Source organism: Labrus bergylta, chromosome 12 (assembly GCF_963930695.1).
Source record: "Labrus bergylta chromosome 12, fLabBer1.1, whole genome shotgun sequence".
In the NCBI taxonomy this organism is placed as follows: domain Eukaryota; kingdom Metazoa; phylum Chordata; class Actinopteri; order Labriformes; family Labridae; genus Labrus; species Labrus bergylta.
Window position 1 is genome coordinate 22038613 of NC_089206.1, and position 71706 is coordinate 22110318.

The 71706-nt window shown below is 42.3% G+C and overlaps 3 protein-coding genes across 3 annotated transcripts in view; 1 reads left to right on the forward strand and 2 right to left on the reverse strand.

The window, feature by feature from the left end:
- Positions 1-13867: 13867 nt before the first annotated feature.
- LOC109981565 (keratin, type I cytoskeletal 18) lies at positions 13868-16826 on the reverse strand. The gene is made up of 7 exons (XM_020630406.3): positions 16351-16826; positions 15648-15730; positions 15410-15566; positions 15103-15267; positions 14887-15012; positions 14362-14585; positions 13868-14049 (listed from the first exon to the last, which is right to left on the reverse strand). Exons 1-7 carry the CDS (start codon positions 16738-16740, stop codon positions 13923-13925), a joined length of 1272 nt encoding a protein of 423 aa, XP_020486062.1. The 5' UTR covers positions 16741-16826; the 3' UTR covers positions 13868-13922.
- A 2896-nt stretch (positions 16827-19722) lies between these two features.
- On the reverse strand, positions 19723-25945 carry krt18a.1 (keratin 18a, tandem duplicate 1). The gene is made up of 7 exons (XM_020630339.3): positions 25409-25945; positions 22991-23073; positions 22469-22625; positions 21359-21523; positions 21137-21262; positions 20723-20943; positions 19723-20318 (listed from the first exon to the last, which is right to left on the reverse strand). Exons 1-7 carry the CDS (start codon positions 25838-25840, stop codon positions 20207-20209), a joined length of 1296 nt encoding a protein of 431 aa, XP_020485995.1. The 5' UTR covers positions 25841-25945; the 3' UTR covers positions 19723-20206.
- A 40651-nt stretch (positions 25946-66596) lies between these two features.
- Positions 66597-71706, forward strand: part of krt8 (keratin 8) — a 6218-nt gene continuing 1108 nt past the window's right edge. Inside the window, exons 1-7 of the mRNA XM_020630333.3 lie at positions 66597-67142; positions 68882-69090; positions 69747-69807; positions 69917-70012; positions 70261-70425; positions 70678-70803; positions 70906-71170. Coding sequence (XP_020485989.1) covers positions 66717-67142; positions 68882-69090; positions 69747-69807; positions 69917-70012; positions 70261-70425; positions 70678-70803; positions 70906-71170 — 1348 coding nt within the window. The 5' untranslated portion in view covers positions 66597-66716. The remainder of the gene's footprint in view (positions 67143-68881; positions 69091-69746; positions 69808-69916; positions 70013-70260; positions 70426-70677; positions 70804-70905; positions 71171-71706) is intronic.

Consider the following 71706-nt stretch of genomic DNA (forward strand, 5'->3'; position numbering starts at 1 on the left):
TGCTAAGCTACACAACAACTTCCTCCAGCTGAGTGTAAAACTTGTCATCCTAAAATGATGAACTATCCCTTTAAAAAGTGTTTATCTGCATCAGTTTATGATCCTCCACGATGCTCCGACCACTATCCCCCGCTGCCGATTAGCTTTACAGTGATTCCCCGCTGAGAAACAACTTGTTTGTCTCTCATTACACTTCATCTGAAGCGTCTCCAGTGAAAGGCTTACGATGCCACTAATTCATTTTTAATTAACAGCTGCCATTATGAAATATTCCCTTATCTCAACACTTCCTTAAACTGTTTTCTCCTCCTCCTCCTCCTCGTTCCTATCATCTCTTCTGTCTTCCCCTCCCATCGTCTGTCTCTGCTTTTTTTCATCCACTTGGCAACAACACAGGTCTCATGAGGTTTCCCAGAAGTCCGGCCGCACGGAAATGTCAGTTTGGTTCACTTTCTGCTTGAGAGGAGGAATTACATTTCCCATTTATAGCCCAGCATTTATTCATCCTTTATTGAGTCTGCCATTCTTGACTTCCCTATGAAAAAAAAAGAAAAAAGAAAAAGCCTTGTCATAACAAACACACATTCCTACACCAGACACATTTTCTGTTCTCCACACTGAGAGTTCACGTTAAATTTGGTAAGTTGAGATATTTTTTCAGCTCATGAGACCGTCGCCATGCTTACTATGACATCACCATGTGCAAACAAACGCAGCGTCTGAGCCCCCTCAGGTCCAGAAAAAAGCCCTTCGGATTAGAGTATCATGAAGTGATGTCACTGGGAGGAGGGTGCAGGGTTAAACAAACTGACATCATCACTTTGGAAAGGTTGCTCAACTTCTCTTGTTATTGTTTCATTAAGTGATAAAATAACACACTTTGAGACAGGTGTAAGTCTGAAAAATCCACTTTTAATAACTGTGAGAGCAGATTATCAAACAGCTCGTTTAATTATAGACTTTTCTTCTGTTGTTGCCAGAAATGGTAGTGAGGGATCTTGTTCCATCCCTCTTGAATGTTGTTGTTGTCTGACATGCCCGGCTTTGCTCCTCAGCTGTTTAGTCTGGAGGCAGCAGACACGCAGGGATCACAGTTTAAGGTTGGGTCGACATAATCCTGCATGCAGTCCGTATAGATTAATCTGAGATTGGGTGAGGCCCCCTGTGTGTGTGTGTGTGTGTGTGTGTCTATAAGACAAATGTGTCTTTGTGTCTGGAGATGGGAAAGCCGAGAGTGCTCATTTAAGGATTTAAAGGGTTTCCATGTCGAGGTGACGGGTTTGAGAGTGTGTTTTCAGGAAGATTGTGGGGAAACACCTAGAGAGATAATAAACAACACATGATGAGGGCCCCCACCCTAAAGCTTGTACTTATGTTGATTTTACTCACACTTCAATCTACACATGTGAATACCACAGTTTATTTTACATCTGTGCGACCTCTGGGGTGAATATTACACTCTGCAGTGCCAGATGGCAGAGGGCACTAAAGGCCCCGACACACCAAGGAGGTCGTCGACCACCGGTCCTGGTTGGACCGTCGGTGAGCGACCGGCTCTGTTGCTACCCGTCAGCCTTTTTTTTTCAGCCGATTCGACATGTTGAATCAGCGTCGGTGGTCGGTGAGAGGAATCTCTCTGATTGGCTCTTCTGAGGTTTCATTTCTCTCCAGCTCTCGTCACAGGTTCAGGAAAGCCTCTTGAGCATGCCACTGTAGTATCCATGCTTTCACCCATTAGCGCGGTTTCTCCTTATCTGTCTCCTCCGCCTCTTCTTTTCTTTTTCCAAGGGCTGACAATGCCAGCGCCATTTTCAACTTTTCATTATTCTCCATTAGTAGACTACCTATAACACGAGTGGTGAGCAACAGCAGTGTGAAAATGGTCTTCTCGTATCATAAACAACGGACTACCGCCCCTGCTGGCATGGAGAGTTATTTCCTCTGAACCATGAGCAGAACTTACGTGGTGGTTGACTGTTGGCTGTAGTCTTTGCGATGTGTTCAAGTGTGTTGGCCAAGACGTGAGGCAACGCCACAGGCTAGTTCTTTACTGTCTGCTTTGTGTGTCAGGGCCTTTTGTTTTGCCGATTATGTTCAAGTTTATCACCAGTCTATCTATGTTCCAACCCTCACCTGTGGACGTGAGCTTTAGGGTAGTGACCAAAAGAAAGAGATTGTGGATACAAAAGGCTGAAATGAGTTTCCTCCGAAGGGTGGCTGGGCTCAGCCTCAAAGAGAGGGAGCTATGCTGCTTCCTCTCATCAAAAGAAGCTTGTTCAGGTGGTTCAGGGGTCTGATTATAGGATGCCTCCTACTTGCCTGCCTATGGAGGTCAACTGGGGTTGTCCAACTGAGACGAGACCCCGGGTAGACCCAGAGCATGCTGAAGAAATGAGATCCTTTCTGGCATGGGAGTTGGGATCCCCTCGGAGGAGTTAGAAAACGTTGCTATGGAGATGGAAGTCTGGGGCATCTTGCTTAGCCTATTGCCACCACGACCCGGCCCCCTGGGTAAGCAGAAGAAAATGGATGCTTGGATAAAATTGGGGAAATGTCAGATTAGCAGAGGTTACTTTTAATGACACACATCATATTGTATTTATATTACAAAACATCTTCAGCATAAATGTGTGTGTCTTGAAATGGGTCACATTTTTGTTTCACTAAACCCCCTCAGTTTAAAATGTCACAATGTCATATCTGTTCCACAGTCAGAGTCCAACGCTGTGTCAGTAGCGAACTAAATACCTCGTTATTCCTTTCACACTCTCCCATTTGGAAGCATCCCTGAGCTGTACTCTCCCTCTCTCTGCTCTTATAAGGGAAGCCTTGTCATTAGCTTAGCCTTCATCCTAAATTGAACACGTCTATTTGATGGTCCGCGGGTCGAGGCTACACGGAGGTGAGCCAACTCCCTGGAGGCGCTCCACATTAGGTGATGTTAGGACAAACACAAGAGGGTCAAATAGTGAGCTCATGAGGGGAATAACAAGGTGCCATTTACAGGGGATCACTGCAGGAGTCTCCCTCGGACCGCCTTAGTTTGTGACTAAGGACGACCACAGCGCTCTTTAGCCCGCTTACATAAGGACACAACTTGGCAGGAGTGAAAGTTCGATGCTCTCCAAGAGGCTGTGATCGAGCTGTCTTCTGTAATCTGAACCAGTTTCCTCTCGCTTTCTGTAAATCTCTCACACTCGTTTGAAGTCATTTCCTAATTATTATGAGGACTTGTTTGCTCGGTGTGATTACAAGGTGCACTGGTTTTGGTGGGATAAGCCCATGAGTCTTCACTTATTACTGCTGTTTGTACCCTCATGTCGAGGTAATCTCCAGGGCTGTAAATGTTTTCCAGGGCTGATAAAAAAAAAAAACATTTTACTGTTTTTCTTCCCACATTCCTGCGCAGTATCAGGTGGATTCGTTAATTATTCTTTCACCGGTCTTATCGCTCTCCTAACATACCTGCATTCAAAGGTCACATTCTCTCATGTACGTGTACTTCAATGTAGCCCGTTACCTTCTCCTCCACCCGTCACATATCCCTCATTTGACACACTTTTTTATTTTTTTCTCCTGCGCTGACCTTCAGCAGCATTTTGCACCAATCCAGCTCCAGCATGTGGGGTGAGAGATAAAGACCGGATCCACAGTAGCAGCCGACGTTGAAAGGCCCTTTTTTGGTCATATCGCAGCAATCGAGGCCAAATAAGCCAGCTGCTGGGAAGAACCCTGTAGACTCAGCACTAAGCTGCATTATTACTGCTTGACCTACCGCTGGCAAAACTCTTCGGCATGCGCTGGCTCTTTTGGAGATCTGGATCAAGGGGAATAATTGAGATTCTGATGATTACATTCTAAAACAGTGGATGCCTGCCCCCGGGGTGGATGACGTCTGAATAATTTTATTTGCTTTTTTTATTAAGTGTGTCTTGTATAACGTCTTTGATAAATCATGTTTAGTACGTGCAGACTTTTGTTGAACTACGCAGACACAAGGGGGAGTGAAGTGCAGATGATACTCGCTGCTACAGAGTCCTGTTAATGTGTCAGACGAGAGCATGCCCCCGTGTAGCACTTGTTGAAATCCTGCAGCACTTCCTGTAAAGGCCTTGCAGAAGAAAGGAACAGACTGGGCACGTCCTGTCTGTAATTCTTTGCTAAAAATGGCTCCCTCGAGGACACACTTCCACTGGAGAGGATGTGTTTAAGAATTGGGGAAAGGGTGGCGTTTAACACAAGACGTTGATTAAATTTGACCCAAGGCGACACTCTCCCACGTGAACCAAACAAATCTAGAGAACAATCCCACACTAAGCTTTTGGGTCCAGTGTTTTGGAGAAAGTTATAAAGGGAGCTGATTGCAGGGCAGAACCTTGGTGTGTGTGTGTGTGTGTGTGTGTGTTTTTCTACTTCAAGAGTTAAGAAGCTCTCCTGCATGACTGGTTAGTAGACGACTGTGACCGGTTTTGACTCGCCCCCCACAACACTCTGTGAGGTTATGGGAAGGTGTCGTTGTGATGACAGACTCTGGCTGGCCTCTGTTAACACTGTAGACGGACCGTCATGCACAATTTAATGCAAATGCGGACTTAAAGAGACATGATAGGACGCATACCTGCACCTCAATGGTTTCAATAACATAAACACATGTGGAGGATGCAACTGGAAGAAACATGTGACTTCTTTGCACAAAAAGAACCCAAGTGGCTTTTTAAAATTGGTATCAGCATCATAGGTCAACGTGATAGAAGTTATAGAAATTGAATTTATCTTTATAATGCCCTAAAATGCGTTATTAGCTCCCAGTGAGAATGCCGGATGAGCCCCAATCAAATATCAACAAGTTAATTAGCCTTTAAAAGTGAACTGGTGGGTTGCCAGTATGTGCGCCCCATGTACTGAGGCTGTGGTCCTCCAGGCGGGTTCAGGTCCGATCTGTGGCCCCTTTCCCCCTTGTCATTCCCTGCTCACTCTCTTCCCAATTTCTGACTCTATCTACTGTCCTATAAATATATTTACTAAAGGCATGAAAAACCCCAAAATAAACCTTAAAAATAAAAAAAGCCAACTGTATGCGGTTTCTTTCCTGAAGTGTGTTGCAATAACAAGCAACAACAGAGGAGAGTGTTATATTAATCAAAGCTATAGCTTCTGTGTTCAGCAATTTTTTTCACTAAATAAATACATATTTTCCACAAGTATTAGAAAGGTACTGGTGGTAATAACCAGTTAGAGTATTCAGGGAGCAAAACCATAACATAAAAAATCACCAAAGTTGGCAGGTGGTTTGGAAATGACACCCCCTATTCTGGTAAATAAAATAGGTTTCCCGATTTAAAAAAAGGAAGATTCCAGAACCCGTTGATCAAATGTGTGTAGTTTCATAATTCCAAATGCATCACTGCCATCTGTTAACTTCTCCATCTGCTGTCCAGCTGTTTGACACATGATTTCTCTTTCATGGAAAACCAAACAACCCCCCCTGTAAGTCATTATCTGCTGTTGTGTTAAGCATACAATCTGACTGATCTGTTTTCATCTGGGCACTGTGTCACCATGGCAACAGCGTCAACACAGTGTAACGGGATCCTTGGATGAACCCAACCTTTGACCCGTCATACTGTAGGGTACAAGCAGCGGCAGAGTAAGATTAATTATTGCTCATTTCCTCCGTCTTTGAGCGTGTTCCCACTCAGTCGACACCCGAAACCCCCTCCGAAAACATCCTGAGTAAACTATGACGTCGGGTTAGTGTCTACACTCCCTTCTCTTTTCGGAGAATACTTCATCAAGTAAAAGTTTTAAAGAGGAGACTTCTTAATGAAAGGAATGCCGAGGGGGTTTTTAAGAGCAGACTTTCACAAAGGACAACAATTACCGATCTGTTCTCTGAGTTTTAATGGTGCGGAAAGAGAGGCCAAAGCTTCTCACTAATCTCCCTCCACATCCAACAACAACAGGAAAGCCTCATAATATTGTTCTGTGTGTTTCGTCACAAACTGACACTGGAAACCACTCATTTTTATTTTTAGGATGGTCTATCCCAGGCCGAGGGGAGGTTTTCAGCTTTATCTGAATACTACAGAACAACACTTTTAACCTTACATCTCCATTCATGTACCTGTAACTACAGCATGTGCTTTATTTTCATTCAGCTTGTAATATCTCTGAAGCGGTTTAAATAATTGGCGTGGCACCAAAGTTGGTCTTTTGGATGGTTGCTTAGTTGGTCAGCAAAGTGAAAACAGAAAAATCTTCAAAAGTGAATTGCCACATGGTGAATATATTTATGTTTCCCTCCAGATTTCAGACAAAGGGGAAAAATAAAGCCAGTGCAAAAGTGCACAAAAAAATGTCATTCCTCACACACCCCATGTGTGGAGGCTATGTGGTCCTCCAAGCGGGCGGCCCTGGGTTCAAATCTGACCTGTGGCTCCTGTCCTGCCAGTCGCTCCCCACTTTCTGTCTCCCTGACTTCTGATTCTGTCCATTGTCCTTTCTCTCCAATGAAGGCACATAAGCCCAAAAAGACATCATGAAAAAATTATTTTACAATTCACTTAGCAGACGCTTTCATTCAAAGCGACGTACATCAGAGAGTAAGTACAACACAAGCAAGGATTTAGAATAAAGGGAACAATGTCAGTAAGAGCAAACGATCAGCTTTGAGTCCGATTGGACACACAGGTGATGACAGGAAGTGACCAGAGACAAAGCACAACATCGAGGGCAGTTCTTGAGAGCTCTAATCAGTATAGAAACCATCTTATAAGTCATCTTTATCAAACAAAAACCATCGTCATTACCATCATCATCATCATCAATAATATGGAGACCATCATCATTAAGTTAGTAGGTATTCATGAAAGAGCTGGGTCTTTAGCTTTTTCTTAAAGGTGCAGAGGGACTCTGCAGATCCAATGGAGTTTGGAAGTTCAAAAAAACATATAAAATAAATAAATGTAGCTCCTCAAGGGTCCCCTTTGACCACAAATCCTATTTGTTCCCTTTTTCACAGCAGAGATAAAAATGTTTACAGCCTGGTAAAAATGGTTCTGAAGCTGTCTCACTAGCTATTTTTTATTGGTTAAAACTGAACAGGTGTAAACTGTATTTGCTTATGCATTGTATATAAGATTTGTTGGAGTGTATGCTCTGAACTTGTTTGAGAACTCCTGCAGACAGAATTGGTCTAAAACACAAATATATTCCCATCCCGCCTGTTTAAGGATGAACAGAAACCAACAAAAACAAAAGTACTCTTCTGTGATTACATGGGAACCCACAAGAAATAAACGGATGACTCACTCTGGGTCTTCTTCCCTTCTTAAATCTCAGAGGTTTAACCACTGAATTACACATTAGATAAAAAAGCTCAGTTAGTTCCCACAGTCACACCCCTTGAGCTCCTGTCGTCTTTCTGTTTCATTTACTCAGATTTAGATTCCAGGACGTGGAGACACAAGCCAAGCTTTGACCAGATTGTGTTACACGGCCTTTTGTATGCTGGCAGAGTGCGAGGAAATCATGCAGAAAAACTACGCAGGTGTGTCTTTTTCGTGTGTGTTTGTGGCCCCCTTCCTGGATGTGATGTTTTGACAGAGGGTCATTACAACCTCCGCAGCTCTTTAAAAAGCCGCCTCTCCCTTCCTGTGATGGAATTCCTGCACTGAAAAAAAAATTTAATCTCCCAAACAACATCTATAATCAGAGCTCCCTGTGGAACATCACAGAGCACTAAGTGGATTATCTGAGGTTAGATAAAGAGCATTAATGAGGTAACAAAAAGGTCTTTGTGCAAAGTGTCATGGCCGTCATTTAAAACTCATCAAAATGGGATTCAAGTTTTAATTATTGCTTCCAACCAAACTATTTTTATTGGCAATTTTTAATGGACTTGTTTGCATACCGAAGTTATTCAATCCCACAATTGATCTTGCAACAACATATAAAACTTTTTTTTTGTTTTATTAGATAACTTTTAGAATACTAATCCCAACTGATCCACATTTTAATTGCAATGCTAATAAAAGGAAACAGCTCAACATAACAAACGTAACAAACATACTCTGTTTGTGATAATAATTAAGTTTAAAGGAGCAGTATGTAACTCTGACACCTAGTGTTTAAAATGGGTACTGCGGTCTTAATTCTAAACATTGTAGAGAGCTGTCTCCCCCCCGCCCCCTCCTCTCTACAGTCGATGCTCACACAGGTCACCATGTGATGGACACTGAAGCTTCAGTGTTTATCCAGCTCTGCATGGGTCTGTAAACCTTTCTGCTAACCTCTCTCCATTTTTCAAAAGCATCTCCAATATTGATCCTAGTTTGAGCACGTTTCTGCTCGTGGAGCTTATTAGAAACATGCAGAGGCTTTTTAGGTCGGGTACAATAACTTCTATCTGAACCACTTCTCTTGCCCGCTTCCATCGCTGCAACACCTGTTGGTTTGACCTGATAACTGCTCTCATATCTGGCAAACTGAGGGGCGTCCAAAACGGCCGTGTGGGGGGGGTCGCCTTAAAAGCGCCTACCTTCTCTGGTCCAAACAAATCCAGAGCATTCAGGACCAGAATCTAAAGTTAGAAGGAGGACATACTGGCTGCTGCATTGTTGTCAGAGAAGCCAGCACTTCAACATAGCATTTTTCCTTAATGTCTGATCATACAGTAAGTTTACTTTATTATTTCATTATTTCAATTGATGAGACAATAGGACCTGGCTTCACTAATTAGTATTGGATTTGTCGAAAAATAAAGTTAATGTTTAAGTTCTAAAATCTGTAGTTCCTGGATGGAAACAAACAAGTTTACAGCTTGGGATGAAGTACAGTTTTTGGCTGGACAGATCATTTCTTAGTTTATTATAAACTGTTCCGGGCGGGGGTGGAGTTAGGGGGTGAACAGTTGCAGAATCCAACTTTCGGTTTCAAAGTTACTCCTTGGATGAGGAGTTAGTTAATCATTAAAAAAATGTCAAGGTTAATCCTGCTTCAAGTTTCAACAGAAAAAAAGAATGAAGTCAGCTATTTTCATGAAGGTTAAACATTTGCTTCATCATGGACAAAGCTTTTTTCTTCTAACTCGTTGAATTCAGCAGGTCCTGTTCCAGCAGAAGCTGCTGTGCTGTATTTTTAGCAGAGAAAAGGCGGTAATCATCTTTCTCCTCTGGGTTTTCAAGCTCTGCGACTTTCTGGTCACCAGGTTCTTTTGGTTAAGTTTCCACAGAAACCAGACGCATGAGTCACTCAAACAGTCAGCCAATTCAGCTCTTCAGTTTTGGGGGGGAAAAAAAAAGGGGAAAAAACCCCACACATGCACGGGGCCTGGAAAATGAAAATGTGGAGAAAAAACTGTGGCTGGATGTCGGCGCTCTGCCCGGTTCTGTTCTTACTTAATCTGCCCTCTGCACCTCCTTCCTCTCCGCCTCCTCCATGTCTCCCACACTCCTTCTTCTCCTCTTTTCATCCAAAACTCTCTTTCAATTTCATTACTGTATGTGTCCCTCACATTTTTCTCACAAGCCCCCCCCCCCCTTTGCACCTTTTCCTCCGACACCCCCTCCACTGCCCTCGACCTCCATAACTCTATGAGCACTGGCAGCTGGAACCAGTGCAGTGACTTACAGTAAAATGGACTTTTTGTTCCCCGGAGAAGTCGTTTAAGGACACATGAGCCTGTTCAGTCGTCCGACATCTCTCTGAGGTTATGAGAGGCCGAACATTTTGCTTAAGTTAGTCATTCAGTGCAGAGCTCGCCACTGTTTGGATTCTGATGGCTGGTTTTGATTACCAACTCTTCCTGTGTGCAGTCTGTGATTTGTTTGTAGAAGAAAATAGTTGTTCCACCAATTAGTCAGAATCTACTGCATCTGCTTAAATACCTCCTTTAATTAGCATGACTAAGCAGTGTGACCCTCCAGTTGGAACAAATAAACAATTGATAAGGAATTGTTTTGTCTTGTGGCATTAAGGGACTTTAAAGTGCTCCAAAATTAACAAACTTTAACGCACATCAGAACTGTTGAAAACGTTATATTTCACAGGTTTTGCAAATGCTCAATTGCGCCCCCTAGAAATGTCAGGTGCCCCCACAGTTGCTTTACCTTTACATACTTGACATGTGCTCCAAGAGGATACCTGTAGGGGGCACATCTGAGGGCTTGGGCTGTAACTACAGGGTGTGGGGACACGGGGACACGGGGACGCTGGACGAGGTCACTCATGTTGATTCTAAGATCAAGGCACAACAAGCGACAGCGGCATTATGTAAGGTAGACACACAGTCAGTACTGTCCCTGGTCTGTTTCTCCAACATTTTCCTCTGTGAACAGACTTTGTTTTGCAGGTTTCTACATTGGCTCCGCCCCCTACTTTTCATTTGCATACTGCATCTAACAGAGAATTGATGGCTGGACCCAAACATGTCAGACGGTATACAGTCACTGAATGAATACCGCCTGTTGGCAAGAGGGAGTAATACTTGTTATGTGTTCTGTCCTGTGTGGCCTTCTCTTGATTTACAGCGTCATGATTTGTGGTTTCTGAGTCTTTGGAGCCGTTCTCTATCGCCACACTGAAGCCCTTTATGCTGTACCCAAAAACACATTTCAATATGAAGTCGCAGCACGTTCTGCTGTTGCAACTCACTCGATGTGCGGAAAAATGTGAGGGGCCTTTTGTGCAGCTTTAATGGTTGTTCTCTTTTTACTGCACCTCTCTGTGGTAACTTTGTCTTCACTTTACTTTCTCCGCCCCTGCTGTCCTCATATATTCTCAACATACACACACAACACACACACACAGACACACACCACACCCTTTAACCCTCCACCACTGGTCCCTCATTCTGCTCCCACAGAGGGAGGAGGCCCAGTGAGCGAGGAACCCTGGATGACTGACTGACACACCCAGCAGATGTGTGGGACAAAGGGAAACATCATAAATGTGTGTTTGTGTGTGTGTGTGTGTGTGTGTGTGTGTGTGTGTGTGTGAAAGTGAAGGACAGATGATTCATGGTGTATCTATGTGGAGCCTGTTCACCGCTTTTACTAGGAAAAAGGGGAGAAAGAGATGAAACAGTGGCCGTTTACTCTGCAGGCCTCTGACCTGCCGTGTCTGACTCATGCACGGCTTGGACAAAGCTGAAAGTGTTTAGCTAAACATGTGATAGCTCCTGATAACTACCCTGTCAGTTTGTATCATTAATAAAAAGATCTGTGTAAGCGTCATATAAAAAAAATGGAGTTGATGAATCGTTGCTCTCTGGATGATGCAATGTCCCTGCAACCTCTGGTATGAGGAGATCATCTGTAACATGTACAGTATTAGTCTCATGTTTGGGTGGTTGCAACATTTATCTGAGACTTGGCTGCAGACTCTCGGGGAAAAAACCCATGGGAGGAAAATTAAAAATCACATTTCAACACCCTAACGGATTATAAGATTACTGTCGCTATTTATCGGATAATTGGGATAAGGTTGATTTATTTGCATTCAATTCTTGTTTTTTGTTGTGATTGTGTCATTGTCTGATCTTTTGACTGAATACACGGTGCAGGAATAGTCAAGTCAGCCATCTAATGGTATGATGCCATGCTCGAGGAGCTGTACCTTCGACAGTGGATTACTCTGAAGGCAAGAACAAAATCTAATTATTATTCATTAATTAACAAAAAGCACAGTTGCAGTGCAAAGGACAAACACAAACTCCAGACAGCATTTCTTTAGATTAAATGAGTACCCTGATCTCCCCCTGTATTGATTTTTGGGCGCCTCTGAGAGAAAGGTATTGTCCTGCCAGCTCTTCATGGGGTTCTGAGGAATTACAGGCATGCAGTAGAAACATGCACCACACTTCTTTTTCTCTCGTATCTGTTTCCCATCTATCTCCTGAGTCTATCAGTCCTGCCTCTTTGTTTTCTCCTCTTCCTCTGGAATTCCCTCTTTCTCTGCGCGGTCTGTCCAGCGTTTGTCAGCAGGGCCAGAAGTCAGAAAGTTGGTAAAGACCGATTTACAGTTTCACCATACACCAACAGACACACTGACACACAATAACAGCTGTAGGGTACACAGCAATGCATAAAAACTGGCACAAATAAGGAAACTATTGCCTGTTGTCAGATGCACTTAGGAAACCATTTATTGATTAGAGCTGACAGAATCATTTATGGGTTTGTCTGTGGTATGGAGCAATTACAGATCGCACAATAAAAAATCTAACAAATGAATGTGGACTGTTGCAAACAAAATGATTTCAAGCTGTACAATCACCTTTAAATGTCTAAATCTCTAGCTCCCCATGCCTCTATTAAACACAACAACATCTGAAAATGATTCAACGGAGGCCAAACGATTTCAGTCATTATCAAAGAATGTGGACGTGGATAAACAGAAAGCAGAGACTGCTCGGACATGGCATGGGAACAGGTCCCCTCTGCTTATTATGGGACAGGCTGAAGAACCAGAGGTCACAATGTGAACTTCTCAGAAGCTGAAAGAATTTCCCGCATTCGCAGCAGACTTGGGTGTGTGGGGGATTTATGGCAGGAGGCCAGACAGGCGTCCATGTCTATGTACAAAGCAGGGGAAATGACTTTCACATGTGTGCCTAACCCCGTTGTATAATGTATGATATATAAATCTTTAGCGTCATTTAAATCTTTGCACTTCTATGTTTTATTAGATTAAGATTCATAAAGTTTAGGCCTGATATCCCGCTTGGAAGAAAAAGTTGGATAATATTTTCCAAAATCTTCCAGAAACATTCTTATTATTTCTTACTGAGAGCCAGTTTGTAATATTGATTACAGTCCGCTGCAACAGAAGGTAAGTAAAACTGAAGGAGGGTGAATCCAGGATCATGAATATCTTTATGATCCCCAAAGGACAAGTTGTTGTAAGCCAGCAGTTACCACATAACCCATAAACAATGCACAATGTTAAATGAATAACCATCCCATTAGAATTTAATTCACTCAGTGAATTGAATTTAACTGTGTGACTGTGAGTTATACTTACTGAGATTATTATTATTTTATTTTATTATTATTTTTTGGGCGTTTTGTGCCTTTATAGTAGAGATAGGACAGTGGTAGAGTAGATAGAGTAAGAAATCAGGAACAGAGAAAGAGAGTGGGGAATGACATGCGGGAAAGATGCCACAGGTCAGATTTGAACCTGGGCCGCCCGCTTGGAGGACTACAGCCTCCACACATGGGGCCAATGCGCCATGAGCGTCCCACATTGAGATATTATTGACCTTAATCCCTTGATTTTCAGTGAAATGCTTAAGATTTTGCTTTCTTTTTATCCTACAAACATAGTAATAGATTCTACAATTCACTTAGCAGACGCTTTTATCCAAAGCGACGTACATCAGAGAGTAAGTACAACACAAGCAAGGATCTAGAAAAAAGGGAACAATTTCAGTAAGAGCAAACGATCAGCTTTGAGTCCGAATGGACACACAGGTGCTGACAGGAAGCGACCAGAGACAAAGCACAACATTGACGGCAGTAATCAGTATAGAAACCATCTTACAAGTCAACGTTATCAAACAAAAACCATCGTCATTACCATCATCATCATCAATAATATCGAGACCATCATCATTAAGTTAGTAGGTATTCATTAAAGAGCTGGGTCTTTAGCTTTTTCTTAAAGGTGCAGAGGGACTCTGCAGATCCAATGGAGAAGGGAAGATGTAGAATAGATGTAGTTTTCACTCTTCTCATCCTACCGTTGTTAAGGTTGAAAATAATCGTATATCCAAAATGTGATACACAAGCATTAAATGTCTAACTTTGACTGTAAGGATTTGTTGCTCAATAACAGATGACCAAATAGAGTCAGAGGCGTGATGTTGCACTTAATCTTGTTTATTGGTGTTTTGTTACAAATAGTTTTTCTTTCTGTGTTTAGTGTAAGTCCTGTTCACTGGATTTGACGTCCTTGCTCTCTGACACCAGTTTGCCGTCCACCAGAGTCTGGGTCAAAGTCACCACTTTGGTCTCCACTTTCCTCGAGTCGATGGCATCCTCCAGTCTGGAAAAAGAAGAGCAAGGTCAGTACGAGAATCTTAATACACACAGTAGGCAGTCACCAGGTGTCCATGTGCAGAGATTTAGCAGTTGGAAACACAGGGAGCGTTGCATTAATGAAAATGTTTTACTTGACTTTCCAAATCAATGTTGACTCATGTTTGCATTAATCTAATTTTAATCAAATTTGCAAATGCTTCCCTGAGATGAACAAAGCCCCAACTAACCCACAACACATAGTACTAAATATTTGGATAAAGCCATCGTATAAATTACATTTTCACACAATTTTTCTGCCTCTTCTCCTCATACTCACTGTAGTTCACCACCACCGTCCAGCAGCCTCCTGTACTCGGCGATCTCAGCCTCCAGCTTCACCTTGATGTTAAGCAGGACTTCATACTCTCTTGAGTTGTGCTGGATGTCGGAGCGGATCTTAGTAACCTCCTCTTGCAGCCTCATGATGATTGCGTTGTACTTCTCAATCTCCATGTTGTAACGTGCCTCGATGTCTCGCAGGGTTGCCTCCAGGGATGCTTTCTGTCGAGAGGTGGAGACAAAAGCTTGATTTTTAATCCTGATTGATGCAGTAGAGATATGGAGTAAGACAATAAGTCGATTGATACTTGTAATGTTTGTGCAATTATTACAAAGCTACTGCTCGCATCTGCATATAAGCCTTGAGAAAGGGCAAATACAGCTGCCAAAGTCTGTGAAACTCATAAATGACATCCTAGATATTAAACCATGACCTATTATTCTTATCTTATCTGAGACATTGCGGAAAATAAGCATGCATGATCTGTTGCTGTAATTATGTAAACCAGCACATCGTCCTTACCAGACTTAGTGCAGACTGCAGTTCAATTTCCAGCCCCTGATACCTCCTTCTGGTTTCAGACACCACAGTTGTGGCTTCCTTCAGAGCTGTTGTGTTCTGGGTCACTTGCACCTGCACTTCTGTGACCTGAAGCCAAGAACAAATGCATCACATTAGAGGAACCTATGAAGACACAGCCAATCCACCCCAAATTTCCTTGAAGCATTGGCGAGTTACCTGAGACTGATGCCACATTTCGAGTTCCTGCTGGTTCTTTAGTGCAATCTTCTCATACTTCTCCCTCATCTCCTCCATTATCTTGGCAAGGTCGGGTCCTTTACGGCTATCAACATCCACGTTCACGCCAACCTGGCTGATCTGGGCACGAATGTCAGCGACTTCCTGTTGAGGAGGAAATAGTTAGGGAGTGATTTCCTGCAGAAGGTTGGTGGGGTTATCCTGCACAAAGAGGTTAAGGAACAAACAAATTCCTTGATGGTATTTACAGAGACAAAAAGGTATTTCTTTAATCACTATCCCTTACCACAGCATGGTTCTTCTTCAGGCTGATCAACTCTTCCTTCAGAGACTCAATATCGCCCTCCAAGTGAAGGCGCATAACGTTGGTGTCATCCAGAAGCTTCCTCAGTCTGCCAACGTCAGCCTCCACAGTCTGACGCATCGTCATCTCGTACTCCATCCTAAGGAAACACAAACTTGATCAGATATTTGAATACATGATTGAGAGTCTGCTTCATTTGTACACAAGGCTGGTCACTCACTTGGTCCTGAAATCATCTGAGGCCAGGCTGGCGTTGTCGAGGGAAATGGCGAGATGCGCGTTTCCCTTGATCATGTCAAAAATCTGAAAGAAAATAATCATTTTTTAAAACTTTAATAAACTCAAATCCATTTGATACACTAACTTTGCCTTTGAAATATTGTGCAGGTGAAAAAAAAGCGTTTGATAACACCCTGCAAGTCATAAAAGAACAAAGCCTGTTATCTCTGTGACACTATCTGTCATAGTTCAACATGGACATAATGATTAGAGTCTACAGGTGATAAATCTGGGGTCATCAGTCAATTGAAGATACACATGAACCCTGTGGTGTGTAGGAGGTGGAGTTTGTTAATAAAAAAGCAGAAGTAATTCATCCAGGAGTGCCCTTTGTACAAGCATGATGTGACCACCTCCCAACATCAGGGAGGTGGTCATGATCAGGAAAGAGTTTTGGATGAAGAGTTCTTTAAAAAACTGCAACTTCACATTCGTCTTTGAGAAGTTGATTTCTTTTCCTGTACAATACATTTGATGGAATTCATGCTTTTGAATCCTTTCCTTAAAGTAGGAACATTGCAATGAGAGTATAAAGTAATGCCCTGATTGACGCCCAGATTTATAACTTTGCAATGTACTGTTCAGCACAGTCGTTATGTTTTGGGATTTTGTTGGAAGATAAACTGATTAAACGATAGACCCACCTTGCCTCTCAGCTCTTGGATGATGGCATGGTACTTGCCGTAGTCCCTTCCCTCCAAGGGGCCCCTCTTCTCCATGATCTCACTGATCTTGATCTCCAACTTCCCGTTGGCCTTCTCCAGCTTCCTCACCGTCTCCAGGTAGTTGGCCAAGCGGTCGTTCAGGTGCTGCATGGTTGCCTTCTCGGTCCCCATGGCCATGGCTCCAGAAGTGTTAGTGGAGGAGTAGGAATAGTCGTACCCACCACCCATGCCACTGCCTACCCTTGTGCCATAGTCGGCGGTTGAGATCCTGGTGCCATAGCCACCTGCTCCTCCGCTGACGCTGTGGGCATAGGCTGCAGGTCTGGAACCTGTGACTAGAGAACTCTGCCGTCTAAACTGGTGCTCCATGACTAAAACAAGTGTGCAGACTAATCAGAGGAAGAGGTTGTGTGTTCTTGTACAGCAGTTTGGCAGCTGAGAGTGGAGGACAGAGCAGAGTCTGAGGGTCTTATATATAACTCCTAAAGGCTTCCTGCCACTCCTCTCCTATCTATATTACATTTTTACCTTTAGCCTTCTCGCTCAGACTTTGTCCCCGTAACACCCACCCTGAACCAATCTATCGAAGGCTGGAAAAGTATGCTGACCATTTCATACTGATAGCGTTTAGTAAATGAACTGTAGCTATGGCAACACTGATATCAACAGTGGCTCTAAGGATCCAGCAAACCATGTTCAGTATTGTCCCAACTGTCAAAAAAAAATTGATCAAAATAGTAAATCCAACAATGTATTCATTTCTATGAAATTATCGTCCATTCCCAACACCTGATGATTAACAGGCTGACTTCACAGGTGCTTTATTCTATCATTCTAGTTATTTTTCTTTTACTGTTATTTTAAAAAAGTGCTCTTTAAAAAAAGGACTGGTGTCCAGCAATACCCAAGAGCTATGTACACAATCTCCGATATACAATTTAACTATAACTTTCCTGCTGAGTTTAATCACAAAGCTCCTAAAATGTTGAGAACAATTACCTAAAAACATCTTGCTTTGATTATTTTTTACTTCAGAGGTTAATTCTTTGGGTCTCATGGACTTCAGTTGATGGTGTTAATATGTTAGATATGTTAGTGAGATGGGTGTTAATAGCAAATCAATGAGCGGTTCTTTTGCGCTGGAAGAAAAGTTCATTAATTTTTGTTTTTGCTATTTTGGTTCATTATATCCTCAACAGAGCCCCAAGTGTGTAATTTGCTTGGCTTGCATATGATGTATCTTGTCAGGCTGACAATGGTCCACCATGCCAAGCTGTTGAAGGATGTTAATTAGCCTGTTTAAAAGATACATGTTATTTAAAGTCTGTCTGAGAGATATAAAAAATACAAACAGCTCGCACATCGAACTCATTATGAACGGGGCACTGGACAGAAATACAAACACAAAAGGAAAACCGAGTCCGTACACCAATTCCAATTTAATGAAGTACATTTGATGTTGAAGGGCAAGGGCCTGAAACTTAACAAACCTGTCTGTGAGAACCACAGGCAGGTTTGTGAAGTCATAAAGTATTAAAGAATTGTTTTTCCCCCTTCAATAGCATGCATTGACCACAGGAAATGTTTTAAATCACAGAAGCCGTATCTTTTAACTGCAAATGTTTACATAGGAAAGGGCTTGTTGCTTCAGAATGAAACAATACATGCAGTTGTGCAGTAATAAAAAGGGCCTATCAGATGAGGAAATACAGTTTAAATTACAATGACACAGGGCTTTACTATTCACTATGACAATCATTCGATCTTTTATCTCTATGATTGTGAGTTTAGCAGTTTAATAACGCTGAACTGGTTACAAAGATAAATCAGGAAGAATGAGGACTTTTATGTTATTGGTTGATCGTGTGTGGGCCGACCCACTCTGCCAAAGGAGTGGCCTCAATAAACAGTATTGTTCTCTGACAGGGTATTAATGTTGGCAGTAGTAACACTACACAGTGATTGTAAAGGTATAAAGATAGAAGTACATATTTCAAAGAGAAAAGGATGAATGATGCATGCTAAGGTTTCCAATGGACGTTTAATTAAGGATATTATGAAAGTCAAGCATTCACTCTAGCCTTGTTCAGTAACATGGTTGTGTGTTCCTATTTGATTATAGTTTTAACATTGACCCAGGGGGTCATTCTGCCCAATAGTTTAACAATTCTGATCAGGAATGAATACAGTAATTGTTCCTCTGTCACTAAATCAGTTTATTGCATCGACGCTATGCAGATGATACACTGCTATATTTGTCTTTGCCTCTTATAACTTTACGCAGCCCTACACCTTGAAATAAAGGCCTGAGAAGGATCTGACAGGCAGAATACCTTTCTCCACAAATAAAGCAATATATCGGAGGTTCTTATCACATCTTACATCGAACATGACATACAACAACCGTGTTAGGTTAGTCACCCTGGTTACCTATTGAATGCTGAATTGATTTTAAAATGCTTTTGATCATGATTAAACACTCCAAGGGTAGGCCATGCTGTCTATTTGTGAAATATGATGTCCTCTGGCAACTCTGAGCTCAATCAGTGCTACTGACCTCATGGCTCCCCCCTTATGTTTCCGCTTAAAACCACTGGGCTAGGGGCGCTGGTGGCATAGTGGTTAGTGGGTGGCGCGCCCCGTGTATGAAGGCTGTGGTCCTCCAGACGGGCGGGTCGGGTTCGTGTCCGACCTGAGGCTCCATTCCAACATGCCATTCCCCACTCTTTCTCTCTCCCTGATTTCCAACTCTTTCCATTATCCTATCCTATCCTAAATAAAGGCCCAAAAAAGCCCCCCTCCAAAATAAATAAATAAACAAACAATAAACCCACTTGGGTTTTGTAGTTGTGTGGTTCATGCTCTAGAGCATACTCACCTTGATTAATAAAAAATAAATGTTAAAAGGTCAGTTGAAAACACGTGTATGTAGTCAGTGTTTCATCCATTAGTCTATAATTTGTGTGGTGCTTTGATGTTTACTTTTAGATGTTATTTCCTGTTTTTCATGGTTTGCAGAGTAGCACCTTGTACCTTCGGTTTTCTAAAGGCGTGTTATAACTAATGTTTCCTTTTTAACTTATTTTCTGATTTAGAAGTTGTTTCTGTTATTTGTTGGCATGCAATTTGTTTTGGAAATGTCAGCCATGCTCATTTAGAGTGAGGGGACTTCATAATGACAAGACCATGAACGGAGCATGTGCAAAAACGTACTGCATTGGAAAGGCCCTGTCTGTTCGTCTGTTCATGTGTTGTATTTTGAAAAATACATGCAACATGAGACATTATTTACTGTAAAAAGTGACACACACACACACACACGGGACAGTCAAAACACTGATCACAGCAAGGTTTCGTCTTGGTTGGACTTTATTGGAATGTCTGAACATCACAGCACATCGGGCGGACTAAACTGGACAGAAAGAAAACCAAAGATGATGAAATATAAAAATATGTTTTTGCATTAAATTGGACTCTTTTTCACTTTGAAATTTTTTGTGTCTTAATTAGTTCTTCTCTGATAGAGCTCACATTTCTCAGATTTAATGGTAAACATCTGAAGCTGAACGCACAAACATAAATAAACCATGATGAAATAAATAAAAGATGACTTAGTTTTTCCTCTGATCCAGTTTTCTCATCAGCCTGTGTAGGAGCTGTGTATCCAGGAGGTTAAACTAACTGTGATGGCTGAGACTTTAACTGTTAGTGCTGTATGACTAAGAAGATAAATTAGAACCCACTGGGAGGCGGGGTTAATTTGGACCAATTGCTGGTTAGTGTTATGATGCAGTGATAGTTATTGTAGGGAGTATCGGGTGGTTGCTTCTGGTTTTTAAACATTCTTGGTTTCTGTGCTGGAGGACACCACCTTGCCGTCCACCAAGGTCTGTGTGACGGTCATCACTTTGGTCTTCACCGTCTTCTGGGTCAGAGCGTCCTCGAGCCTGAACAGAAAGATCGAGAAGAAATTAATATCCATGTAGTTTCCATCATCTCTTGCTTTTGCAGGTTGAATCTACAATCAAAATGTAAAATAAAACTGATTTCAAACTAGTTTCACTCCAAATTCTAGATATTTTTCTTTGTTAATTTAGCTGATATTTCTTTTTAATTTGGTATGGTTACACTCAGATGTTACACAATTCATTATTTGATCCAATCATAGAAAAACACGTATATGGAAGCTGTTTGGCCATTTGCACCTAGCTAGGTTTTTGCATCAAGAGGAGTTTGACTCCTTTATAATATAGCACTTGCTAGTGCTACGGTTCGTTAAGCATTGCATTTATATCTTTCATCATATAGGAGCATCTCAGGTCTCAGAAATGTATTGAATGACTTTACATACGAGAAGTTTTCCCCGTCCAGCAGACGTCTGTATTGGGCGATCTCGGCCTCCAGCTTCATCTTCATGTTGAGCAGGGCCTCGTACTCCTGTGTCTGTAGCTGGATGTTGTTACGCAGCTGTGTGAGCTCCGCCTCCAGGCTCAGGAGGATGTTGTTAAGAGACTGAATCTCCATATTGTAACGCATCTCCGTGTCCCTCAGTGTGCCCTCCAGAGATCCTTTCTGCAAATAAAAGGCAGGGGTTCAGATTTTACAGATGACAGCACCATAGCGTGTGGTTACCCGGGTGTAAAGCTTGTGTCAACAAAGTGAGTGTGAGAGACCTGAAGTGAGAGTGCTGAGTTAGGCATTGCAGGGAGTTAAGATAAGCGTATGCTGAGGTCAATGAAGTGTGTGCTGACTGAGCTCTACTCACCAGGCTCCCCTGTGACTCCAGCTCGATCTCCAGAGTCTGTAGCTGTCTGCGCAGGTCGTTCACCTCTGTCTGTGCACCCTTCAGGGCCTCTGTGTTCTGGCTGACCTGGGTCTGTACTTCTGTTATCTGAAGTAATCATTTAAAAAGAAGTAAAAAGGTTTAAGCTGCTTCAGGGGAATCTCCTCGTTTGCCGATGATACTGTGATAGTGTTCAAAGTTTACCTGGGATTCGTGCCATGATTTGAGTTCGTCCTGGTTTTTCTTTGCCATCTTCTCATACTTGGCCCGGATTTCTGTCATGAGCTGAGCCAGGTCCTGCCCTTTAGGGGCGTCAACATCCACATGGACTCCTGACTGGGCGATCTGGTTACGGAGCTCCATAACCTCCTGAAGAAATAAGAGAGGATGCAGGAATGAGTCCCAAATCTTAACTTTCATTTACACATTGAAGTGAAAGTCTAGATTCTACTGCAGCTTGAATGACATAATGCCCACTTGAAACCCTATTATCATGCAAATAGAGCGTTGCTTTAATTTTTTTTACGAGCTGTGACCCAGCCATGACTGCCGCCTCTTCAAACCAAAACCACATTATGGTCAGGTAAATACACAGGGGGGTCTTAAACATGTGTCTGTGGGGTCCAAAATACTTAATTCATACAGTAAACAAATGCTTGTGCTTTGACTTATGCACTTTTAATGATAGTCATTTGAATTCTTTGTTGCCAAATATGGATGGGAACCATTTTTATGATGAGGTTTCCCGCAGAGTTCACACAAATATTTCAGATTTCTCCACAAACCTCTTTTTATCACAGAAGTTTTCTCAAGACTACTCCCAAGACTTTAGCACACACAGAATGGATATCTAAATTATTGTGGTCAGCTGGTAAAAAGCTGGGCTTGTTAAGGTGTGGATATTTACTGAAATGTTTTAAGCAGTGCAAAAAAATGTCCACACTGAGGCTGCACGAGTGTAACCTCTGACTCAACACTGACTTACTGCTAGTGCTAAAGTCTTCACCATTTCTTGCTTTTTTCACTCAACTTCAGTGGACTCAGATGGAAAAATGTGATGTCACTGAGCACAAATTGGATTTTGGAAACTTTTGAATTCAACTGTGATGCCAGTTTTGGTATAACCACGCAGTCTATACAAAGTAGAGTAGCTGTTTTTGGACCTCCTATGAAACCTCTAAGATGTATTTTAGCTATCATCTGCTTCTTGTATTTGGTAATAAATATTCTTATATCTTATATATAAGAATAATTAGCGTAAACCTCACGATACATTTTAATTTGCTCGCTGTTTTTTCACGTCATCATACTCACATTTTCATGGTTCTTCTTGAGGTGGATGAGCTCCTCCTTCAGGGATTCGATCTCGCTCTCCAGGTTCATGCGGCTCATGTTTGTGTCGTCGATGAGTTTCCTCAGACCAACGATGTCAGCCTCCACAGACTGACGGATGGCAAGCTCGGACTCGAATCTGACGATCAAAGAAGGAGGACATTTTCAGCTCGGCTCAGCTTCACAGAGATTGGTCAAACTTTGTACACATATTCAGAAGAACTAACTCAATGACTTAAGACTGACGGAAGTGATCTGACCTGTACTTTATTTTTATGGGCTCTTTCCATTTGTCCCCGCTCAAACATGGTCATTATTTGTTCAGTAACCATTTGCCAGCTGTGTTTGCTCTGACATTTTATTTACGACTCATATGAACGTCTCCCTGGCTCTGATGCAAAGGTGATGATTAATAACTACAAGACAAACAGCTGTCTATTCAGACCACGTCACTATGTGTTCATCCTTCCTCCCATTCTCAGAGGTATACTGGGATGGACTTACTTCACTCTGAAATCATCGGCTGCCAGGCGAGCGTTGTCGATTTGGAGAACCAGACGGGCGTTGTCAGTGGTGGCATCAAACACCTGGAACAGGTTTACAGAAGAAAGCGGTTATTTAGATTGCAAACTGAGGATAGGGGCCTGAACAGATCAGCTGACACTAAAGAGCTGACCTCAAGCCTTTTTAGCTCTGCAGACGGTTTGATGAAATGATCCATACCCCCCTGATATTGTGCTGTGCATGATTAGCATAGCCTTAATTAAGGAATGAAAACATCTAGCTATGCCTCGTCAAAAGGTAAATAAAGTAAATCTTCTGTTCCTGGTTAGGACAACACAAAACCCCTTTCAACTTGTTCAATTAAAGAAGACAAGCTAACACATCAAATTCTTGTTTTTAAATGTAACGTCATCGGCAAATTTTGATCACTTCTATCAGAGCAAGCAAGTCGACCTCGAAGGCTAGCATTAGCCCATTGTACTTTGTGCTAAGCTAAGCTAAGCGGCTTTAACTTTGTCTTTTTGATTACCGACATGAGAGTGGTTTCTGTTAACTCAAAATGGACAAGCATGTTTTCCTAAATGTTGCCTTTGCTCTCTGATAGGTTTATAATGCATTACAAACAAACTTTTTGTCGGACTAAACAATGTCACATTTTCTGTAAAATTTAGATTTTGACCACGTAAAAAAGTTGTGTGTTTCAGTTTTGGAAACAGGCTTTGTGTGTAAACGAGGACGGTGACAGCGGGCTTCTTCAAAAAACCAGATGGTTGCAGTGTTTGCTTTACTTGTCACAGTCTGGTAGATAATGGTTGGGATGGATGTTAGGGAGGGGTTGGGTGGGGTGGGTGGGTGGGGGTGTGTGTGTCCAGGTGACAAGGTCCATGAGCCAATCATTGGCTGCCAGGCATCAACTGTCCTGTCTCTGTGGAGGAACAGGATCTTTCCTGTCAGCAGGACCGAAGCAGGTGATTTGCATGAGGAAGCTGGTGATAGTGGTTGTGTTGGAGGCTGTGTGTGTGTGTGTGTGTGTGTGTGTGTGTGTGTGTGTGTGTGTGTGTGTGTGTGTGTGTGTGTGTGTGTGTGTGTGTGTGTGTGTGTGTGTGTGTGTGTGTGTGTGTGTGCGCGCGCGTGGTCATGTCAGTGTGCGTGCATCTATATGTTTGCATGGCAGGTTTATTGTGGGTGTGCTGCTCCGGTAAAGGCCGTTTTAAGGTTGTAGTGAGAGTCTGGGTTTTCTCAGGCGGGGGCTGGTGGAGGCTGAGGCCCCATTTGAGTGATTTTTGCATCACACCAGAAGAAACATGAGGCAATTTTGACCCCGGGCTGTTTAACCAACTGAGGCCCTCAGCTGTGTACGATAAAAATAAACAAATCTAATTTCAGTTTGAGGATAAACATTTGAAGTTTTCTTCTTTTTCCCTTCCTTTATTGTCCTTATATGTCGTATCATTGTTTCATCTTTAGCTGATGATGTCGTTATCTGAGTCGTTCCCACAGGGAAGAAAAGTTAGAAAAACACAAGCTGCGTTTGTGTGGAAAAGGTTAAATGTAGGTTTAAATTTAAAACTGGCAGCAGGATGCGGGTTACACAGTCTAGTTCTCTCTTTGTTCAGACCGAGAGGGGGGAAACCTGGAATTAATGATTTACAAAATTTACTGGTTGTGTAACGTCTCGAATTTGATTCCAGTTTTGTCACTTTTTAACTTTAATGGATGCTCGTGGATGGGCCTTTCAGGAAGTGTGAAACAAAACCTGCTATCTAAAAAAATTGAACAAAAAGAGCTACAACGCTTCACCTTGAAAGATCATCTCACATTACAGTATCTTTTCTCCCCTGCCTCCATACTTATATTTTATGTACACACAGTGGTAGTGACTGTACTGAGGGTTCAGTCCCCTTTGTCGAAACAAACACACACGTTTTAGATAACACTAAACAAAGAGGAAACAGGTAGTAAAAGTCATGATGTATGAGACGGCAAGTTAAGTCTTTACGGTATTTAAAGTCCCTTTGGTCTTTTTTTTTTGTTTCTGACTGCCTTCCTGTCTGTGTGTCTGACCCCTGATGCTCCAACATTCCTCCACCATACTGTTTCCGGTCCAGGCCTCGGCCCCCCCAGCCCCGACGAGTAGCATCGGGCACCAAGCCGAGGACCAGCAGGAACCCATTCACTCCTGGAAACTACGGTCAAACAGTAAACCCTGAGACGTGAAGGGGCTACACTCAGGTCAGGGGGTCCAGAACATATTTGTTCAATATGTGTGGTTACCCACATCTTGCTCAATCACTTCACTGGAAGGATTAATCATCTGAACATTTCTTCTCTCTGTTTCATGTTTCAAATCACAAATCCACATAATCTTCCCCTCACCTGCGTTTACTCAACACTTAATCACCCCTCCCCCCTCCTCACCTTCTTCCTCAGGTCGTCCAGGATGATCTGGTACTTGCTGTAGTCTCTGAAGTCTGGTCCGCTCTTCTCCAGGGCCTCCTTGATCTTAACCTCCAGTGTGTGGTTGGCCTGCTCCAGGTTCCTCACCGTCTCCAGGTAGTTTGCCAGCCGGTCATTCAGGTTCTGCATGGCGAATTTCTCGTTGCCCATGATGTCGGCACTATTCCCGCTCACCTGGACGCTGCTGGAGAATCCTCCACCTCCAGATCCCATTCCCATCCCCATCCCGGCTCCCAGCCCGCTACGGAAGCTGGAGGAGACGCTGATCCGGTCCCCGCCGGAACCTCCATGGAGGCTTGCAGCCCTGTAGACAGGGCTATGGGACACTGAAATAACAGGCTTTTTGCTAGAGGAGGAGCGCACAGAGAATGAAGATTGCCTGGTTGTTTGCATTGTGGCTGTTGAGTGAGACTCAGTGAGAGAGACTGGGACTTAGAGAGAGGCACAGGCTGGGCAGGCAGGAGTGGGAGCTCACAGACACAAGGCAGGAGGAGAGAGGAAGCTCTAAAACTATTTAAACCTTGTGGGCCCTGAGGTCCGCCCCTCAGGCCCCTCCCCCCCAGCCTCAGTCACCTCCTCCTTTTCCACAGCCCCTGAACCGCAGGACTGCGTGCTGCATGCCTTTGTCCTTCACAACCTGCCTAAGTTGGTCACTTCTGAAGACTTGCAGGAATTCAATAAAGTTGGAGATTTGAAGATTTTTGAAGATAAAAGTAGACATTTTTCATTAGACCTGAATGATGGACTTTTCAGGCAGAACACTTAAGTCCAAGAACATTTTATGTTGTCATCCAAACATTTGCCCTAAAGTTGTTAAAAGCATTCATTTTCCTTGGTATAAATTCTATAAATCTATAGTTTATATTGAATCTTTAAGGGGAACTTTATAATGAAAAGATAGAAATACAAGCCTATATATTGAAGATATGAATCTAAGTTGAAACATCTGTTAAGTGATGCGTCCATTAATTCTAATTACCACCATTATTAGGATAATTGATGAACATTTTTAGATATTTTTCAAGGAAGAAATATGAAGTTTTTCCTGGGTCTCTCTGTTTTAATGTCAGAATTTGATGCTTTTATTGTCCTAAGGCAGACAGTAAAGCGTTGACTGCTTTCTCACATGCAGGGTATTGGATGAAGACACACTTTGCAGATGCTTAAAAACTAAACGGTTAACGTAATTAATCATAAAAATAATCAGCATTTGCAACACTAGAGTGAAGCCGCGCTGTAACGTAATCATTTGGGTCGTCTATAAGATGTTTAACAACCAAAATATGTCAAAATAAAGTCTAAAAAGCAACATTTCTCTTTTTACCATCTGCATCCAACTCATCAAAATGTGGTAACTGTTGCTTCACCGTCCCCACCTTAAAATAATTTTTAAAAAAACTGACGTACAGAGTCAGTGTGTCAGGATGTGGTCTTTCAGTTCACTGTAACGATTTCATCATCGTCTTTACTCAGAACGGGCGTGTAAGTTTAGGCGCTGTCACACCTGCAGACGTCTACAACGTTTGAAGTCATCCGATGAGAGAGAACGTTGCATCAGATTTATTAGGAACAAAACACTTGAGATAAGACTCCAGTGAACAAACACTTAAACTCACAGGAGTTTTTATTTTTGGATTTATTACGAGCAACATCAGAGTTTCTTTCAGCACATTTTATGTTTACAGCAGTTAAAGATTGCTTCACGAGTAGGACTTTGAGGTGTCAAACTTTTGCAATCCTGCTCAGGTTAGTTTGTCACATTCATGATTGTGCAAAGCCCGTTGTGATATTGAATGATAGACAGATGTAGAAAAAACAGAGAAGCAATGCTACGTTGAATATGTTTCAATGCTTTTTCAAAATCCTCTCCTTGTTTGTGCAGAGACTTTAGTAACTTTAGAAAGACATCACTTCTCAGAGGTGTTTTTTTCAGTTACAAGCTTCTTTAGTGATAAGACGAGGGGCGGCTGTGGCTCAGTTATTTCAGAGCGTGTATTTGTCATTGGTCAGGGTATTCGGGTACTAGGCTGAATAAATATTTCCATCAGTGTTAATTGTTCAAAAGTAGTGCAACAACTATGAATGGGAGTTAATTTCCCAACATTTTGATATCACTCCAGTCAATCCATTGTTTCCTCTGATTTCTGTATAGTATAAAAACCTGAACCAGAACAAATAGAAACTATTGTCCCCTTAGAGCTGCACACAGCACACTTTAAAGTCCAGCTTGCATGAAAAGAAACAGAAAGAAAACATTTGACAAAGAGCGGATAAACCGTCCTGTAAACTGTACGATTCATGAAAGCCTTGATGTCTAACAGACGTGTGGAAAAACTTTGAATGATATGAGCGTTTGAAGGTGTGAGGCAGCAGACGTTATGTACAGTACAGCATGTTATCTATGCTACATAGGCGGATGTGTGTGTGATTGTCCCCCTCCCATTAAGGATACAGTGGAACAAAGGAACAATTCCTCAGTCTCCTCAGTACAACCTTCAGAACAATGACTTCTCTCAACCTGTAAACATATTCCAGAAACCCCCCTGCTGGTTTTTAACACAAGCACATTCCTCACATTGTACCTCTGAGGGTAGTTGTTATTGGATTAAAACAAGAAGAGGAAAAACACCTTTTCTTTCTTTTGGTTTCTTTCGTGTTCTCCTTTGTTCGGGGGTTTCATGTGTGCCAAACACATTCACTCTTTTATAATCATATTTCGTCTTCTAAATCAGTATCAACTCTGGCTCAGATGCATATTTGTGTGTCTGCAGTCATGTTCAGTCTCATCCTAGCTCTGAGTTTTCTGTTTGTTTTTGCAGGAAGGAACACGCAGCAGGATATTAAAGTCTAAAGAGCTCCTGATGAAATCAAAACAACTCATGTACCGTCAAACAAAAGGGATTCCTGCTAATCGTAGCAATAAAGTGGCTTCATAAGGTTGCCCCATATCGTGTATTATTGTAGTAATGATCCAATTGCATAACGAAAAGTGTTTATATCTCTGCTTATATTGAAGGAGAAAAAAAAGATGGAAAAAGAGAATACAGATAGTAATCAAGGTGGAGGAATTTGTTTTTTCTTTGAATCACCCGATTAACATCTGACATCCTGAAAAAAAATGAGTAATCCCAAAAACAAGACAAAACCATCCTCAGTCACACGCAGTCTGCGGCTGGTTATCAACTGTGAGGATTGTTGTTAGTCGAGCAGCGTGAGGTGACAGATGGTTGGCACGCCCGACAGAGAAAACAAAGATGAAGGTCCAGAGATGATCGCTTCATGGAACGTGTAGTCTGCAAGTTCAAACACAAAGATTGTTTGGGTTTCAGCTTTAGTGCTTTTCTGTGTAAACCACTGACACAAGACAGATGGATATCTTTTCAAATTCAGCCCAAACTAGTCTAGATTTGGTGGTGCTGATCCCCATTTTAAAACTCACTTATAGTGTTACAATGCTGGATACCCAACTACATGTGGGCAAAGTTTGAGGTAAACATATGTTGGAGTAATCCCAGGATGAGTCTTAAGAGGGCGCTTAAACAGCTTTTTCTGCAAATCACACAATAGTTGCCTGATATGAAACCAAGAATTTCATCAGACGGCTTCAAGCAGCTGGTGAAACCTCTTACATAGACTCTCTTCTCCCAGTACTGGAGAGCAGCCCTCTCTTGACAGCCCTACAGCGTTCTGCCCCCCTGGAAGACTTCCAGAGAACTGGCCAATCAGAAGAAAGTGGGCACATGGGGAGGGGAGACAGCAAACCATTTCAGGTTTGGCGCTTTTCCTGACACCGGCATAAGATAAGCTGCAAATCTTGCAAAGCTGCTCTATAGGTTTCACAGACGGACAACATGAAAGGTGAACAGGCCCAAAAAAGACAGTCTGTTGAACCATTAAGTCATGAACGCTAACTGCCAAGCTAACAAGAGGGTAGCAGGAGATGATATCTATCTTGTCGTTCACTCTGCCATGGGAAAAAAAAAAGAAAACCGACTTTCTCCTATCATGTTGTGAATTGTTTGAAGGGCTTCATTAACACCTGTCATCCAGATGTGAGAGAGACAGAAATTGGAGAGGTTGTTCCTGTGTGCTCATGTTTCATCTTGGCAGGAGGTTTATTGCTTTTGCATGTCAGCCACCAATCAAGCGTTCATTTCAGGTGAAATCAACATGGTGATGAGTAAACTCAGTGCAAGTCACAAACATTTCACAATGACTGTTGCCCAACAGTACAAAATGGTACCATTAGATACCAATGGTTCCACCTAGCTGAACAAACTAGCGCCATGTTTTTGCAGGCATCCTACTAAATGTTCATGGCGAGTAAAGGTTTTGTCCTCTGTCACAGGTTTTGGGAGGCAGCTGGGCCACCTCAGACTTTCCTCCAAGGATCTGGACAAACATCAAGAATGTTTGTCCGTCATCACAGTGATAGTTATCATCAACGTGCCCTCCTCCCTGCAAGATGTTAATCCCTGTTTCCTCCAAGGGTAAAACAGTTTGTTCCCATACTTATGAACAAATTTATTAATGTTTTTAAATCCTATTAAAGGCTTATAAAGCTTGTATTATTAAAGGATGTACTAATATGAGACATGAATGTTTTCCAGCTTTCAGGCAATCACTGAATGTTTTACTTGGTTTACTTGAAGGGGTTGTTGGGAAAGTTCATTTCTGTTTCCTCACCATTGTTATTACTTTTGTCTACGGGGAAAGAGTTATCGTTTGTTTCACTGCAGGAGTATTTGATTTATTGTAAACCATCTTTTAAAACAGGAAACACGACTTGAAGCAAATAAAACGAGCACTCGTAGGTCCTCTGGGGGATAAAATCTGTGAAAAAAATATTTTCACAGAGACTTTAAAAACCAAGTTTAAAGTGAGGGAGTGATTGGGATGAAATGAATACCTATGGATAAATACAAAAGAGAAACAAGGAATAGATGAATAAACAAAGATTAAAAAGACAAAACCATGGCTGTAGTCAGTGTGTAGTGCTGGGCGTGGGAGTGGGCGGGGCAACTCTAAGCTTCTGTTTACCCTCCTACACAGCCCTTATCACCCTGGTGTCATAATGCCATTGACTGAGGACTGAATCCAGGAAGTCATGAGACAGTCACACCTGCACTATGACAGACATCATGCTGGGTCATGTACTCTCACCTCTGCTAGTAATAAGAGTGAAAGAGTGAAAGCACCTGACGAGTCATCATATTACTGTTTGGACAGCGCTCTGTTTGCTTACAAGGCTTGTGTTTCTTGTTAATACCGTGTTACAGTCATTCACAACACAGTTTGACTCATGATCATCTGATTATGAGCTCTTCACTGGAGCACAGGACAGTTATTAACTGACTCCGTGTAGACTGTAGAGTTCTTGTTCAGCCGGACTGTTCTCACTCCCGTCTGACCCCTGAGGTCAGAACACCCACAGAAAGCTTTAAATCAGAGCAGCCCTGACAGCAGCAGAGGACAACCCACTAAGAAGTCTCATTAATGGGTCCAGCTGAGGGATCGTCCAGCATCTGACCCCGGATCGGACACTGACACAACCCTGTTCATCACTCAACACCTCTTTCAGTAGGAGGAAAAACCACCATTGGAGATTTCAGTGGAACTCCCATTAAGACTCCCACTGACACGAAAAGCTTTCTTGTCCAGTCCTCGCTTACTGTCACTGCAAATATGTGGAAACTCTGTATCTGTGTGCGGCCCATTCTCACGCCCAACAAAGCTTGGATAGTGTCCCAACTCTTCAAAATATAAGCTGTGTCCAGATTCTGCCAATCCAACCCATTTTAATGCAATCCCAGAAACCTAAACAGCGGCCATCTAAGCGGATTTAGTTTTCATCAATGTCTATAAATAGATATCTGTATGAGAGAGCAGCAAACATCCGCCTGAAGCGCCACAGCCTCCACACATGGGGCGCACACACTAACCACTAGACCACTGGCGCCCCACATGTAAGACTATCTTGATTTTTAATGAAGGATCATTAGGAAAGTAAGCCAGTCAATGTAGAGTGTTTACATTAGTTTCTTTACACACGTCTGTTTGTCACATAACTCAACACATGTCAGAATTAAATTAAGCCCAACCCAAACCATTCTCTTGGTGCCTGAACTAAACCAGACCAAGATCACTTCACAATCTGCACTACATGTTATATTGTTGCATGCACAAAGCTCAAAATGTTGTTGTCAACTAGCTTTATTTCAGTCGTCATTTAGAGCTGGGGTTCCCAAACGTTTTAGCCCTTGACCCCCCCAAATAAGGTGCTAACTGGCAGCTCTTCAGCTACCAGACCAATTTCACCAACACATAATTCTGCAGGTGCTAAATTAATGCTAAGAGGATATTTTCCATGTATTTTCTAGTGTTGGGGGGGCTGACCAATCTGCCGTATTTGACAAGGGTGTAGTACTACTGTGTTGTTATGTGAAACCTCTGACTAAATGCGAGAATATCCTTCATTGTCCCAACATTCTTACATCGTAGCAGCATCAAGACACCCACAATGAGTCACTGGGGGTCACAGATGGAAAACACTGCGTGCAGACATGTAACAGGTGTGTGGAACATTCCTCCCAGGTGCAGTGGAGACGACACATCAGACGTTGCTGAATCACTGACCTGATGTGACTCTGCTGTCAGGAAATTATCGTGTCCCATGTTTGTGAGAGAAAATGACAAGATCAGATGTCATATCGCAGGGTGTTTTTCTTCTCCTACCTGTTAAAACAATGTGCAACACAACAACAATGTGCTCATTATAAAAGTATGACCGCCGTTTGATTCCGGGAAGACGGAGATGTAATTGCTCACGTCTGCAGGGGGCGGATAAGGCAACAGCAGGTGGCCAAGACAAGACAGCTATTAAGAGGGTTTTAATAAAGGCTGTGAATGTTTGAAGAGGCTGCAAATTAAAAGGGAAATGCAAATGTTTTAATGAAGGAAAATCTGAGTACATTTAAGTCGGAACACATTCTACAGATGGTCATAAGGTTTCTGAACCCGCCCCCGCCCCCCGCCCACAGGTTGAGTCATGGTGTTGTCATTGCTAAAAGACTCAAAGTTTACTGGACAGGAGGAGTGGACACATGATGGGACGAGAGGTCAAAGATCACCGCCCTGGGTGGAGTGAGGTCAGAAATTGCGCAATTGGTTTTCAGGGTGTGGCACTGGAAGAAATAACAAACGAAAGGTGCAAATAGTTTTTAACAGACATCGAATTTAACAGGGTCGTGTTAATTGTTTTAACACTGTAGCTGAAGGGAAAAAGAAAACAGGTTTGACAGGAGGACTTTGAGCCTTTTATGTCTGAAACCTTAAAAATTTTAAACAAGGGTGCTATCATACTGTGCCCGAGCATGATTGACCTCCCCTCCCCTCTCCATCACTGGTCTGCGTTCACATCACTAACATCGTTCCAAACCAGAGTACGCCTGCGTATGTCCACAGATAAATTAGGTAGGTGGCAGTATGCACATATTTGGTTTGCAAATCGGCTAAGAAGCAGACAGAAGAAGAAGAAACAATGGCAACCACTGATGGACTGAATCCATTCTGCTAATGTTGGATGTTTATGTTATTCCATAGACGCCAACAACAACCCTCTTCCGATGTCCACATCTACCGTGCAGCTCAGAGGAGAAAACGGGCCCGTGCTGCTCAGATTTGATGGGACAGGAGCTGTTTAGAATTACGTCATATAGTGGTCCACTTCCTTGTTTGAGCACGGTTGCGTTCACATCTCCTGCAGACCGTATTCAAGTACATATGAGTCTTGCTCTTCAAGTGGACTGACGCCCCCCCTGGAAACCCTCAGCAGGCATGACTATCTCCACTCACATCATCTTAGGTTATCATGCAGGTTACAAGGGATTGTATCACCTACGAGTAGCTCCTAAGATTTAACTAATTGTATGAAACCGGATCATTAAGCAGGAGTTTGAATTATGAAAAAAAAAAAAAACCTACAATATTGTTTTCTGTTATTAGACAATAGTGATGAAACCTGATTGGGCCTTCTTTAACTGATAACGTTTTGGGCTAAATTATTCAATTGTATTTGTGTAAGCTAGTCAGCAGAGATTACAAACCATATATTGTGTTAACTTACAAGAAGAGAAGGAGTTTTGGGATGTGTGCAATGTTTTTGAAGGTTAGATGAGTTCAGAGCTGACACCGGGTGGAGCGGAGGGATTTTGTTGTCAAGGATTGGAGTGTGGAGGAGCTGGAAGGTGATCTACAGATGGAGACAGATTATTGTGTAAGATTCTGGGTGGAGACGGGACAACTTAATTTATAGAACTCTAAAGGAGGGGGGTGAGGGGAAGAGGTCTGAATAGGAACTTTATGTTTTCCTTGGACACGTGTTTGTTATCACTGAGCAAATTAAAGGACTTGCAAAGGATGGAGCAGGAAAAGCTCAGGAGGGCGTGTCAACTCACAAACTTCAGTTAAGATGAGCATTATATGAGGATTCAGGGATGGGAGTAGGGGTTTTGAAACAGGGCAAGGCCAGAGCCTGACACATGAGAGCACATTTTTTTACGGAAAGGTACTTAAATTGACTGAAATAAAATGTGGAGGCTGAATGAGGCTGACAGAAAACCGCAGATCCTTGTTTCCTGTCTTGCACGAACTACAAACTCAATAACAATTAAATCCAGGGTTCTTATACATTTAAAATTTAAACATAACAATACTTTTACTCACTCAAATTTCCATATCAAAGTAAAGATGCTTGGCTTTGTTTTTGGCGTTCTCCAGCCAACGTTCTTCTCCTGCCCTCCCCCCTCTGTGAACATCATTGCTTAGAGAGTTGTAAATAGTGACATAATTCAATTTTCACCGTGTCTGTGCAGCCCTTGTTCGAGCCTCGGGTCTAAAACAATGAAAACAACTCTATTCAGAGAGAAAAGTCAGTTTACTCTGCCTTTGTCCAGATTATGTTTTGCCATGTTAACTTAATTTCCTCTCTCTAAAAGCTGAACATTTATCTTATGCAATTTACTAGTTGAGCTACCAAGGCCCCGTGTCCATATAGCGTTTTTTTCTGAGCGCCAGTGTCTTTTTAAAAATGTTTTAAATGAGTAGCGAGCGTTTGCAGAAACAGGCGGCCGACTGGTGAAAAAGTGCAGTGCTCAGCGTCTTTCTTCCGAGCGCTCCGCAGCTTTTGTGCCGCTGCCTCAAGCGGTAAAGTTGTAAATCATTCAACTTTTCAGAAAGGCACTGTTGACGTCACTGGCACTCTTTTCCAAATGTATGATAGTCCTTGAAGCCGCCTACAGATCGTGTCTTGTACCCACATCCTCTTTGCTTCGTGTCTGATCAGAAAATAAACGATCTAAAAAAAGAAAAAAAAAAGACATGCAGTAAAAAGTAACGGAGCAGTGTTGATCATACAGCGGCTGTTGTCATAGAGACAAGACAGAGGTGCAGCGCTTTTCTTCTCAGCGCAGAAAACACTTAATGCAAGCGCTCCCAAATGCACAGCCAGGACTTTTCTGCCCGGTAAAACTCTAGGTGGACACGGGGCCTAAAAAGCCCCAAATTCACTTTCTCATCATCACTGCAAAACTTTTAAATTTTTAGACTCTTTCCTTGATTTTTTTAGTCTAATCCAGATGTGACAATTAAAAAATCTAACTCTAGAAACTTTTCCATCTTTGTCCATACAGTGTAGAAACCAAATATATCACTTTCCTTTCACTGCCTCAGTTTCTTTCTTTCTTTCTTTCTTTCACACACTCAGACATTCTTGGACACTGTGTCTCCTCCTCTTCCCCATCGCAACCAGAATTCCCGCTCAGTAATTGCTCCCAGAATCCCTCCTTCTGACACACACAGCGCTGCTATGGAAAAAAAAAAGTTCCAAACTGGGCTCTAACCACATTTCCATGGCAACGGGAAACAAATTTGTGGAGTTCATTTGGGAAACTGCTACGCTCAGGCCCCATTTCTTTTTTTTTACAACCCCGCTGGGCATGCATGATGTGCCTGCGTGGAGGCTTCTTGGCAAACCCCCGGTGGAGTTGACACACCACATTTCACAGGCATGTGCAAAAACACAGAGGAAGGTGCTCAGAAGGGCCCAACTTCTGAGAGCTGCTCCCTGCTCCCCCTCGGTGTCCGAGCTGCTGGGCTGCATGTTTCAGACACAATGGGTTCATTTGAGTGGACAGGCACAGTGTGAAAAAAGCTCTCCAAAGCAGCCTCAGTCCCAGTCAAGGATAAAAAGAATGAAAAGAAGTGGGAGTGAAAGAATGACCACTGTCTGGTCTCAAGGAATGTTAACACTGGCCAAGTTTGACTCTCAGAAGAATCGGCCATTGATTAAGATGTGGTCGAGAAACAAGTGTCCATGTTGACAGCTCAGGCTTTAAATGTGAAGCCAATTACATGTTGCTATCCACGCTGGACAACGAGGGGGCCTTCCTACACCCGTAAAGGATATTTTAAAATCCCACTATGCAACTTTTTACTGACAAAAAAAGTAAATTTTCCTTTGGGAAACTTTGAAGAGATTTAACTAACACCAAGCCAGATTGATGACTTTGTTAGCCTCTCCATTTCCTATGTTCCACGGAACAGTAACAAAAACACAACTTTAGCTGACCTGATTGACAGGTTGGGCACGATGCAACAGTTCATCAAGAGGCTTAAAACCCACCTCAGCTCCAGCTCTCAGCCTGTCGTTAGGTTGACTCAAAGTTAGGCTGAGACAGGATTTCCAGAATGGTGGCTGCTGCTGATGAGCCTCCGGAGCCCCCTGCAGGATAAGATGGCTATACTCAACCTCATGTACAAAACGTCACGCACATGTTGAGTCATATACACAACATCTCTGAGCTAATCAGATTGCACAGTAACCTCCACCTAGAGTTCAATTAATATATTGAGACCTATCCTCGAGTTCAGTTTTGGTGCCTTAAAGGGATAGTTCTGTATTTTTTTTAAGTGCGGTTGTATGAGGTATTTATAAATAGTAAGTGTTAACCAATGGAGATGTTGGTCAGCTCCTCTATTGAGAAAACTGCCGGAGTGCATGCAGAGAACCAAGGCTATAGATAGCAGTGGGTACGTTTGTTTGTAAAAAAACTATGCTCGGGTAAAAGTAGGCCTACGTTATATTGGAAGAATTCACAGTGCTTTCCTTTTCCACTAGCAAGCCCATTCGTCTTAGCACTACTTCGGGCAGCAACCCCACTTCATGAACACCAAACTATCCCTTTAAGCTTAGCAAACCAGTTTCCTTTTCCTGGTCCAGCCCTGAAGGTATGAGGATGTTCATCAATCAGGAAACACTCCTGTGGGTCGCATTGGAGGAGGGTCAAACCAAAAACCAATGTGTTCCTAATGATAAGAGGTGGGTGTCAAGACGAAATGTCAAGTCAGCGAAGCAAAATCAGCACTAAAGCTTATACCGGCAGCAACTTCAGTCATTAGAAACAATCTGCACAAGGAGATGTAGAGAATAGCTTCACCATGGCTCTATTGGCATCACCCAAACACAGTTTTTAAATGTGAGATAATAGACACAATCCTTCAATCTCTTCCTCGATATGCTCTACCAAGCGATTAGTGCCTTATTTTCACATTTCTGCTATTGGTTCTCAAAGCCTGTGGTTATGCGTTTCACATCTGCTTTACGCAGGCTGTGTCTATTTCAGGTACAGCGGCTGACTCATTCCTCCCGTATAATTACTTCCTGGCTGTCAAGCCGCCGCCTCACAGATTGTACAGTAATTGAAACGTGAAAAGAAGGGAGGCCACTTCAGGGAAATCCCGCCAAAACGGGGGTATCCCCATTCCAAGGAAACCCTCCATATCCCCTTCCTCGTCCTCCACGCCCTGGAACATACAGCGACCATATGAACCCATTACGTCATCACACAGATTTCCACTCCTACTCTGCCTGTCTTTCCGTCCTTTTTTTCCATGCCACGCCACCAAGCATACATGGCGTATGGTTTTCATTTTTTCCCAAAGGGCGGGAAAGTATCCCTCTCTATGCGAGCTATACTCCTTTTTCTGAGGCTGTTCTGCGTCACTTCTATAATCTGCACGAAGACACACTGAAGGACATTTTCACATGACTCACATGTAGCTATTAGAGAATGATGAAAAAAGAAGGAGAATCCAAAGGAACAAAGTTAGAGTGAAAGTGATGAAGAGCCATTTGCAGCCGGAGTTGTTAAATATCACACATGTTCACTAACTGCAGCAGATGAGTATGAAAATGAAAAATTACAATCTGCTGCCACCTCAGAGCTCCTCTGAAGGAGCTGATGTCTGCTCAGAGAAGAATTTGTCAGTCTGGCAACCATATGTTGGCATGTTGGGAAGCCAGCCAGCAGGCCATTCACTGACCTTTTGAGTCGCCCCCCTCCCAGCTCACACAAGAGCTATGGAAACACTTTGTGCCGCGATAAAATGCAACATGCATTGAGTATAAAACCCCTTAAATTGAACTGATAGAAAAAAGCTTCATGACTGTCTGTGAAGTTTGACTGTACATTAAACTTTGCTCTTTTGTTTTGTAAAGAACCATATCTGCAGCTGCTGTGCAGATTTTCCATTTTCCAGTGGGATGGTTGACTGACATTTGAGGGCTGGTTTTTCTAAGCTCTCAGCCTCGCATGGCGCTGCCGCCTGGAGAACGTCATAACCCTGTAACCTTTGCAGTTTGGAGCAAAAATATCTGCTCTTTGTAAACAAGCCCACAAACAGTAAATGTATGAGTGGCAATTTAAGGAATGTGTCCATTTCTATAACATGCTGTTATTTTCTATAACGTGTTAAAATGAGGACAGAAAGCTGGGAAACTATAGCTGACATTTGGAGAGTAAAGCTATAGTTTGCTGACATACTGAACTGGCACCTTGAGCTCCTATCTCTCTCTCTCTCTCTGTGCATTCACATCATATTACTGCTTGTCACTATCTGTAAATCTTGGTTGCTACCACATATTTTCCTGGGAGCTCCTGAGCTCTCATGTCTCGTAGGTTCCCCGGGATCGTTGGTATCTGGAGCAAAGTTGTTAAGCTGAACTATCATAAGACAATAAGAACCATCATGAACACCCCATCTAAGTTTTCAGGGAACACATTCCTCGCCTTTAAGAAAGCTATCATTCAAATATAGCGAAACCTTCAAGACTTCATGTAGAGGCGCTGGTAAACTGCCGCTGTCCAATCTTTAATATGTGCCCAGTCGCTGAATTGTATCCACTCATAAACTCACCTGCTGCGGTGTCATTAGCTGGAGGAAGCACATCAGCTCCCCGCCCAGAAGGGATGATGGAGCAGCTTTACTTTAGTATAAATATATGTTGTACTTTTTAGGAAAAAGCTACTGCCTGTATGTTTAACATACAGAATGTCTGGATAGTTTATTTGTGTGTATATTCGATTTTACAATGTGGGTCTTTGAATCACTAAACGTATATTTACAGTATTGGGAGTCTCTGTTTGACTGTGTCTTTGAGTGTCCCTGTGTGTTTTCATGTGTGGCTTAAGCAGGCTGATGTTCTGTGTTTACTTACTGTAGGCATGCTTACAAATCCATCTCTGTGTCTGCTTACTGATTGTATGTGTAACTTCAGGGTGTGGAGTTCATGTCTATTTGTCTTATCTCTTGACTTTTGACCTGGGAGTGGCCGATGATGGCCGGAGATTCAGTGAGAAAATGCAGAAGTTACCGGCCCCCCTCAGGACTACTCCTTCCCAAAAACTGTCTCACTTCCCTTTAATTTCAAACTCTCACTTTTTGTGTCCAAGATTACTTCTTTCTTATTTTTTGATTTAAAGTTTTTGTGTGTTGCTTCTTTTCTTGTTAAAATCTTTTTTTATCTGCAAGTTTATTGCAGGCCTCTTGTTCACCCTGGGTCGGATTTCCTGCAGATTTTTTCCACTTTTTCTTCTCCTCCAACTACAGATTATATTTTTCTTCCCATCTCCAGGACTGTCTCTTATCCACGTTATCTGTTATACTCCCACTGCTCCTTCCTCTCCATGCCATCCAGATCTGGTTTGCAACATTGTTGTTTTCTTTCTCTCCTCCCTCCTTCCATCTCCTCCTGACCTTCCAGCTGCAGAGCCGAGCTCGGATCCTGTTCTGCTCGCCCGTCTCCCCCTCAGGAATGTGCTGTTTGTACATAAACATAACAAGAGGTCTGATAAGTACCAGGGTGCACAAGGACACTCTCTGGCCAGAAACCTGATCCTATCAAGGGAAAAAGGGAGGAAGGAAGACCAGATTACACAGAATTGAAGTACTGTGAGGGGGATTCCTAATTGTCCTGGCGCTCTCACTTTGCAGTCCCCAAACACAGGAGTGTTGAACTATAGTATCACGTGTTTATTTATTTAAGAGGAGTTACTTACTGGAATTTAAAAATGCATCTGTCTGGTGTGCAAACTGTTCTGATAAAGTATTTCAACAGTTATAGGCATAGGGGTTTCAAAAGTCCATATAGCAACCAGCAGGGGGCGACTTCACTGATATAGACTATATTTTTGTAAGAATACCTTAAAATGTCTTTATGAGGGCTCAAGGGCCAACCTCGGATCGCAGACCCTATTGTACTTACTCATTACTATTCTGTCTCTGTTACCTGAAACTGCAAATTTGTCCACTTACACACCCAAAAAGTAACCAAACTTGGCACGCTTATCAGAATCGGTGAATAATTCAATCACACAGGAGTGTACCAAAATGGCTCCGTAGTACCCCCTTGAAGTTTTCAAAAAGAGGTCCCCATAGTAAGGGTTACTTTATGTTACATGTGTTGACATTTGGTCGGCATATGAGGCTTGATGAGATCTACAAAAAAGCCTCTGGGATGCATATCCACCTTTTGGAGGAAATCCACCTTTTGGAATAAATCAGCAAAAATTGATGTTTTTTGTGGTCTTTCTAGTATTAACTCCTCCAAAGGGGATCATCCAGTTCACCTTAAATTTGGTTTACTGCTGGAAGAGATCTAAATGAACAAAAATTATTCGGCTCGTGTACAAAACTCAAAGGGCAAGGCCATGGTTAACCCCCTTAAATTTGCATGATTTGCCATGAAACAGGAGGACATTTTCTCAAACGAGTTAATGGTCTCAATCTCTACTTACAAGTTCTCTTCAATACATTATGATTGACAAGTTGCTACTACAACATCCTGTCAGCCTAAATAGAGGCCTAACATCACTTCTGGTTTAAAAAAACAGCGGATGAAAAAAAATGGCAGACTGAGGATTTAAAACAAGTCGTCAATCAACACCAAATGGGCGATGTCATGGTGGCTACGTCCACATTTCTGATATTAGAGTTTAAGTCTTGTACACTCAAAATTCCTTCTATTCATACAAATGTTGTTGATTGAAATATCAACTCTGTTTTCTTTTGTGGTTTCTCATCAAACTAATTTACCACTGACATCTGGCTGCTGTACTTTTTTCTTTTAATGTTCAAAACATAATGACTATTTCAACTATAGCCATACTTTAAGGCTATTAAGAAAGCCAGTATATTCAATTGCATGTATGTCAAATGCAGTATGCAAAAAAGGTCCAGAATGTCCTTCAAGAAATGGCTCAGCATGGGGGCCCAGGTAGCCTATAGTGGTAAGTGCGGAGGCTGTAGCCCGGGTTCAAATCTGACCTTTGGCTTCTTTCTTGCATGTTCCTCCCAACGCTCTCTCTATCCCAAATTTATGACCTTGTCTCCTGTCCTATCTCTACATTAAAGGCATAATGCCAAAAAAAAAAAAAATGGCTCAGCATGCCTTGTTTTTGGTAACCTGACCCACAGTCCCCTGCATCAGTAGATTTGTCACATCCGCTGATCTACTGAGAGCACCACCACCAGATGTGCAACAGACTGCGACAGATGTAAGAAATGTTATCATGATGATGTAGCCTGTACCAACTGCATGCATGCAAAGAAAACGCACAAGAGTTCCAAACCATACAGTAATGGATGAACTGAACTACTTGGATGAATCAATAAAAACTAGTCACACTGTACAAATTTCTCTTCTTTGGTTTTTAAGGGTTTTACGTCTGAGTGAAGTTAAGCAAGAATAAGTTAAGCAAGAATAAGAACTGTGACCGAATAAGGACGGAGGGAGTTTGTTCAGTTTGGAGGTCAGATTCACTTATTCTCAACAATGACGTACAAAGTAAGTGGAGGTTTCCCAAAAGATGTCAGTCAGATTGCTCTGTCGGTGCTCATCAGAGACACACAATCCTTCCCCGTCAATGATTGACCAATGGTTTACTCTGTAACCAAAAAAGAGAGACCTTGAGTTGGAGTGAGCAGCAGCAGGATGAAACTACTTAGTCATGGATGCCTGAGCCAATCTTCCATGAAATGACCATATGTGTGTGTGTGTGTGTGTGTGTGGGGGGGGGGGGGGGTGAGGGGGTGTGGCATGCAGGTTTCCATGGAAACAGGACGTAGCAGCTGACACATTGACCAAACTGGACAAATCTTTAATTTCCCATCAAAATAGGAAATGTTGCTCACTACTGCAAACATCCAGCTCATTGTCCCGTTGAGTGTAGACTTAACATCCACAGGATCTTGTCCCATCTGAGGCACAAATTTCCCAAGTCAGGCATTGCATAAAGGTGTCGGATTACATGCAAACACACGCAGCTGAGACACACAGAAAGGCTGCTTTTTTCTTTTGCTGACCAGGCAGCTGGGCATTCCTCATGAGAAGGATGAAACGATTGCTTTATTAAATCTGCAAATTTTTAACTGAATTTATTCCAAATTGGACGTTTATTCTGAGTGTGACTGCAGTTCAGTGAAACATTTTCCATCATAATATCTGCAGTGTTTCATTTTCAGTGCCTCCTGTTTTTCTGAGAGCATGTGAAGCAGAAGGGGGCAGTATAGTGCAGGTGTTCAGTGCACAGGTAAGAGGATCAGGTAAAAAAAATAAAAAACATGGTTAACAACCCTTTAAATCTTTTGAGACTCTGCCCTCTTCCTGTCCTTCATTGCATAATGTCCAGCTCCACTCCCAGTTCCTCCGCAGGTTTATCTGATGTGGGTTATGTTTGTGAGATAGTGTGTGTGTGCACGTTTGTGTAGGTGTGTGTGTGTGTGTGCACGTTTGTGTAGGTGTGTGTGTGTGTGTGTGCGTGCGTGCGTGCGTGCGTGCGTGCGTGCGTGCGTGCGTGCGTGCGTGCGTGCGTGCGTGCGTGCGTGCGTGCGTGCGTGCGTGTGTGTGTGCGTGCGTGCGTGTGTGTGTTTGTATGTGTTGGGCGTTCTTATCAGCAACAGGGGAGCCAGCAACATTAAAGGTGTTGTGACTGGTTTCCAAAACAATGCCTTACTGGGAAAATAAACCATGCACTCCCACATGGTGGTGAAAAAAGTGTCCGACTGTTATCTGCACAGAGCACACAGACTGAGGAGGAAATAACAGGTCTGCACCCTCCCTGTTCCTCTCTTACCTTCCCCTCACTCTGCCAGGACGTTCAGGATTTAACCCTTTACATCCCTCTCTCTTTCTGTCCCTTTGGATCCTTCCTCGGTGCAGTAAGAGTGAAGCCCTCGCTCGTTTTGAATAACTACTAACCTTATGTCCAGGTATTTTCCCTGAGGCCACAACCCCCATACCTGTCTACCTGCTTTCCCCCTCTTCCCAGCAGCGTGTGCAGGGGATTGAACTCTGGAAACCTGATGCCAAGAATGAGAAGAGGCTTCTACCTGCTGCCACGTGAAGCTCTGATCAGCTAATATCAAGCCCCTTTATGTGGTGAGGTTTGGTATCTGTAATTGTCTACCAACATGAAAAAACAAATGTTAGTATCTGCTTAAATAAACTAATAATACATCATGGAGAAGCTGAGTACTAAGTGGTTAAAGAGAAGGAATGGCCTATCAGGAGGTGTAGTCTGAAGAGGTGGAGTTTATATCCGCAAATCCCCTCAGCTCCTGATTTTTAAGCAGCATGACGTTTAACAGACCATAAAGTGAGTTGTAACTTTGAAGGAAAAACTAAAGGCACAGAGTAACAAAACACATTAATAAAATATGAAACACAAAGTACAACACTACAAGGTTTGTTAAAGCAAGGGACAAGGATCTAATCTAGAAGTTAAACCAAACAACAACAGATAAAAAAGAACAGCCTGACCAAAAACAAACAAAAACTTTTTAAGGCCTGTACAATTATTATTCTTGGCTCTTATGAAGTCTGGATGGCATGTGTACCAGCCAACCTGTGCACACTCTGCCCATGTGCATGGCTAGAGTATTCCAATAGCAAATGCTAGCAAGCTGGTTGGACAAAAATGTCTAACAAAAAGCAGCTGGAAATATAGTTAAACCCTCTCTACTGGACGATTTCTGCAGAGGTGGTGCTGAGGCAGTGCACATTCTCATGTTTTAAGGAAGAACTAGGCACGATTGACCCCCCTCCCCGGTTTGCGTTCACATTAGTAACATGGTTTCGTGCCCGAGTACACACTCCGATACAGCAGGTGGCAGTGTGAGCACAGCTGGTTTGCAAATCTGCCAAAAAGCAGGTAGAAGAAGCAGCAACCAATATAGGGCTGAGTCCATCCTGCTAACTGTGGATGTTTTTGTTATTTCTGAGATGCCAACATTGACCCCTTTTCTTTCAGTTTTTGAAGCAACAGGAGCCGTGAAATTAAATCGTATAGTGTTCAACTTCTTTGTTTGAGCACGGTTGCGTTCACAATGGCGGTACACAATGAATCGTTCCCAAACCACCTCTTCAAGTGTACGTTTGTGTTCACACTGATCAAATGAACCGGACTTTTGGGGTCAAGCGCACTCGGATCTGGGCCTAATATTTTCAACATTTAGCTGTGCTATGCTAGGCTCTCTAAAGATGCTTACCCAAGATTAAACGTTAAACAAAGGTCCCGTTTTTGAGGGAAATTTTGTTAAAACAGGATTTCTGCATAATCCCAGTCTTCATTTATTTGCTCTCCAATAAGTATATGAAGAAATGTGGAAGAAAAGAAACCAACAAACATTAAGTTCTCCACATTCCTGAATCAGTTAAGCAAACATTAACATCAAATTAATCTTCAACTAAAACCAAAGTTTGCAAACTGGCTGCCAACAAAGGCTCTGTGCTGTATCTTTGACTAAGTAACTTTGCCTGGTTAATGACATGTAAATTATATCTGCTCTGTTAAAATGTGCACCATACTGTACTGTGTGTACACTGAAGCTGCTCTGCTCCAGGAGTAGTGATGTATTCACAAAGTAAGGCAGCAGAGATCGTCAGGACATCAATGAAGAAAAAAAACATAACTTAAGAGTTTTATTTTTATTTTTATGACAAATACTGTTGCACCACTAACCTGGGGAGTGCAACTTTTCCTCAACCAAGTCAAATATTTTCAGATAAGGCTGAAATGCAAAGTTGTGAAATGCATCTCTCTGTGTTCATGGCTGGGTGTGAGGGCGAGAACACGCCCTAGAGGTGTACTCCAGTATTAATAATTGACGCTGTCAGATCAGGGCGCACAAAGGGTGTTGGCGTATCAGCAGCAGTCATGTGATAGTTTACACAGAGCCTCACAAACAGAGAACACGGAAATGTGCACTCAGGCATGCAAAGCCCGATTCTATTCATCCAGTTAATACGTCATCACTGCAGAGACCTTAATGTACACACAATAATGTAAATACAATTAAACCCGATTAATGCAAACAAACTGAATCAAGGTCCTTACTTTCAGAGATGGGATGTAAGAAAGTGCAAATACTTTCTCTCTTTAAAGCTCCTGCATGAATGTTTACTTTTGTGAGGTATTTGGCGCCCCCTGTGGACAAAGCGGTGTGTCTTTATGTCTTCGTTGTTATTGTCTCATGCTCTACATGAGACGTGTTTTCTAACAAAAAGAAAATCAGATTTTGTTTTCTCTTAAAAGTTAAACATTTCACTTGAGACTACATTTTTTTAAAATAATATTTGTTTAAGACCGTTTCAGCAATCGCCTCATCTGACACAAACCCTGCAGCAGTGATTTCAGGATAGTCCTGTTTTTTTTGTTTTTTGTTGGTCTTATAGAGCGGGTCTCGGAGCTGTTTTCAGTTGGTCCCGGAGGTTTGCTTTGAAGAAAAGTGCTGTGAAAAAGTCAATGAAGCGCTTTTATCATGCTTTGTGCCGTCTGAAGTCCAAACCGCACAATTTTTCCCTGAATAAATCTGATTGATTGAAAAATACCAGAAATTTGGGTCCTGAGGCTTGACCAGTTGAGAACCCCTGATGAAGGTGCATCACTTTTGTTATTTAGTTTGTTTCATAACCACCTAAAAAAAAATCCTCACAGGAGCTTCATGTAGACTTAAGATATTTTACGGTAGTTTAATGTTTATGAAAATGTAGTTCTTTTAACCTCCTATTTTCACACAAATATCAATTTTACTGTTGTCCTCTTAAAAAACAGTAATTTTTTAATTTTTATTTAGCATCATTTTACTTTAGAATCATCCAATAAAAATGTGTTTCAGGGATTCTCTTTACTTTTATATTGTGAGTTCATCTCACAATATAATTTTTCACTTTCACTCAAAGAAATAAGGTTAATAATATTTCAACTTTTAGTCATTTTTTACTCTCGTATTTGTTCTTTAACTTGAGTAAAGATTGTGTGCACTCTTGCCAGCCCTGCTAACTGAACAGGTGACGCTTTCAGGAGAAACTTCAGAATATCTAGGGAATATCTATCCTGAGCATTACATAATTTGTTACACAATCAAGTCCAGCCTTGTGTTTCCACTCAAACTCAATCTGCATATTGACTCTGAAAAAGCCAGAACAAAATTCCTCTCCCCTTCCACCATGACGCTGAACAAATTCACTGACCAACAACAAACAGTCGGCCGAGGAGAAGACCAACATGTCTGCTCATCTCGTCTTAAAACCTAGTGTTGACCCAAATCATGCAGCTGGTTCAACCTGTTGGTCGATAACAACTTAAATCCAGTAACATCTTTCATCACGCCCACTGCCAAGAGGATAGTCACTTGTTTAGGGGTGTTGCTTCATTTTTAACCTGTGTGACCGGATGTCTTGGGTATACATACAACCACAGACACAAACACACACCCACACAAATGGACTTCAAGGGCATAGAAACAAAGTGCAATGTGTAATACTTTGAAAACCACGTCTGCTGGAGGGGAAAACAATCAACGCCACAACATGCAGCCAATTAAATGCCTGTAGCTAGCTGAAAACATTAAGCTTCATTCAGTAATTTCATGATGTCAATATGTGAAACCTATAGTAGTTTTGCATGATTTGCAGCTAATTGGTTTGTTTTAGCTGCTTGTTCTCAAAGGCCGTCCTCCCTGCACACCCCAAGCTCTCTGGAAGCCGCCTGGGGGGGCAGAACGCTGCAGGGCTGCCAGGGCAGGGGAGGGCTGCTCTCCAGTGCTGGGAGAAGAAAGTCTATGTTAAAGATTTCAGCAGCTTACTTAGAGGCTTGAAGCTGTCTAGTGAAATTCTTGGTTTTCATATGTGATTTGCAGACTTATCCTGGGATTCTTGCTAACAGGTGAAAGTGACGAAACGCACCTTCCTGCAGAATGAAGTTGACAGAGCCATGAATGGTTTTTGGAGTGGGCGGGGCAAAATTACACTTTGTCTCTATAGGACTTGGCATTGGACTCGACATACTCTATTGTTATGTGTGTTTTTGTGTCTGCATGTGTCTGCATGTGGCTTCATGTGCATGCATGGTTAAGTGCAGGTTTGCATGTGTGTGCACATGTGGTTCGGGGTTATGCAGAAGTTAAAAGAAAGGAGAGTAAAGTCAAAGACTACCCACCTGCAACAACAAATAGATTAGGTAACTGCAGGCCAGTGCAGCAGGTTTCCCCTTTAAATTCCCCCCACATGACATAACTTCTCCCACACCTCCTCTCATAATCCACAACAAATGTCTGACTGAATTATTGGCCCGGGTGTGGTAGTTCACTGGGAGAAGGCAGTTCTGTAATACAAGATGTAGAAGAACTAAGGAAAGTAGAGCAAAATAGTATTTAAAAAAAACTTGATAGGTAGCCTATTTATGATCATTTAAGGACATGAAGTGGATTTATATTACAGATGAAATCAAGAAGAATGGAGCAGATTTTATAGCACCAAGACAGTTTTTTTCTTCACTTTTTTTCAGCTCATTTCATGAGAGCCAACATATTTGTGAGTGCTGCAGCAAATACTACCACTATCCTGACATTCTTCCACATCGGTTAAATAGGAGGTTTCCAGGTGTAGAGTTCACTGTTTTCACCTGTGGAAACTCAGTCCAAAGCTTTGACCCCTGAGGTGGAAAAGGTCACACAGCAACCAGTTCCAACATGGTGAAAAAAGCCTCCTTCTGAGAGCGGGATTATGGGTTGTGGACAGAAGACAAGTGAGGAATTGGACACTTCACATTCTTCCCTGAAACCCATAAATCTGGATCTCCCTCCACAGTGGAGCCCTTGTTTGTCTCCGACTCTCTCGTTTTCTTTATTGTACTTTCACTTCATTCCACTCACGCCGCTCAGCCCATAATCTATGATTGTATTTCCTACCTCTCTGTTTGCATGAGACAGTTTGTGAGGTTGTAAGAGCTCTCTCCACTCTCTCCTTCTGCTCTAATTTGCCTTGCAGATTACCCCATGCCTCTGGCACTCTGTAGCTCCCTCTATTGCTCGTGTTTTAATTCCTTGGTGAAGTCTTTTTCTTTTTTCTTACGACAGTTTGACACATGGTTATTACTTTGTTAGCATGACGAGAGACTACCACTGAAGCTACAGCAGATATATTTTTAAGTTTAGCATAAAGTCTGTAAGAACTGGACATAAGCCGGGCTGCAACTGTTATATGCAAAATCACAACTGATTATTTTACAATTTGCTTTAAAAAAAAAAAAAAGATCAAGTTTGTCAGCGTAATAAATTAGCTTTTACATTTGTTTGAAGCCAGGCCAGCTGTTTCTTCCCCCTTCTTACAGCTTTTATGCTAAGCTAGGCTAACAGATATATAGCATCTTGTTTTCTATCATCATATCTGCAGGAGCGCAAGAAGAATGTTAGCAAAGCAGCATTTAAAGTGTCGTATCTGCATCTACAGTAAGCATGCAGGCACCGTACTGACATCCCCCAGTCATTACTGGATTGCCCCTTTAAAGCCTCTAGTTTGGCACGGTGGCAGTTGCTAGCCTGATTTCCTGGAGCAAAAACAATGAGCACATTTAGACGAGAGGGCGGGGTTAAACAGAAGCTGAGCCAGGGACTTATTCATTAAAAGGGCGGCTGTGGCTCAGTTGGTAGAGGTGTCTCCTCTCAACCGGAAGGTCAAGGGTTCAATCTCCAGCTGAGCAACATGTCCGATGTGTCCTTGGGCAAGACACTTAACCCTGCATTGCTCCCGCTGCTTCAGTGGCGGTGTATGAATGGATTAGTGTTGTTCTTACTCTCTGATGTACGCTTTGGATAAAAGCGTCTGCTAAGTGAATTGTAACATTGTAAAATAAGGGATTCTATGTGTGATGGTAGTTGACCCAAGTTGATCTTTGTTTGACTCCATTTGCAGAGTTTGCAGATATTGCAAACTCGCCGCTAACTTGCATACATTTCATGGGGGAATTAACTAATTGTGTTACCTTACCTTACCTTCTTCCAGCAACCTTCTCTGCATTTTAACCTTAAGGTCAATGCCCTCCCCTTTGGTGCAAGCCTCAAGTGGTCATTTGAGGAACTGCATTTTAATTTGGCAATCTGCACCACTTTCTTTTCTTTGATCTGAATATTTCCGTTTGGATTTTAGTCCAACAACTATTGTTACAATCTATGCAATATTATAAATTTCTACTCTACTCTAAGTACTCAATAAACTATGACATGCAGAAAAAAATTTGTTCCATACAAGAGTTTGAGTGAGCATATTTCCTTTTATCGTCCTCGTTCTTTGACTTTACTTCCTAAAGTAATTGCAAAGTGATGAGAAAATGTGTTTTTTCTAATCTCCTTTTATCTAACAGAACTCAATGTGCCATTTTCGCCCCTCAGAACCTCCTTAAACTCATCTCTACCCCCTATTGCCAATACACTCTCTCCCACCCACTTTTAAAATCTTCTTTCTTTTCCTATCTGCACGCCTCCGCCCTCCAACAGCGTCTCCCTTCCATCCCTAATGACGCGAACTCCCATCCCTCGTCTTCTTTTTCTCAGATGGGCCAATTTGGTGCATTCCAATCCTTTGCCATCATACCTGCCTTTCACACGGGCCCTGCATGTTTTCCTCTCTGCAGTAAACCACAGTTTTGACAAAGACTCTTTGGTGTTATTCTGGACTGCCTACTGATCCCAGCTACTGCACAAAGACAGAGAGGCAAAAATAAAGTGGACAAAATGGCCAGTAAATTTGGGATATTTGTGAAAGTAGTTGATTTTGAAAATGCGTATTTATCCCATAAAAACATTCTATTTCTCAAGATTGTTTGGATTGTCAGCTCACTTTCAGTGGTTTTATAAAGCACCAGAGTCCAGTGCCAAATTCTGGCTCACATAACCTTATCTGCTCTTTATATAAAAACCCTTTATGAGTCATTCGTGGTCAGGACAGGAAGCACAAGCCCAGAAAGGAGGCTTAAATTTGGAGATGTTCTGATTACTTTTTTTTTTTTTCTCCCACTTCTTTTTTCTCTTCCCCAAGAAAGAGTGGCCATGAGGGAGTGAGTCATGTCAGCTTCATTTCCCTTTCGTGAGTGCCTGCTGTTTGGCCACACCATTGTGTTTTTCTTTTATTGTTCTCCACTCAACATGCCAGTGTACGATTTTGCTTACTTTGGAAGGTGTAAAAAGCTAATTACTTGACCACATTTTGAGTTATGTTTTTTAAGAGGACAAGAGTAAATGTCTGAGACGCCAGCACTTTAAGGTTTAAAACTTGGGAAAGCAGTAACGTTTTGCAAATCCAGGCTGAACTGTAATGTTTGAACAACAAAGCCCGGGACCAAACAGGAATGAAAAGTGCTTAAACACACTTCACAGGGAACCTCAAAGGTAAATTAGTTATTCTTTGATACAGCTAGTGGTTAAATCAGCCCCAGAAAGAAAGGAAAAAGGTTACCAGTGTTATCTTTCTGTACTGATGCCAAACTGACACACCTTTGCGTGAGTACAATGGCAGTCAGATTACCCCTTACACCCGCTGTTTATCTTAATTTTCAGATCTCCTTTGTTGCTCCAGATGGCATAGGTTATATATCACAAAGTGAAATTTAATCACCTGTGTCAAAACAACCACAGGGAGTTAGGCTTCAATCATGATGTCCTAGTTTTCCAAACTCCCACTATACAGTATGAAGTCCATTAGCTCCCCACATAAGCATGACATTCCTCACAGTGCAGAAAACAAACAGCCTCAAAGCCGTGTTACAGCTACGCTTTGGGTTGAAATCATTTGCTGTATGCTGCAGCTTGACCAAAATAAAGTTGCTTGTGTTTCTCCCCTCAGTGAAGCTTTGTGCTTTTATGGTGAACAGACTCAGAGCGCGGTTTAACCTTTATGGCATTTTTCTCATAACTCTGTTATCCTCCCTCTCAGTGAGGAGGATTTGTATCAAAGTATGTCTCTGAAACTCAACACTCCAACTTTGTAAGGAGGACACACACGCGTGTCTCTAACATGCAAAGCATCAAAATGAAATTTCTAACAAGTTTGTGTTTTCCAAGCACAAAAACTGCACAGTAGTCGACATCGTGAAGACCCTCAGCTGAGGAATGTCAGGTTTATAAATCATTATAGACGTTTGCGAGGTTACACAATCACTGCAGCTCTGGCACTGGGGCAGACGTGCGGTTTGGGCAAAAGGAAATCAGATGTAAGCTGTTTAAAAATGATAATATTGCTTAAATTTGATGAAGAGTCAAACACCATTCATCTGAAATGTTTGGGATCTCATATTGGTATTTTGACATTATGAATATAAGTTATTCACTTCATGTCAGTATGCAAAGTATGAATCTGGATCCATTAGCCTGTTAGCTTAGTAGCAAACTGGAGCAGCGTATTTGTTGTTTTTAACACTTTGCTTGTTGTGTGGATTTGAAATTGTGGATACAATCTGTTTTTGAAAGAACCCCTCCCCGGTTACCATTTGTAAGGATAAGCTAAGCTAACCAGCAGCTTGCTCTGTAGCTTCCAATACAATAACAGAGATGGGATTGGTACTACTCAACAACATAGACAAACATATTGAATTGCCTAAGCTTGAAGAGATCAAACAAAAGTCCCTAAAGTCCAACACAAAACAGTTGAGCGACGTGGCCTATTGAGGCTTGTCGCAACTGATTATTCATCCAAATAATCCTCTAGAGTGTTGTGTAAGTATGATTATTTTACTCCTCCTGAATGAGTTGGAGCCTCCCATCTACACGTTTGCCTTAATGTCGACATTTTGATAATATTCTGTATTGAAAGATCAAAAATAACCTCCTTCTTTTCAGTGTTTTTAATGTCAGGCTGTATGGAAGAAGACCTCCAGATAATCAACTTGTCCTGTATCATCATAAATACACACACCACATATTAAGCATCTGTTACATAACTTCATATTTATTATCATGAACATCTCAGTATGTTTTGCATTACTCACCACTGCACTATTGTTTTATTTAACCTTGTATATATTAGTGTTTTTGCTCATATTATGTTTAATGTTTAACCTTGTACATTGAGAGCACAGTTACTGAAGACAAATTCCTTTTGTGAACTAGTCTTCCACATTTATAGACTCTTAGTAAGACAATACACCATTCGGCAGGAATGTTGCTGAGTGATAAACAGCATGTAATGCACAAAGACAGGGATTAGCGTCCGACCAAATTGCCAAAAAGCCAGGTATTTCTGTGCAACACTACCCTGCAGAAGTCCTTTGACGTGCAGTACAGGAGCCCACGTGCAACCTCAGCTCCACAACATGGTATCACATAGTTGTTGGTTTTCTTCACTGTGTGATTGCGGAGGAGTTGGGTGGGCCGGTCACGGATGAACTTGTTGACTTTAAACAAAACTTATCAAAGGTATATTTTCTCTTCTCCTCTCATCACACATGCATCTATAGTGACCCCACAGTATGTATAGAGAAGTTAACATATTGCTAGCTTTGGCCTTTGTATGGATCTGGGTGTGTCTGTTTGAGCAGCATGTGAGCTTGATTGCAGTGTTTAGGTTGGGCCTACACTAATGATTGACTGCTGACTGAGGCTCTCCTCATGTTGTTGTTATGGGGGTGTTAATGAGGGTTTAAAGAAGTTAGGATGACCACTTAGTGTGGGTGGTATGGGTGGGGGTGGAGTTTCACAATAATAAGGGGCATATCTTATCATTTGTACTTTGTATTGTAGAATAGATTAGAATCAGCTTTATTGGCCATGTATGCTTACTCACATAAGGGAAAGATGTATTTAGGTTTTGCATGACTACATAGTAAAGTAAAAATTTTGTATGAAAACATAGGTTCTGGAAAGTTTATGTGCAGATCTAGTCGACCACATGGACTGATTGATGTGACTTCTTGTTTTATAATAATGACTCCAGAGCAGTAGAAAGTGATAAAACAGTGGCTAAATCTCATAGACAGCGGGTTCTTTGTTCCTCTGTGAGTCATATTTCAAAGTGAAATATGCTGACGTCCATTATAGTAGTGCTGAGCAGCGTAGCACAGTGGGTAAGACTCAGCCCACTGTCGAGGAGGTGGAGTCAGAGTCGGAGGAGAAGGGGGAATGTCAGTCCTACTGTTCTAGTGTTTAAATAACGTGGTCTCCATGGAAACGCACTGTACTTGCTAATTTTCTTTTTTTTTTTATCTGTGGCTTGACAGCAGCAGATAGTGACTAAAGCATGTCGTTTCCAGGGTAAAAAGCTGAAACACACACAGATAAATCTTTCTAAACACTGGGTTAATGACTTTGTTTTGTAAATGCCTTGAAGGTCAGCTGAAAGAAAGTGGTTTAAAGCTGCTTTAGAGTAACATATGTAGCTAAAGGTGGAGGCAGCAGCAGTAGAATATTTTAGAACTAAGTGTAAGTGCGGGTGAACATAGAGTCGGTCATCTTTGAATTTGTCAGTTCAATCTCAGCTCCTGCAGTCCACATGTCGAAACGGGCTTGGGCAAGACAATGAACCATCAAATTCATAGTCAATGAGATTGAGATTAATGGGATCGGTTCTGATGGTCTCTTTGTATAGCAGTGTTTGCCATCAGTATGTGAAAGGGTGAATGTGAGATGTCTTGTGAAAGCGCTTTGAATGGTAGCGTGAAACAACAGCTATAAAGTACAGTTTACCATATTTACCCTTGGAAATCTTAAAAATTATACAACTGTAAATTATCAGCCAATAGTACTACAGCTTTCCTCAGAAAAGTGGAAACTAGAAAACTTCTGGTGCCAAATAATCGTTTCTCACCAACAAGTTATGCATGCTAGTTGAGAGACTGACAGTGTGTATGTAACTGCAGCTCTATTATTATTAAGGGAGGGCTAAGACATTAGTAAGGGGTTCTAAGTTGAACAAACCTGAGTGCAATAGAAATGTTGTTTTGACTTTTAAGTTTAACCTTCATAAAGTCCTGTGTCTCAATGCCATCTGACTCTCACAACAATCCACTCCACCCAAAGCCTTGGCACATTTAATCTGCAGACATATCAGTGCGGCGTGCAATCATAAAGGTTTAAGGGTTCTTTTTATGAATGGATTTCTCACACTTATCAGTCAACAGCATTGCTGAAGTATGAATCACACAGTACAACATGCAGAGTGAGCAGCTGCACCAGTTACAGTCAGATATGGGTGCCGCCTACAGATTTAACCTGACACATGTAATTATAGAAAGTCAAACACATCATTATGTACACACACTTATAAAAAGAAGTAAACACACTATCCTCATAAAAAACAACATAATACACATTCCCCAAAGCCAAACAGCCTATTTTCCATCCATATGTTTCACCAAACCCTTAAGCATTCTGTCGAGCCCCTGTGACATAAGGATGAGCTAAAGTTGGACTTTTATATGTCTGATAAATACCACTTGATGATGTGAGTGTCAATTATCCAAGCCAGGTTTTTAAATCCTCCTCAAGCTTTCCCACTGCACCCAAAACACTCTTTTCTAGGCCCAAGTCCAATGATTCTTTACTTTTCTTTTTCCATGCTCTTTCTTTATTGGACCACTGAATGTGTTGGATGTTTAGCGCTAGCATTTGAAATACACTGCAGGTATTGTTTTGGGCTTCCAGCAGGGGTCACATCTCATTTGAAGCTGCAAACTTGCAGTGACTTGACATCTTTTACGGACGGACAAATTCAACCAACAATAAACTGTATTTTAGTTCACTTCTCTTGTTTGTCTCACCTACAGTGGACCAAACTCTAACTGAGACCCCAATCTTTTAGCAGAACAGAGTTTGGTTCTTTGGTCCACACCATTTTCCTATTTGAGCATTCACACCACCCCAAACCAAACGGATGATCCAACAAAGTGTGCCAGAGTATGTTTCAAACGGATTTAATGGCTTAGGTGTGAATGCACTCTTAAGATTTGAAGCAAAAACTCAACCATTTTCATTTGCCCATGGAAAAGCTAAGTTCCTTGGCTTACCAATTATTTAAATTACGTTACGCAGATTTGATTTAAAGAGCCCATATTATGCCCTTTTTGGGGTTCGTATATTTAATCTATGTACCTACTTTTGTACATTCACAATAGCTAAAGTCTGAAAAAAGTGTCTGCTTTCATGTACTGCTCCTCCTTGCTCCCTCTACGCTCTGAGTCCATCAGCTACACTCTGTTGAGCCCACACTGTTAGACCCCACATGGGCCAAGTCTGCTCTGATTGGTCTGCCGATACGCTCTGTCGTTATTGGTCAGTTGCTCAGCACGGTTCTCGGAAATGTCCCGCCTCTTTTACCATATTGGGAATGCAGCCACTGGCTCCGTCCGAGGGGAGCATAAACATTAGCACCTTAGCACTACTGTGCTACCGCAGGCTACAGCATATCGTGGGCGTGCTACAGAAGTTAATGGGCGTGCAACATGAGCTGTTGGGCTTACCACAATGAGCCAATGGACTTAGATCAGTGATATCACACTGACAATGACGTCGGACTGACACATTTTTATCGAGGGGGGCTAGAACCGAGCGTTACATGCAGCTAATGCTACAGCTAACAGGAGGAGGTAGGAGAAGCCGCGTTTCCGCGGACTTTGAATTTTTGCACATAGATGTGCCTAAACATGCACAGGACACTTGGAAAACACACTAAAGAGCATATAAAACCAGAAAAAGCATAACATGGGACCTTTAAGATCCAGATCATAGTGCGACTGAAACATCTGAGTCAACATGAGTCTAAACTGCCTCTGCCATAGGTCCTCCTCCTGCAGTCTGAGTTCATACTGAAAACTTAGTGTTTGTCAGTATTTTGCTGAGTTGCAGAACACTCAACTCCCTTCCTTCACATATTTTAAGCATTTCTGGTTTCACTCAAGCAGACCATCAAATGGACAAGCCACAAGCCCAGACAGCTACCTCCCGAGGAGCACAATACACACAGATGCATTCGGACCGAGGTTATAGCCTCAGGGATGCTTTTCAATGGCTTTTGACTTTCGTCTGACATGTTACAAAAAAACAGATTACTCGTCAGGGGTTGTTGCCGATCAATTTCAGATATTCATGTTTGACTCATAAATCTATTTACGGTCTTAAAGTAATTAGAGCCACACACAAGCTAAGACAAGCAGGCTATTGTAAGCAGCTCTATGATTGGAAACAGACTTGACACACACAATTTTCTGTACTTGCTCTTTGGGTAGAAACAAAAATGGAGACTCTATATTGGCTAAGAGCAAAAAAACACACATTCTCACACTTCCTGTTTCTGTTTTAGCCTGCCAACCTTCATTTTGTCTTTGCATTGCTCTATAGCCTGGAGGGGCAGTTTGGGTAATCACACACTCATTCCTCTCCAACACAGTGCCAAGGGAACACTCAGTCTTGGAGTATGAGCCTGAGGACATTACTAGACAAATCTGTTTCACACGAGGACAACGTCTGTGAATCAGGGTCTCATGCCAGGAAGACGGGCGACGACTGCAAAAATCTTATGACACACTCATGCTACAGTTTTTTCCACACACACACACACACAGCTACTCTCCATACTGTGCGTAATTACACATTGTATGGTTCCATTTATACACGTATCCATGGCAACTGCACTCAAACTATTTCCACAGCAGACACATATACATCTGGCAAAGTCATCTTTGCTATGTGGTAAACCCTGTAGCCATGGAGACCGTGGGTGTGGCGTGGGGTAGGGTGACGGGGGCGGTGGGCGGCGGGCTGAGGAAAAACTGTTACAAAGGGATCACACGAGGACACACGCATAGGGAAACACGAGAGGGACATGTTGTACATATGTGTGTGTGGAGGGATGGATTAAATGCATATGTGAATCATCTGAATAAAATGTTCTTGAATACACTACAGTTACACCACAGGCTACAAATAAAGTCTTTGTTTTATAAATCAGGATGTGTGTTCAAAGAGAGAGGAAGGAGACAGAAAATGAGGAAGCCAACTTTTTTTGTGTGGGCACGGGCAAACTGGCCGCCGAGCTGAGTAGGACCAGGTTTTTTCCATGGAACATTTGCTTTTTCTTTTCTCCTCCTCGTTTACCTCTTTGTGTTTCCATCGATCATTTATTTTATATGTTGAAGCCGAAGTGAGAATGTTCTTAAAATTGTAGAACTTATTTGCAAAATGCCTCCTAAAATACTCTCATTCTGAAGTCAGAAACCACAGAATAAGTCAGAGCCTCACATTAACATTTTATTCAGTCTACTCATTTGCTAGGCCCCGCCCTGCTTGGTTACTGTTGCTATGGCTATCAAACCCTCTGCTCTGAAGAACACATACAGAAGGCACCAATGGCAGATTTACAACTTAAAATTAAAAGCACTTTTGGAAACAGTGAATTCTTGACTCGAGATGGATATAATTAACTGTTTCTCGTTCTTGGATGGCTGTTGCTGATTTTGAAAGCTCGCTTGATGAATGTTGTAAGCGAACGTTGGCAGCTGTGGCAAGATAGCTTGTCAGCCTAACTCATACGACCACATAGGTTGTGTGTTCATTCCCAATTATATGATCCACAGAAGCATTTTATAAATGTGCCTTTCAACCACTCGTTTGTGCACCAGTCAGTCAAGCAGCAACCTCCGGTCTTGAAAAATGAAGCCAAAGCTGAAGTGCAAAATCCTGCAGTTTGCAAAGTGTCCGCTTGAGGCTGGCTGCAGGAACACTGGAAGTCACATACACATGACTGGCAAAAAAGTTGTTTTTACAGCGTAAATTAACATGTTTACAGGCTGGTTCAAAATACAAATTAGGTGTGATTAGTTATTGTCATCACTGGTACACACTGTACAGGGTTGAATTTAAATAAAACGGCTGTGTTTTGATTTTGAGAATTATACGTGATATCCATAGTTAGACGCGTAGCTGACATGATTGACAGGTTTGGTGTGATGTAAGCGTTCGTCAACTCAGCCTGTCGTTAGGTTGACTGAAAGTTAGGCTGAGACAGCATTTCCAGCATGGCGGCTGCTGCCGATGAGCCTCCAGTGCCCCCTGCAGGAACAGATGGCTGACGTCACTCAGGCTTCGTCCATTCATATTTACAGTCTGTGGCTTTAACCTGCCTGAGAGGTTGTGTAGAAGTCATCAGAAGTCAGATTACTGTGTTGTTCAGGAATGTTAAGCATGCTGAAAATAATTACCTGTTGTAGTGTGTGACTGGGCTTGTAGGAGTATTTTCGGCTGTGCAACAAAGCGGGGCAGGTTAGTGCACCTGTACACATCAGACCCAACCCCCTCTCTGCTAACGTGCTACCTGCTGCTACCTGTCCCATTCAATGATTTAATTCGTCTTCCTTTTTCTCTCTTGTTGTCACTGTGATGTTCTTTCATCAAAACATGAAACATGAAACAATGAAACAGGTTAAGGAGAGTAAAGAAGAAGAAGAGCGGTCCAGGATTAGCCCCTCTTAGATAATAAGCAGCCTACGAGGTATGTGTGAGTTTTATTGCTTTGTTTATGTATGTAAATTAGCGATGACACGCGGGAATTGTTACCCTGTTATTCCCTGTAAGTTGCAGCAGGCCATCCCCATTAATGGTCCAGAGGAACCTACGAGACATGACAGCTCAGGAGTTCCCAGGAAGTATCTGCTCAACTCTTTTTCTGAGGCCTAAAGAGTCCTTCGTCTTAATTGATAATGAAGCTCATCTACTTTTTCATCGTGCCCTACATCACTTTCACTCATTAATTCAAATGGATGATCAGCAGTCACTGGCTTTAACTGTTCCTCCACTTGGTGAATGACAAACATAGGGATTACATAGATGTCTGTTACCTCTACATGCAAACTGTCTGCTTCATCTGCTCAAAGTTGAATGACTTGTGAAAACCCTTTCATTGTTTATGGGGGAGAGTCATTCCAGCATGCAGTCTCTTAATGTTTGTGTACAGATTCAGATAATGCTGGTATCAAATAAACACGACAATCTGTATTTACCAACGAGAACCAAGTCATACTTAAAGAATGTTCCAGACCAAAGATTTGGAATTACAGTAGAACACTTTTATTTGCTGTGTTGCACGTAGTGGACTTAAAGTCTGGTGCTGGGGCGCTGGTGGTATAGAGGTTGTAGTCCTTGAAGCAGACGGCCCGGGTTCGGGTCAGACCTGTGGCTTCAAATAATTTAAATTTTCAGAAAGGTTAGTGTTTATGGAAAGGGTTGTATAAACATGAAATGATAATTGATTTTTAAATGTATCTTACACAGTGTGATAGTTTTTTTTTTACATTATCCTTTGGAGTCATAAACCAGTACAACAGCACAATGACTCCAGGGGCACTGGTAGCCTAGTGGTTATATGTATAGAAGCCATAGTCCTCCAAGCGGGTGGCCTGGGTTCAAATCTGACCTGTGGCTCTTTTCCTGAATGTTGTTCCCCGCTCTGTCTCTGACTCTACACACTGTCCTGTCTCTACAGTAAAGGCACAAAAAGCACAAAAACCTTTAGAAAAAGAAAAGGTGTAAGGTGTCATCACTGTATAGACCAGCGTCTAGCCGCGCTACCAAAGGTTATTTTTCTGATCTAATATCGGTTCAAAGGATCCAACAGAAGCTGCTGTTATGCAGTAAAGGGAGGTAAGTAAATCAGGGGTGTGCAATGTGAGAAAGAGTGTTATCTTTCAGTTAGCTGTTGTAGAGGGTTAAAGAACAAAACAATGGAACCTTATAACAAAAAGAGTCGTTCGGTGTGCTGGATGATTGTGCTGTATCCTGTCAGGAAGAGCTGCTGTAAACCTCCAAGGTACTGTTAACAAGAGACACACTCTGCACGTTCAAACCACAGAGAAACCGCCCACTTACAAAACATCCAATCCAGAGGTGACAGATGTTGCAACTGCTGGAAGAGTACAAAAGATAATGACAGATTTTAGGGACGGATTACAAAGCCTGAAAAAATTACAACAGCCTGAAAAAAATCCTCTGACTCAGACAAAATTAGCAAGAAGTCCAAACAAATTCCTTAAAGATTCCTTCACTGTGAGGTTTGAACAAGTGGAGCACGCACCCTCACACAGTTCAGTAGCTGTGACACCCTCGGATACGCCTTGTGACAGCTCTGTGAGGAGCACACGCTGATAGGTCCTCTGTAATGTTTATTGAGTGTTACGGCACACACAGAGTAAAGGTTTCGTCTCTGTTCACACTCATTCATCCTGCTGTTAAATCCTGCTGTAGCCAAACAAGAAATATCAGACGTCAACTTCGCCCCGTGATTAAACAGCTGATACTTAATCAACCTCTGTGTGTCGATGTTGAAACTACAGCAGGGGGACAATCAGTTGACGCATGTGACTGTGGTCCTGATGAAGACCTCATCATTTAAATGATAGATAGGAATGGCATGCGTAATCTCTAACTCCACCTTTGCAGGGAATACCAAAAAGAACTTTGTGGATTAAGTTTAGTTTTTCCTCAAGAGATTTTATTTAGTGCTTCAAATGTTTAAAAGATGAAAGGCTAACTAAAAACCAAAGGGGAACCGGGACACTCCTTTTAAACTACTAAAAAAAAGCACTTAAAACAGGATGAAAGGCTCTTTCTGTCGTTTTTTAACTTTTTTTGGGCTTCTTTGGAGAGACAGGACAGTGGGTAAAGTCAGAAATCAGGGCGATAAAGAGCGAGGGGAAAGACATACGGGAAGGGAGCCGCAGGGTGGATTTGGACCCTGGCCACCCACTTTCAAGAACTTTAGTCTCTGTACTTGGGGTGCGTGCAGTAACCCCTAGGCTACCGGAGCCCCCTAAAAGTCTCTTTCATTACTGTGCTGTGTAAAGGAACGCATTTGAGTTGTTTTTGAAATAGCAGGTTTAAGAGTTTTATTGTGATTTTTACGTCTACATGTTTCAGATAACTATCGAAGTCCAAGATGAGCTCCTTTCCTTACATGTAAGCATCCTCTGCATGTAAGCATGTTTAAAGAAGTCAAACAAGTATCAGTTGTGACAAGGTTTGCATCAGTGATCGGATGTTCTGGATTGAGTGAGAGCCTGATTGACCTGAAAAACCTCTGAAACCTGCTGATAATGACGCCTCACATGTGCATTTAATCTCCTTGGCTCACTGTCAGACCTTACGCCTGTCAATACCACAAATCAAAGGTGATGAGAAACATTTGATTTCTTTGCTTTGCAAGCATCACAGGACAGGTTTTATTTGTGTTGAAACCATGGTCCACATAAACACACTGCAGTGCACATTTAGGTTAAAAAAAAAGAAGTTCTTTGGTAAGACAGATTCATCACTTTTTTTTATTCCTGAAGGACTAACACTTGAGATAAGCTCTGTGGAGGTGGCCGCCATGACAGACACGACATGATCATGTTTGCCATGGAAACGCCGATTGTTAACGTTAAAGGAAATCATTGACATCTCCAATGAAAAAAAATGTTTTTAAGTTAGAACTGTTTTTTGCATGACACATCGATATTTAACTGGATAAGAAGAACAGAGAAATGGGGTTCAGAAAAGAGATTATTTTTTCCTGTCAGATGGGGTGCATTACAACTAAGGTACAACGGGGGAATTTGAGTACCAACACATCTTATAAAGCCAATAAAGAGGTATTAAAATGGGAGCAAATTGGAAGCAATGGTTGGTTTAAGACCCTGTTCACTGCAAAGGATACCATGATATTGTTTGAATAGTTCAAATCAAATCCAAACAATGAAACTGCTGAAACTTAAAAAATACTCATCATGACAAATAACAACCAACATGGCCTCATGAAGTGTGTTTCGCTATGTTTCTACACTGTAGTCATACAGGACTAGCAGGGCGGCTGTGGCTCAGTTGGTAGAGTTGCTCATTTCTTAACGAGATGGTCAGGGGTTCGATCCCGAGATCCTGCAGCCACATGTCCGACGTGTCCTTGGGCAAGACACATAACCCCATGCTGCTTCATCGGCTGCAAATGAATGTGTATGAATGGATTGGTTACTTCTGATGGTCACTATAGCAACCACTGCCACCGGTGCGTAAATGTGTAGGTGTATCCTGCAGTCCTACAGGCTATACAAGCTCAAGTCCATTTACCATTTAGTAAGGAGTAAATAGTGAACGATTTTTACTTTTATCTTTAGTGTAAGTCAAGATCATTTCAAGTTTAATTTAAAAATCTGTTCAAACTGTGAGTCCACCACAGGGGCTTATTAGCGGACTTGGTAACAGATAGCAGACTCGTCCAGCTCGATTACACTGATGAAAGTCATATGTCTGAAAAGATGAACGTGTTTCTTAATTCTTGGAGAAATTACGGTTGAATTGCTTAAAATTAAATCTTCTTCTTAGAGCTCTGAGAGCGATCTGTTCTCGTTTCTGCTGGTCTGAATCATCATCCACATGATTCCAAACCCTGGTGATAATATATGATCACCACCATTTCACTGCAGTCACATGTATTTCACAAACCAAAGCAGGAATTTCCCTTTGGCACTGTTTATTCCAGATTGTTCATGTGTGGTAAACTCAAATTCAGATTCACAATCTCATCAGTATTTCCACATGTTCCCTTTTCAGGATGTTTGACTCAGTCCCTCGGTGCTCTGCAACTCTGCACACAGCAGTTAAAAATGCCCTCCTCTTGAGCTGGCATACAGTTTGGCTAAAAGAAGATGGGAGCGTATTTTATTTTTGTGATGATTATGAGACCATTGGCTGGAGAGTAGGAGGTTAAAGAAGACGGAGGAGAGCGGGTATGGTGGAGGGGGTTTGGATTGGTGATGCCAAGACTCATGACTCATCGTGGCAAGGAATTGGAGGATGGGAGGAGAGGAATGCAGGGCTGGTATTGGTGGAAAAACTATTCAAGGTTGAGCCACCATGTTCCTGTAAGTTTCACTGAGCAGCATGGTGAAAAACAAACAGTTGAATTAGAGGAAATGCAGGAAATATCTGTCATCAGCTCTGTTATCAGGGTGGTACAATGTTGTTTTACTCATGTTTACAGAGCATATAGTTCACTCAGGAATCAGAATCATGTAAAGGTGTTTGTAGGAAATAACAATGCATGTAGACAGACAGACATAGTTTTGTAGAACAAAAATAAACGTTGACACTCAAGTTCTTTGTTTTTTGAATGCCTCAGGCTCTATGGCGTTCACCTAATGTGCCTCCTGTTTTACAGTAATGAAAGCCAGCTGGTTAGTGCAGTTCACCTGGTTTGCAGAGGAGTGTACAGAACAGCACATGTGGTGTGTGTTAGAATGAGAATAAAACAAGGGGTTGCATACAGGTTGCCTGCAGCAGCCGAGGAATTTTTGAGCCCTAAAGCATCCAAAACTGCTGCAAAATATCATCATCTAGCAAACTGCATTGGTAAAAGTGACACTCTTTTTTGCAATCGTGCACGGATGGTTCTGTTAGACATACAGATTGTTTTCATCAAGATTCTGCATGGCTTGAACTCTCCCTAAGGGGCCTCTATGAACCAGAAAATAACCCATATTAGACACACTAGGTCTGTGGCACAAAAGGATTGTTGAACTTGAATAGGGGGATGGTCTTCTCGTGCTCAGTTTTTGCAAAAAGAGAAGCAGACACATAGAAGAAGCTTAAAGAGAATCAAGTGCTCTGCAACATATTCAAATAACCCGAGGTCTATTCGAAGCTCGATCCAAAGGCAACTGGACTTGGTTGAAAATCTTCAACCAAATCCAGTTGCCTTTGAATTGGAACCATGACCTGGATGACTAAGAAGCTACACAGACAACTGAAGGTCAGTTTTGTTCAATGTTTGGTGTATTGTCTTTGTTTTAAAGAATTCTATGTATGTTTATGAAGTTTCCTAAGCTATATGTACAGTATGTTGTTGAGAATTAATAGTTTTCCCATGTAACTTCAGCCTTTTTCACTCATGCATTCCTGAAATTGTCTAAACATTTTCTCAACAGGTCAGCCTTAAATTCTTCCTGACTTACTTATTCAGACTAACAACTGACAGTGGGAGACTTTCACTGTCTGATGGGATGGTATGCTAAATGATAAATGTACTTGTAAAGCGCTTTTCAGGTCTTCTGACTGCTCAAAGTGCTTATGCACCACATGCCACCACCATAGCATTGACAATCTAATAAAAGACAAAAAAGCCCCCCAATTTTCTTTAAATTACTTAAACAGTTAGTTGGTACATGCTGGTACACCTAAATAAAGCATTTGTTATTATACAATGGAGTTTTTCTAATTTGCATTTGGTCGAAAGTTTGGACATTTTTTGTGGACACTCTTGCTAAGTGTTAATTTGATAGACTTATTAAATCCTGAAGGAAATCCTTAACAGAAAGACACCAAATAAGAAATTGCAAACTGCTTGTTATGCAACACATCAGTAGATAAAGAGCCAACTATGATAAAAAGCTGCATTCCAGAGGTTTTGCTCAGTCTAGCTCCCTTTGATTTACAAGGGGGACAAGGGTGGTCTTAAAGTGGTTGACCTGCACTGGTAGACTCAGAAGCTTCTGCCTGAGGAAAGAAGGATGGTGGACCTGGGTGTGGTCTAAAATAATTGTCTGCCCCTGTCCAGTGATAGTTTTGTCAAGAAAAAAAAAAATACAGCCTAAAGCGTGAGATGCTGCTTTGTGTCAACTAGATAATCCAGGCTTTCAGCTGAAGGTTAACCAAGCTGGGACCACCAATACCAACAGGTTGTCTTAACCGTGGCATGGTACAAGAGAAGGAACACTTGCAGGTTAACAAAAAAGACAGCCTTGAATGGAAGTGTTGCTGCTCTTGGACCCCAATTCAGATGTTGCTTTCTTGACTACAACATGCAATGATGTGGTTATTGTGGATCACCAAGTATCTGTATGATGGGGCTTAGTACACGATAAGCCCCTCCTTACATAGGGAGAAGAAATCAAGTTTGGGCTTTAGGGTCTGAACCAAGGTTTGGTCCGGAATGTCTGCTAATGGGAGGGGGTTAACCAATCAAGTCCTAAACCTCCTGAGCTTTACCTCCTTTACTTACAACCAGTGACAACCCTGTCTCCCCAAACAGATTGTCATTCAGATCCCTACAACAGGTTCTGGTCAGTCTCTGTTTGGCTAACATCTGTTTCTCCTTGAGTTCACAAAAGATCACAGTAGATCAGGTCAGGGGTTACGCTGCTCCTCCTGACTACCTGAACGTTATTCTGCAGTCTGTGATTCACCATTATTTTCTTATCTTGTAGTTTGTGCGTCTTTGAGATTGGAGAAGAATATCTGTGCCCCCCCATTTTAATTTACCCTAAGCCCGGCCTAAAGGTCAAGGAGGGCTGTGTTGATTTTATAATCACCTGGTAGGGGTCTAGAACGGATCTGATTTAAAGTGTGATGGGATAAAAAAAAAAAGTCCATAAAGAATAAAAACAACATCTAAGGAGTCTTTTATGAACTTATGTAGAGGGATCAAGCTATTGTGGTTAGTTTTACAAGCAGGTATATAAAGATGTTGTCATGGCAACATAGATAAGTTACCTTAAAAGAAACGTCCAGAAGAAGCTAAAATTGTCACAGCCTTTAAGTTTTGAGGCAACAGCAAGCAGTGGGTTAGCTTAGCTTAGCATCAAGACTTAGAAAAGGCAGAAAATCAACATATCCACAACCTTACGCACTAGGTAAAATACTATATAAACCTTTGAGGATCATTAAGCATTTTTTTATACTTATTTTACAATGTAGATTCACATATTGTGCAGACGTGTGTTATGTGCTTTAAAGGGACTTTCTGTGTATTTCAGTATTTTGAAATAACTTTTAGTGCTGAGTTCGATCATGGTCTTGATTTAGAAATAAATCTGCATGGAAAGAATTGAACTGAATTACAATGTTAAAAATGTATTAATATTTCTGTGCAAATAGGCCATAAATGCCTTGTAAAGCAAATTTGAAGGACACCGAAGAGAATGCATGTTGCATCGGAATACATTAGTTAACTATAATTAAACACCAATGCATCACATACCACATTCCTTTCTTATTGTTGCATGTTCCCAGAGATATTTAGCCCAGCCTCCCTCCTTACACACACACACACACATAACCTTCCCACTGAATAATAAACTAAAGAAACAAAAAAATGCAGCCTTGGCACCCTTTTTCTGAAGGTTATAAATTATTTGTTTTATTTGACTATGCCTAAATTCTGCATGTTGAATCAGCTGTGCTGGGTTTGAACACTTTTTACTTGATGACACACTCACACGCAGAGCAGGGGTTAAAACAAAGAGATGTTTAACTCTCGGTAATCACCCCCAACAGCCCAGGTTTTCTCTAACAACACACAGAGGCCTGTAGGAAGGCCAGGTAATGGTTTTGAGTGACTGGACAATGTGTCATACAAGTGTAAAGTTACGGCCCTGCCTCCCTCTCTCTCACTCAGACTTGCAGCCAATGGTGGCTCAGCACAGTCCCCTCCCACAGCAACAGGCTTTAAAACTCCTAAGAAGCTTCTTCTCTTTTCTATCCACTCTGGTCTCTCCCCTCTGCTGTCCTGCCTGCCTGCCTGCCAGCGAACCGAGCCATTCCATCTGACCTTCCCAGACTCTAAAAGAAAAAAAAACAAGATTTCAGAATGTCAAGTTATAGGACCAGCTCCTCTTACAGTGTGAAGTCTGTTCCAATGCAGAGAAACTACAGCAGCAGCTCCTATGCTGGACCAAGCAGTGTCAACTCCCGCAGGAGCTTCGCTGTCAAGAGTAGCTATGGAGGAACAAACAGAGGGTTTGGAGGTGGTGGTCTCATCTCCAGCAGCACTTCCTATGGCCTCGGCTCAAGCATGAGTAGTGCAGGCATGGGTATGGGTGGTGGTATGGGCTTTAATGCTGGTGGTATGGGCTATGGTCAGGCTGGTCAGGCCCCCATCACTGCTGTGACCGTGAACAAGAGCCTTCTGGCCCCCCTGAACCTTGAGATTGACCCCAACATCCAGGTGGTCCGCACCCAGGAGAAGGAGCAGATCAAGACCCTCAACAACCGCTTTGCCTCCTTCATTGACAAGGTAAGAGCTCAAAATAGAGGGCCGACACAAGTGTGTGTGTGTGTGTGTGTGTGTGTGTGTGTGTGTGTGTGTGTCAAAACTTTATGTTAGCAAGGCATTGGTCTTTCTGTTCCCTTCAGAAACTGCTCTAGGTGTGTGGAAAGCTCAGTCAAAGTAGATGTAGAAAGCTAAATATTCCCTCATAGTGCTGTGACATTGTTATGCAATATTTGATGAAGAGCTCCATATGTTTGCCACATGTCTTGTATTGCTGATATCCTCACATATCCTGCGGGGAGAGAGTTGATTTATTGCCCTCTCTGCTGCTGTTGCTGTCGCCACCTCCCCCAAATGCGGTCATGGCAGAAAAAAAAGGGCTCAAACTCGGGGGTAAGGCTCTCCATCTTTTTGGCAGTGGCTGCCCTTTTATAGTGATGAAAAACAGACTTGCAAAAAGGAGTGACAGCGAAAGACAAAGAGAGAGAGAAAGCAATGGGTGTGGCAGGGCAGAGCTCTGGGCTTGTGATACCAGTTACCTTGGGAATGGTCCCTCCCTTTGTTGGGGTGTGGCCCTTTTTCTGCTGCCCTGGTGGCCCCCACCCCTCCCCAAACACACACACACACACAGAGTACTGAGTGCTTTTGTTGGCTTAATTAGAATACTGTGCTCACAAGTGAAATATTAAAAGGAGTATGCAGTGAAAGTATGACTGGACTGACTTTTAAGTTATTCCAAACAGCCTTTAAGTCCAGCCTTTATGCAATACTCAGAGTGCATGTGTCGCCTGGGGCCTCAGCAGTGGGTTAATATTTAAAAAGGCCGGTTGGTTTCAGGTTCCAGTCAACACAGCGACTCTCCTATTGGCGCTACGATTAAAAGGAGATAAAGTGCAGTTTGCATGCTTCAACACAAACCCACTCCCACACTATCATGTGTTATCTTTTGGAGGCAGATCATGTGAAGGCTCTTTATTTGCTGCATTGAGTCCAGTTTAAAAGTATACTGTAAGAGATTGTTGGTTAGATCTCACATTTAGCACACCAGGGAGCAAGGTCCACTGCCTCGCTTTCACTGCTCACAAATATGCAAACTCCCCCAACCTTTTCACCTTCCACCGTCTCTCTTCAGCCAATTAATCACCCTCACTTGCCCCCTCTCCAACTCTCACCGACACTCTTCTCCCTCATCACACCTATAACACAGTTAAATATTTACCTGCATCTGCCTAGGGATGCAGCTCCTCCTCTTCACCCCCTTCCGTCTCTATGTATTTGTCTTTTTTGGCTGCGAAACTAGCTGAACAAAAACAGGAAGACATGCAGGAGAAGGGTTAACCAGCTGTAATTCCTCCATCACAGGCTTTTTCCAAACCTCCCCCCCCCACTCTACCTCCTGTCAGGATGCGTGTATGTCAGGCCTTCCTTTGGAAAAGCACGTCTGGAAACACAGCCAGCAGCAGCTTACAAAGCTCCAAAGATAGATAAGAACAATAAAGACTGGAGATTGTGAATATAGGAGGCATGGGGAGACTGGATCCCGGTGATTGATTATTAGGATGTTGTTACGTAAGAGGCAGAGCAGAGTGCAGTTACATCACAGTTTAAACAGAGTAACGATAGTTAATTTGTCAGGAAAACAGGAAAACGTCTTCCCATATTTACTGCACACAAGCATGTAAGTCGCGGATTCTTTCGACATGTAGCTTTCAAACCCGGCAAATAAATAACCTAAACTTTCTGTGTCTTTCCCCTCACATCAGGTCCGCTTCCTGGAGCAGCAGAACAAAATGCTGGAGACCAAGTGGAACCTGCTGCAGGGACAGACCACCACCCGCTCCAACATTGACGCCATGTTCGAGGCCTACATCACCAACCTGCGCAGACAGCTGGACAGCCTGGGAAACGATAAGATGAAGCTGGAGGCCGACCTGCACAACATGCAGGGCCTGGTGGAGGACTTCAAGAACAAGTGAGTGTGGGGTAGTACTTACTATGAGCTCTTCTATGCAGCTATAAGCTTTTACATGAAGGATACATCGGATGATTTTCAAGACACATACATAAAATGATGCAACGTTAACTGTCTATCAGGTCAAACAGTTCCCATCAGGAGACTAGACTTCCAGTTCAATGACTTAATCGTTTTGCGGACTCCTCCCTACATCTGTCCATTGTCTTGCGTCATAAGAACTCTTGAGAATTACAACACCGAGGAAGCATGTTCCGCACACCCATTTCACTTCATGTGACTGGAGGTCAAACAAAGCAAACCACAGCAGCCTATAGCTTAACCCAGGAGAGCACAAGCCTGAATGTGCTGATGCTGTGACGCACACGTCTCTGACACAAACAGGTAGAAAAAGTGCTGCACATATTAGTCGCTTGTCCACACACAAATGGAGCGCATCAGCTGTGTTCAGGAGAAGCCTCAAGGGAGAAATATCAGTAACACCTGTCTCACTCGGCCCTGAGTCAACACACACTTTGTGAGGCAAATGTCCCAAAGGAGTACAAATGAGTTATGCATAGACTACTTGCACCTCCTAGTGTTCAGTCAGCATATAAACTGAGTAGAAGCACCAGCTAAGACTCTGTATAAATGTTATACTTCTTTTTTCCTCTCAGGTATGAAGATGAGATTAACAAGCGCACCGAGTGTGAGAACGACTTTGTCCTCATCAAGAAGGTCAGCGTCATCGTTTACTCTACTAATTTAAAAAGCATGTCTGCAAATTCCTCCAGCACATCTATTCTTTGTAATGTCTGGTGCTGATAAACAATGTAATTGGTTGCAGGATGTCGATGAGGCCTACATGAATAAGGTCGAGCTGGAGGCCAGGCTGGAGAGCCTGACAGATGAGATCAACTTCCTCAGGTCGATCTACGAGGAGGTACGAGGCACAAAACCCCCCCTTACTGGGCGTTTCCTACTTCCTGCCACCCTTTAAACCACTTGCCACTTCCATCAGCATTATTTATGATTTATCACTTCAGTCGTATTATGCTTACGATGTTTGTGGTTGTTTGTTCTGCATCTGTTTATAATCTTGACTGGATCCATCCCTGAAAGTACTGGATGTTTGGGTGGGGTGTACAAATCTTTATTTTCTTCTCTGTCTGTTTTCGTACATTTATTCAGGAACTGCGTGAGCTCCAGGGACAGATCAAGGACACTTCAGTCATCGTGGAGATGGACAACAGCCGTGGCCTGGACATGGACGCCATTGTGGCTGAAGTCAAGGCTCAGTATGAGGACATCGCCAACCGCAGCCGTGCTGAGGCAGAGACGTGGTACAAGACCAAGGTGAGGGAGAAGTTCTTTCAAGGCTTTAAAAGCTTTCTTAAACCATGCATTGCCTTCTTACATTTAGAAGTGCATGGTGCATGTTTCAACCCTACTTTCCATTTGTCTTGGTAAAATTTATAAAATAATTCAAGGAAGGCATTTACATTTTACATCCCAGGAAAAAACATACATGTTCCAATAAAAAGTATTCAATATTGCCATGAGCAGGATTTCCAGTTTTTAATGTGTGCTATGTTGTCGTTTTTCCAGTATGATGAGATGCAGACATCCGCCAGCAGATACGGAGATGACCTGAGGAGTACCAAAACAGAGATCGCTGACCTGAACCGTATGATCCAGAGACTGACATCAGAGATCGATGCCGTCAAAGGACAGGTAACTTGTTTGTCAATCACTTTGAAAGATCTATTTTGTTTTTGAGTTTTAATATTCAGGAGTGTGCACGGAGCCTTATTTTGTTAAAATATCTTCCTCTAGCGTGCCAACCTGGAGGCCCAGATCGCCGAGGCTGAAGAGCGTGGTGAGATGGCAGTTAAGGACGCCAAAGGTCGCATCAGGGACCTTGAAGACGCCCTGCAGAGAGCCAAACAGGACATGGCCCGCCAGATCAGAGAGTACCAGGACCTAATGAACGTCAAGCTGGCTCTGGATATCGAGATCGCCACATATAGGAAGCTGCTGGAGGGAGAGGAGGACAGGCTGTTAACCGGCATCAAGGCGATCAACATCTCCCAACAGAGCAGTAAGTCATCTCCGTCACCTTCACATTGTGTGCTTCTAATATTAAATCAAGTGGAAAAGAAAGTTTCCTTAATTTGCTGTTCAGTTTTAAGCATAGACGGAGAATAAGAAGCCCCTTGGTGTTGTTCTAACAACCCGCAGAGGGTGATAGAAGTCAAATTGTGTATGCTGCTCATTTGATGTTTTCCATTGTTAATAAATAAGCATCAGGCTGGTTTGAGTTGTTTGGGGTCAAAACTGAACAAAAGTGAGTTGGGTGGAGTGGATCAGCTGGTTGCATTTTATATTTACATCAGTCATAGACTAGAGTTTGTAGTAGTACTTGAAATTGATCTTGGTCTCGCCTGCCTTGATCTTGATCTTGATCCCTATATGTCTTGGTCCTGTCTAGATTTAAGCCAATTTATTACCTCGACGGTTTCAGTTTATATGCAATTTTTTTGCCTATTCCAAAAAGCAAGATTTTAATTTTAAAGCGTGTGGTCTAAGTTAGAAAAGGATGGTAAAACAGTGAATGCTCAAGGGCATGGCTACCTC

Excerpts from the sequence above, each read along its gene's own strand:
- LOC109981565 (XM_020630406.3), bottom strand. The coding sequence starts at position 16,740 with ATGGAGCACCAGTTTAGACGGCAGAGTTCTCTAGTCACAGGTTCCAGA. Across the intron at positions 15,567-15,647 it reads TCAGATGATTTCAGGACCAA|GATGGAGTACGAGATGACGA; the intron begins GTGAGTGACCAG and ends GTGTTTCCTTAG. Across the intron at positions 15,268-15,409 it reads TGAAGAAGAACCATGCTGTG|GAAGTCGCTGACATTCGTGC; the intron begins GTAAGGGATAGT and ends CCTCCTCAACAG.
- krt18a.1 (XM_020630339.3), bottom strand. The coding sequence starts at position 25,840 with ATGCAAACAACCAGGCAATCTTCATTCTCTGTGCGCTCCTCCTCTAGC. Across the intron at positions 21,263-21,358 it reads AATCATGGCACGAATCCCAG|ATAACAGAAGTACAGACCCA; the intron begins GTAAACTTTGAA and ends TGATTACTTCAG. Across the intron at positions 20,319-20,722 it reads CTGGACGGGGAAAACTTCTC|GCTCGAGGACGCTCTGACCC; the intron begins GTATGTAAAGTC and ends CTTTCTGTTCAG.